Raw genomic sequence first — 72,089 nt, 5'->3', positions numbered from 1 at the left:
TAAATGATAATCATAATGAGAGTTACCCATGAGGATAAAATATGCTTCATCTCAAGTGTCATTGCTTGAAATTTAAATATTGAGAGAATGAATGCTCCCAGAAAATTAGTAGTCTTAAATATTGCTCAACAGACTGCATATATCATTTCAATACCATTTCATTTTGTATCTTCATCCCACTTTATATCAATCTTTCCTTGACAAAGTTATAATTAATTTTGTAACTTGCATATGGAAGCTGGATGAACTTCTCCTTCACTCACAATGATTTAGCATTAGGAATGAGATTGATGGTATTTTAATGAAGAAAAGAAAATAATAAAAGACTTTAAAAGAAAATGACTTGTTTTGGTAATGAGACATGATGTTATTTTGATGAAGATTAAGAGAGTTGGTGTCTATGTAAGGGAAAAAAAAATTCCCAGAGCATTTAATAGGACAGACAACCATACCAAAAGATGAATAAAAGAAATTGTGCTTCTTTAATAGTTTATACAAATGAATAAGAGTATTTTAACAGCATAATTCTAAAACTATAAAGAAAATCACAATATATTTGAAACAGAATACAAAGAAAAATATTAAAACAGGTGAGATGTATTCCAAAGCAGATGGTAAAAAACAATAAAAAGGTTTAGAATAGTTGATGAAATATGTTAGAGGACCTTTGGCCCCCTCCCTTATAGCAAGGATATAGCTGATGAAGGGACTTTGAACTTGAGAGAGGATTTTAAATTATTTATTTGAAATGAGCCAGGCTAGAAATCTCTCTCCCTGTCCTGCTCCACAGCTAGGAGGGGGAGGCTGACTGCTATCTCCAAATTCCAGAACAAGGTAGAAGGACTTCTAGGAAATTATTCAAAAACTATATGTAGAAAGATGTGTTGATGAATTAAGAGTCTCCTCCCTTCAAAAAAGAATGCACCATTGGAGGTAATTCCTCTTAAACTTAATTAAAAGACTTCCAGATGAGCATTTACAGCTTAATGTGCATTCCTGAAGTTTGAGGAACACTTGACTGGAGGACCTAAGGGTGAGAGATTCCTAAATAGCTGCTTTGCAAGTACAGTGAAGGAGAAATCGTTGAGCTGGTTATAACATGCTCTCCAGCATTAGTACAAAAGTGGACCAACTGAGGGCCAAAAATGAGAGAAAACATCCAAGAATCATTTTAAAACTCGTCTAAAAGCCATTCTGGAAGGACACATAGGCTTTAACCAGAAAAACACAGAGGGTTTGTGGATTCTTAGTGATGAGAGCAGAGGGACCAGCAGAAGCAGAGGTGCACTTAGTTCTGTCAGAAGGACTGGAGGTGAGTGATTCCTCAAAAAGATGGGGACATGCTCTGAAGAGCCTACAAAAGTGAGTCAACTTTGTGTATCTGTCAAACCAATTCATAGATAACCAGTCAATCCTCACTTCAGTGTTGACAGAGAAGTTTCCTTTACCCTTTACTTTTGCTCTTTCATTGATCCAGATGTTGATGGCAGGAATAGGAATGCAATAGAGGGAAAGGAGAAAGACAGGTAAGTAAGCTTGGATGGAGGGATTAAAAAAAAGAAATGTAAACTGTTGCTTTCTACCAAATTTCAAGATTCTTTCAGATTCAGATTAAGAAACCAAAAAAGCCTCACTTGATTTTAGATCAAATTTGGAGCTTAATTATTTCTTGGGAATGGATTTTTTTTAATAGTTTAAAAAATTTTTTATAAACATATAATGTATTATTAGCCCCAGGGATATAGGTCTGTGAACCACCAGGTTTACACACTTCACAGCACTCACCATAGCACATATCCTCCCCAAAGTCCATAACTCCACCGCCCTCTCCCTACCCCAAGCCCCCTCCACCCCCCCAGGAACCCTCAGTTTGTTTTGTGAGATTATGAGTTTCTTATGGTTTGTCTCCATCCCGATCCCATCTTGTTTCATTTGGGAATGGATATTTTTATTCCTTGATTGAGATTTTGCTTTAAGACTTAAAGTAACCAGCCACTGGTTTTGTGGGGGGCTTCCTGTTTTTTTGCAAGGGCAACTAAAGAATTTGCCTCCGGCAGGCATTTAAAATGGAGAGAACACTATGGAAGTTCCTCAAAAAATTAAAAATGGAACTACCATATGATTCTTTGCTTCTGAGTATTTACCCAAAGAAAATGACAACCTTAATTCAAAAAGATATATGTACCCCCATGTTCACTGAAACATTATTTACAGCAGCCCAGATACAGAAACAACCTAAGTGATGGATGAATGGATAAAGAAATTGTGGTATATGTATATACACACACACAAGAGAATATCATTCAGCCATAAAAGTATGAAATTTTGCCATTTGCAACAGCATGGATGGACCTTGAGGGCATTATGTTCCGTGAACTAAGCCAGAGAAAGACATATACTTTTTAGTCTGTCTTATATATGGAATCTAAGAAAAACAAACAAAACAAGCTCGTAGATACAGAGAACAGATTTGTGGTTGCCAGAGGTAAGGGGTGGAGGATGGGGGAAATGGCTGAACTAAAACTTTGTGGGCGTTTTTGTTTGTTTGTTTTGTTCTAAGATTTATTTGACAGAAAGAGAGAGTGAGAGAGAGAGGGCTCACACACACCCATGAGATTTGGGTTAGGTCCTCTCGACCCCTCAGAGACCCCAACAAATAATAAGATAACAGACCATGTAAATTTACATACATGTACACACCCATCTACAAATACACAAAACTGGAAATCAGAAAAAAAATTAAAACATTATTAGTAGTTGTTTTTAGATACCTATCAGAAGTCGAGGACAGGCCTAGTTTTACTGGTCTGGTCTTATTGACAGTTTTCAAACAAAGAGAAAATATGAGTGATGGTATCAGTTCTATGAACAGTGTTGACACTTTTCTATCCACTTTTTGTATTTTTGTATTCACAGGTGTGGTGTTTTCACAGAAATTAAACTAAAAAGACTTTTAGAAAGACCACTTTCTTCATTTAAGCAGCAACCTGCTGTGTTATAAACCTGTGAGAGGAGAAATTGATGCCTGCAATTTTTTCTTTTTGAACATATGGGAAAACATACATTTAACTACAAATAATGTAAATATTGACATACAAATGCTTATTCCTATGTCGGGGCATGAAATATTTAATTTTAATGTCCTAAATATTTTACATTAGCATCTGTTTTTGCAAGCATATGTTTATAAATTACACTGGCATTCTGAATAAAAAATCTTTCTAAACAGCAAAGGTTAGGTAATCCACAAGGTTCAACTGCATAAGTATTGTGTTTATAATGGGGATGCCTCATATTTTTCTGTTAGTATTTTGATAGAGATACTTTATTTTAAGTTAACTTCACAGTAATAATATAGCACCTTTGGGATATACATGTCAGTGTGGCTAGGATTTCAACACCAGAATAATTTATGACAACAACAAAATCACTTCTGACTCATTCTAGTGTTTACCTCTAAAGCAAGATGAGAATGAGAAAACAAAAATTTAAATATGACCACTTGTGAAATAACTCACTCATTTGATATGACCTATGCGCCTTCCTCTGTTGAGCTCTTTTGTTCTAGCTTTAAATGCTTTAGCTGTCCCCTGCTTAGCTACTGCCACCATTTCAACTTACCGTGTATGTACTATACGGAAGAGAAAGCAAGTCCTAGTTACTCTAATTTTTACATACAGGTTTTGGCACTGGAGCAATATATACTGTTGAAAAATAAATGTTTGGAGAGTAAGATTAATATAAATTTCTAGTAAAAATGAATATGTTCACTCTGTATGTCATAGTAGTACAATGGAATTCTTGGGTAAGCAAGAAAAGCATGAAGTTATCTTCTCTGTGCATACAAATCTGTTACTTTTTATCTTTATCATGTACTGAGAATAATACAAATAAACAAAAACTAGAGTTTTGTAGAGATATGGCATGTAAGTCTGCGTAAAACTACAAGCGCATATAAACTAAAGAAATCTCTTCTAATATGTTAACTCGATGGAAATGAATAAAGACATAATCAAGGAATTTCAAAAGAAGTTTTTAAAATAAACTTTCTTTTTGGAATGGAGGGATTTTCCTGTCAGCTCTTAAATGTTTATAAGAGATTGCTAGCTTGGCCAAGATTCAATAATGTTTACCCAAGTTAACCTCCCACTTCAAGCTACTATAGAGCCGCTCAGATAGAGGCAGCAACCACTTACGATGGGCAGGGCTGTGATTCTTAAAAGAAGAGAAACATATAAGATGAGCTCCATATTCACCCTGGGATTCAATTTTTAAATGGAGACAATGGAGCCCAAAAAGAAAGCAGGGGCCTGCCTGGCAGAGGAAACCGAGATTTGAATTCAAGGATGCAGCAGAAAAGGAATGAACCTTACAGGATATCAGAGAGAAGAGAGCTGCATAGAAAAGGGACTCTAGCAATCTTCAGAGGAGTCCCCTGGAAACATTGAATATAATAAGCTCTTTGTGTACCAGGAGGGACACAAATAAAAATAGATATAGGGTTGTTTAATACTGTGTTAGTAAATTGAATTCAACAGTATAAAAATATAATGCATTAAAATCAAGTGGAATTTTCTCAGAAATTCACTAATCATTAGCGTACATGATTCTATAAAGGAGAAAAAATAAGTGGTTTTCTCAATAGGTAGAAACTACTTGACAAAATTCAGTATCTGTTTGTATTAAAAAATTTTCAGTGTCATAGAAATATAGAAAACTGCTTTAATCTGATAAAGGGGACCTACAAACAACTTGCAGTTAATATCATAGTTTATGGTGGAAGCCTGAACACTTTACCCCTAAGATTTGAAACAAGATGGGAATGTATTAAAATGCCTTATTGAACATTATATGGCAAATCTTATCCAGTGCCAATAAAGAAGAAGAAATACCTAGAGAAAGAGGAGGAGGAGGAGAAAGAGGAGGAAGAACATCCACATAAAACACTAAGAAATCTAATATGAGGAAAACTGCATATCAATACATCATATGGTGTCTACAATGACTAAAAACGTGGATTATCTACCTTCTGTTCACAAGGACTACAGAAGTTTTTGTCAGTGTCTTACCCAATCCTTTTTCTGACAAGAAAGACCTGAGCAATGTAAAAGCCATAAATAATGTAGGATGGAAAAAGATGAATAAAGAGCTAGATGGAAAGGTTAAGGTTTATACACATATAGATGTACATATATGGAAATATAAGTAATTATACATAAGTATATGTAACTCTAGATAATCATAATTAAATATAATAAGTAATGGTATATATACATATCTATCTACCTGTCTGTTGGTTTGTAAACTGGCCCCTGTACACTGAGGGCTAGGAGAAGCTGAAGAAGAAGGCCACTCCAGGTAGGTAGGTGGCAAATTTAAGAGCAAGGAAACATATATGAGGCTTGTCTTGGGAGGCCACAAGGATGAGTAGATCTCCATACTGCCCACCAGAATCTTAAAAGTTTATATAGGGACCTTAATGGTACTCAGTCCAGATGGTATATATAACACATTGCTCTCCTAAGGCTGTATCTTTGGCAAGATCCTGGCTAGGGCAACAGTGGGCACCATGTAAATTTCAAGGGCGGAGAGTGGGTAAAGAGCCTCTAATTGCCTAGATTCAGTTTGCAGATCCACCAACTTTACTGACTTCTTCCAATTCTGTCATCTATTTACCATCTGTCTATCTACCTATCATCTGTCTATCATCCTCTATCTGTCTCTAAATATAAAAAGGAAATGTTGCTACCATTGAGAATACTGAAACTAATACATATATCTCAGACTTGTAGGCTTCTTAAAAAAGAAAATAAGAAACAAAGAAGAAAATAACCCTCATGGAATTAAACATCTCACTTCTAAATGACTACTTTGAGGAAAGGGGAAAGTTTCTCATCTGCCTATGAACAAAGACAGCTCCTAGTTCTTGTTGTATATGCTGAATTAATAATGATTAATTGTCACAAGGAAGATTGCACACATAAATAAATGACATACATTAAAGATCTCAATATGTTTCCAATATATATTGTATTAACAAACACAGTCATCAGCCATTTCTGTGTTTTGAGTTATGCATATTCTAAATAAAAATGTGCCATAGGGGCGCCTGGGTGGCTCAATGGGTTAAGCCTCTGCCTTCAGCTCAGGTCATGATCCCAGGGTCCTGGGATCAAGCTCCACATCGGGCTCTCTGCTCAGCGGGGAGCCTGCTTCTTCTTCTCTCTCTCCTGCCTCTCTGCCTACTTGTGATCTCTGTCTGTCAAATAAATAAATAAAATCTTTAAAAAAAAAAGTGCTGTAATTCCATGTATCTTCACTAATTAATTACATTAACTTTTGATGTTTTCCACAAGGGTATGTACAAAGTGACAAATTGCAATATGATGCCATTAGTTTTTAATGTTAATATAATGCAGAATAAAGATTATTTTGGAGTACGAGCATGGAATTTAGTATATGACAGAGGCATTATTGAACAATGTCTTAAGAGCTCTGCATTGAGCCAGATTGTCTTGGCTCAAATACTAGCTCTACTACTTAGTGGTTTTTGCTTTTTTTTCTTTCTTTAACCTTGATAAATTAACTTATTTATGTCTAAGTTTCCTTATTTATAGAAGGTGAGTGATTATAGTCCACCTATTTTTTGGGGTTATTCTGAGATTTCAATAAATTCATACATGGGAAGTCCTAATTAATATACAGTAAAGTCACCTTTTGACCACAGGAAGCTCTATAGGATACACTAGTATTTTACATCCTCTCTTTCACAAATCTGTTGTCCTTCTGTCTTCCCACTCTTATAAGTGGTCAGTGTTGATCAGTACCCTGAATCGCATCACTCTTGCATTATTACAACTATACCGGTATAATTAGTGGATCACCTAATATGTATACTCCACTATGATAGACACTTTATTTTAATTTATTTACTCCTCCCTACAGCCTTATAAAATAGGCATTATTCAAGTTTAACCAATGTGAGAAATGAGGTTTAGAGACTACTAAATATTACTTCAAGAGCTGAGATTCAAGCTCAGTTTTGTCTAAATTTCAAACCATTCTTCCTTCCATTATGATTATTAATTTGTCATATTTTCACTCTCTTGGTTCTCTATCCTCATCAATTCCTGGTAATGACATTCAAAATTACTGGTAACTCCCTGTGAATGAGCAAGAAAACTGGAAATAGAAGTGTGGCTTTTTCTCTTGCTTCCTTTTCTAGACTACATGATATGCTACCAGTAACTTGCTACGAATATATTATCAGCAGTTGTTGGTGTCTTTATTATGGGTAGGTAGGTCACTTTTATAGGAAAAAAAAAAAGACTGCACTAAACATAATATTGATTTGCCAATTAAAAAAAAGCCATTTATCTAAAAAAAATGGAAAGAATAATAAGAGTTCTTGAAAGCAAAAGAAAATGTATTATTGGTACATTGCTAGAGATTGAGCGAAAGGATGGAGTTCACATGTATTATTCCATACAGCTCCCTCTCTTCACCAGGTGTCCTTCTGCAACCTCTTGAAGTGGCCTGCTCTTCGCACAGATCCCTTCTCTAATAATTCATAGAGGAAGAGTGACCTTTCCATTTACCCTCCCATGGAAGTTCCCATTTTCCAGTCATAATTGGTATGATTAAGCCATAAAGAGACAAAAAGCATCTGTATCACAGGACTCCACACCAAACCATGGATGAATTACGGCTCTGCTTAACCTCAAGTAGTACTGACATTTAAAAAATTGAGCTTCTTAAGACACAGGCATAAATCTCTAATGTTGGAATTTCAGAGGAAATGTTTTTGAGCAAAAGTTTCCTCCTGGAGCCAATAAAAGTGTTACATTTGGGTGAGAACAGTCATGATTCTTTTTAAAGATAACCTTGAGTTTCCAGTGGGCAGTTTTTCATGTACAGTTGATGCTCTCCTGCAAAGCCATTACCTGCCATTAAATATCATCCACCTAGCCTTTTCCAGCCCTCTCCAGCAGTTTTATCTTGTAACAGAAGGACAGAAACTCTTTCTACTGTTCTTACCCTTGGTTCAAAATTTCATTCCTCAAACATATACTTTGTTCTCCACAAAGGCACTGAGTGGCTGCTATTTCCTCTCCCTGAAATGCTTTCTACCCTTCAACCTTCCCACAGTCTGACACCTCCTTCTGGTCCTTTTGGTCACAGATTTGATGCCACTGTCTTCAAGGAGTCATTTAAGAACCAGTAACTTTGCCTTTCAACAGCATGTTCATGTCGTGGCTGGCGCAACAACACAACCAGGGTCGAGAGGGTAAGAGGATGGTGAGGTGAAGACGAGACGTAAAGAGCTGGGGACAGGAGGGACACAGTGGATGATGTTCAAGCAGTGCCAACTTTATTACGAAGTGTGCACGATTATATAGAAAGCAGAAGCACTTAGGGGAGACTAACTGCCCACCACATACCAAAAATAGTTTCTCCAGGCTCTTGTTTGCCAGTTCCCTTAGGTTAAACATGCAGACATCCTGCCGCCAGCATGTTGCTTACTTATGGATAAGTTCCCTATTGATGAAGGGACTGAAGAAGGGTGCCAGGTGCATTTTATGGTCCATGCAAGAACAGCAAGGTCCAGGCATGGATTTAGGACTTAGGCCTGCATTGTCCTGTTCCTGATAAACCCCAATGGGGAGTCATGTAGGCGATCATGAGACTCATAGCACAGACCCTATCTCAGAGCTACTCAACTTTTCCATTGCTGAGGTTGCTTAACCCCTTAATGTCAGGAAGGCGCAAGTCAGGGCCTGGTTTGGCTCATATCTCAAGCTTCTGCGTGGCTTTCCACATGTTCAAAATGGATTCTGCTTAAAAATATGTACTCCTTAAGAGTAGCAACCACATAGTGCCCACTATTGTATCCAGCACATAGAAAATAAGTGTAAGTGACCAAATGAGAGATACTGGGGGAAAGATAGGGAAGAACAGCAGAATATCAAGAGGCTTTATACTGTCATAAGGACTATACCGTTCTTCATTTATCATAACTTAAAGGTGAAAAAAATCAACCTCACAGGTCAGGTGCAGATAAAGTGCTCTGAAAATGTAGAACTCCTGTTTTCAGTAACAAATCTGGGAAGCTTAATGGGAATATACCCTTTCTCGTCATACATTTATTATTATTATTATTATTATTATTTTTTTACAGGAGCCATCATTAACATCAAACAGTCTTTAGGAAAAATAAATATGAATGTTTATAACATGAAGTACTTCTTCTGTACCAATTTCCATGGATTCAAAACCCTTGGGGAAATGCTGTCAGGTATCTTGTCATCCATGAAATATAGTTTGATTTCACAAACACAGGTGTGACTGGACCTGCCAGTGGTTATTCTGGAATATGTGAGACATAAGCTGGAGACATTCTATTGGGAAAAAAGATACAATGTGTAATTGGTAATACATTAATGTAACTGAGGAAATAAGATCAATTAAGGTAATTGCTCACCCTGTAACCTGGGTCACTGCCCCTCGATGGCTATGCTCTGGTTCATGTACCTTAGTTAAAATACTAAAATACATAGTAAAATTAACAGACAGCCTATCACTGTAAAGTGGGGTTCATGGAGAATTATGCATCCTCACCTCCTCAGAGGGGAAATACACTGTCAGCATCGGCCAGAAAACTGTCAAAAGAACACGGATCCATTTATGTAAAACGGAAAAGATATCATAGTTCTCTTGGCTTTGTAATGTAGTAACATTACCAAATTTCAAGAGAGAAAATAAAATATCAAAGGAAAGAACCACAAATACTGAGAATAACTAGACCGAAGTCACCAAATGTACAGGTTTTCAAGAAATAATTTTGTCTCTATAATGTTTGCTTTTATCGATTGAAAACTAAATTGTTCCAAAAGTGAAAGTACAGGGATGTGCTTCCGATCATTCCAGGCTAGGGATCAGTGTTCACATGGCAGAGAAAAGGATGTGGAAATTTTTTGACATCTGTAGACTGTGAAGACCTAGATCTGTATTGTCAGGTCCTAGGAGGTACAACAGGTTTGGGGGAGAGCTACAGAAGATGGAAGGGCAGTACAGCAGGTGGCATAAATGTCTTTTGACCACAGGCTGCTTTAGGAGAGCCATGGAGACCTCCACTTTATGAAGCTGCCTATAAACCTGGTGCTTATTACCAGCAGCCAGGTATTTGATGATGGCAAGCACATGCCCGTCATTTCAAACTGTACCTCTAAGGTCAATTGTTCTCCTTTAGTTTAGACACAACATTGAACCAAAATTCACACTAATACATTAATATAACATTTATCATCCTACTATGAATTTAGAATTTCAGATTTTGATTCAGAATACTTAGAGGACAGCCAAGGTATCTCCCAGAGAAAAAAATTACGAAGCCGTAGCATTTGCTAGAGGAGTACAGTACCAAATCAAGAATTACCTTTGGGATCCAAATGAATGCAAAGACCGGAAATCCTGATCAATGACTGTGAATAAGTCCCCCTCTCACAAACATGTCCCTTCCTCTTGCCCACATACACAATTCTTCTCAAATCTTGGTATATCTCAAGTGAAATCCATGTCACATGAGAACAGGTCTAATAAAAATATAATAAATAATATCATGTATTAGGTTTTTGCTATGCTTAGACACTTTATACCATTTTTCCACCTTTTAACTTTAGAATCATGTTAGATTTATAGAAAAGTTGCAAAGAAAGTGCAAAGAATTTTCTTATGCCTTGCATCTAGCTTCCTCTACCATTTGGATCATATATTAATTTGATACATTTCTCACAATTAATGAACCAATACCAATATATTTATTATTAACTAAAGTCCATACTTCATCTTCATTTCTTTAGTTTTTATGTAATAATATATTTTTTTTATCTCAAGATCCCATCAATATCCCATTAATGTACTATATTACACTTGTTCATCATGTCTTCTTAAGCTTCTGTGTCAGTTTTTTGGACTTGCCTTAATTTTGCTGCCTTGGATGGTTTTGAGGAGTACTGGTCAGGTATTTTGAAGAATTACCCTTCATTGGGATTAATCTGATGTTTTTCTCACAAATAGATTGGGGCTGTGGGTTCTGGGGAGGAAGACCACAGAAGTAAAGTGCCATACTCATCACATCATATCAAGGATAACACTACCAACATTAGTTATCACTGTTGATGTTAACCTTGATTACATGGCTGAGGTAGTGTTTATTAGTTTTTTCTCCACTGTAAATTTATTTATTTTCCCCTTCTTATATTGCACTCTTTGGAAAGAAGTTACTTTGTGTTGCTTATGCGTAAGTAGTGGGGGGTTACATTCTACCGCCTCAAGGAGTGTAATATGCATTTTTTCATGGGTTACCACAGTGAATTGTCAAGATAAAGTATAGGATATATTATCCCATTTTATAGAAGAAGAGACCAAGGAAGCTTAAATAAAAAACAAGTGCCTACATTCCATATCTAAAGGTTGCTGAGCTCTGATATAATCTTGGAAAACCTGTTCCAGATCCTGAGCGCAAAGCCAAATGTGCCTGTGATTAATTCAGACCAGTGAAGTCTAAGTGGTGACATGATCATTAGAGTCAAATGGCTGAAAGCCTACCATGTAGAAGAAGATACGTATCTGTACTGCATACTCCAATAACACAAAACTGGGACCAAACGACGGGGTTTGCAGAGACAAGTCCTTCGACCCCAAATCAAGAGACAATATGTTGAAAAATGTTGAGCAATAAAATTAGAGTTAATAAGATACCAGAGGCTAGCAGCCCTTGGATGACAGGGTTATTTCAGAAAGGATAAAGTAATAAGGAGAATGAAAACATGTATCACTTAGAATGGTTCTCCCACTGTTATAAGTGTTCTAAATGCAATCACTCATATACTAATCACAGCAACCCCCAAGGTAGGTAATGCCATTATTTCCATTATATAAAGATAAAATTGAGGCACAGAGAATCTAAATAACTTGCCTAAGTCCACACACCTCGTACATGGCAGAGTCAGCGTTCAAACAGAAATGGTCTTAGATCCTTTGTTCTTGGTTTTACTACCACAGACTGCCTTCTGCATAGAAGTGCTTCCCAGCTGCTGCATGCTGTGGTGTCTTCTGCTTTAACATTTAGTGAGAGGCATGTGTCTCCTTATCATTATAAAATGTATTGCCTTTTACTAATGCATGTTAATTCCTATAATCCTGAATTATAATTTACTTGTATACATGTAAAGGCAGACCAACCCCTTCAGCTTTATTTCTGGAAGTAAATCAGGAAATCAGGGAGGAAGGAGGAAGTCATCAGCATAGAAAAGTGGACATATGTCCATATATCTATATCTACCTATACATAGATATATCCCTATAAGTGAAAAAAATGATATAAAGGGGTTAAAACTGCATTACAACACCCAACAATTTTTTTTTTACCCCTAAATGTAATGCAAGTTTTGTCTCTGGAGATTAAAAGTCCTTATTTTTTTACTTGTGTTTTTGTAAAACATGGTTAAGATTCATTTGTTCGTTTAACAGAATAATTGTTTTGAACAAATACAGAGACCAAGAGAGCAGTTGGGGTTTCCTTCCAGCTCTTAGGAGCTAGGGGTTTAAGGAAATGCCCCGAGAGAAAAAAGTAAAAAAATGTCTCATTTCATCAGGCTGAGTCTACCCAATGCAGTAATGTCCCAGTCTTGGCCAGAGGAAAAGGAGTAGGAGCTGAGGGCTGGGAGCTAAACTAAGCCCACGAAAAAGCATCACCTTCAGCTAATGCATGTCATTATTACCCTTGGTTAGAAGGATGAGAAATCTGAGTTTAAGGCAGAAGAGCAAAGGAGGAATTATTTTGTGAACCTCTGTCAGCATTGAATTATGGCCTGAGCCACATAACAAGCAGAGAAGATAAATGCAACCCTGTGGTTCACCTTTTAGATTTCCGTACTGAAACATTAGTTCAGGTCTACAGAATTGATCTGGACGATGCCTGGAAACAGGAAGCCTCCAGGAAGTGCCAGTAATGAAAGGGCTCTGTCTCCCACGCACACACAGGGAGTGGGGCTGCTGACAAAGTGGAATCCATTGGGCTTCTCCTGATTGACACATGTGGTTAATTGAGTGTCACTTTGTGTTCATGTTACCTCTGTTCTGAAGCACACTACAAGGGATCACCCCTGACAAGTGATAGCTTAGAGCAAGCATAAATAAGGCATTTCATTGATCTGGCTGTGGCTATAGGTAGAACCCACAGCCCATCTGCCTGACAACCATTGCAAATCCTAAGAGCATTATCATCTTTTTTCCTCTCCCTTTCTTTTCCAATATGATTTAAGTGCATAGCCATTTACTGGCCGCCAAGACGATGCTGCTTTTATCTACAACAGAATGTGTAAGTCTTTCCCCTCCCGCCCCACCCAGTGTCCCCCATGCCCATGCCTTTCCTTCATTAAAAGTTTGCTTTTCAGGAAGACATGCTGGAAGTACTTGCAAGGCTAATGGATGGAGTCATACATGAGGCATCCACAGTCTTTGTTAGGAGATCCAGTACCAAGTGGGTTGGGAAGTGGGGAGGAGTGGATGATAGGATGAAAGGAAGGAACAGAGGCTTAATGTTGGTTAAATACTGTAAGCCAGACGTTGTCCATCAAGCTCTGCCTGACTCCTCCAACCTGAGCTTGTCATATTAATCATTTCTGTTGCCACAGCAACTGGGCAGCATATCAGTTTCATTATCTTTTTGCAAGTAGAGTTCTAACACCAGATTGTGTGCTTTCTGAAAGCTATTTCCTTATTGTTTATTACTGGAGCTGTACAAAGCACAGCAAACAGAAGGCCTTAACTAAGAGTTTGGTCAAAGAACATGTGAGTGATGAAAAGTCACGAAGTGATGAATGTCTTAAGAAGATGTATAGTTTATTCCTTTACACAAATCAGAGGCTCTTAAATACTCTCAAAAACTACTCAAGTATTAACCACTGAAAAGCTTTCATTTATATGAATTATGTTTATTAACATTTGCCATATTAAAACAATATGATATTTTAAAATATTAACCTCTTTTTTAAAGAAGTAATAAACTTATTACATGGTAATATAAATACAGTATTTTTATATAGATATCTACAATATCTATAAGAAAACTAATTTGTGGGAAGAGTGGTATTATTTTTACATTTTTGTGAATCTTTAACGCTTGGCTTAATGGAAAACAGCTGGATTCTCCTACTGGCTCCTGTAATCACTCTGTTGCAATAACACATGTAATGTGTAGCCTCTGGAATACTCCACCAAATGGTTTTAAGAGAATGACAGTGAAAAAGTAAATGCTTAATATTTAAAATTTTTATTTATTTATTTTTAAGAAGGCTCCCTGTGGAGCTTGAACTCAAGACTCTGAGATCCAGACCTGGGCTGATATCAAGATTCAGATGCTTAACCAGCTGAGCCATGCAGGTACTTCAAGGCAAATGACTTTTTAGTAGTAATATGGAAATAGTTTTGACATCATGGAATCCCTGAAAGGATCTCAAGGACTCTCGAGTGTCCACATTTTAGGAAATTCTGGTAAATGTTTTAAAACTCCACTCGAAGCTTCAAGTAGCTCAACTAATTTCTTTCTTTTTTAATTTAATTTTTTTTTCAGTTTTCCAAAATTCACTGTTCATGCACCACACCCAGTGCTTTAATGAAATGTTATTTAGGAAATGACGAGCTAGCTGTGTGGCATTGATCCTACAGGACCTATTGGCAAGTTGTAAAATTTTGCAAAGGTTTGTATTTAACTAGTCTGCTCATCTCCTCCATTTCTGTAAATTGCAAACATAGAAACAATACTGCCTGGACACAATACCCAGCCATCCTCAAACCCCTTGTCCAATGGCTTCCTTGTCAGATGCCTGCTTTTTGCCCCTGGAATAGTATTAACGTTATCCTGTTTTTCCAACAGATCCTGGGCTAGTCCTAAAATTTCACAGAAAAGGAAAGTTGTTCCTTTTCTCCAAAGGGTTGGGAAATACATATAATAATAGACAATGCTTATTTTGAAGACTAAGTATAAATAAGGATTTAAAACATTTTACCTGGAAACCTACAGACTGCAGCTGTCAATCTTGGCTCTTTGATACTGTCTAAATCTAGTTCCAATTAAATAAGAATGTGATTTCCAATACCCTTAATAGCAGAATCATATGGCCTCTTGCAGCCAAGTAATGCTTGAAAAGGAAAGAGCCAATCACAAACCCTCACCCAAGGACACGGAAGCTAACCCTATCAAACTGACTATCAATAATTAAGCCTTTTGATGCTTTGAATCATTTAGATAATAAGATTGCTTTGAAGTAAATAAATATCAAATTAGGATTTGTGGCAGTCACAGGTGTTTGGCAGGGCTGGCCTATAATCACAGAGAAAATGAATGCATTTTATTCAGCATAATTAGAAAAAGAAATGAAGTTTATATGCAAATTGTAAACCACTTTAGTCAAAGATAACCGGTCAGACTGCTTTTGGTAATTTAAACTTTCATTTAGATGAGAATTTGCAAAGTATCTATTTTCAATGCAATTTGAGTGCAGCTGGTTGCACTCTCTCAGTCATCTGAGAGAGAAATTTAAATGTCCTGATAACCCTCCAGTCTTGTTTTGGTGCTGACAGAACAACATATGCATTTTTTTACTTGACTTTTCTTACTCTTGTCTGCACAAGAAGTCAGTTACAGAAGGTTATATGGGATTTTTTTAGCACTCGGCACCAACCCAAAGGAAACGGTTTGGGACGGTAAAGATGGGGAAGAAGAAATTTGTTTGAATGAGGATAGAATTTAAGTATTCTAAGGACAAATTGGGAAGGTGAGCATTGTTTCTGATTTGGTTTTCCTCTGATAGAGCAACATGCTCTGAACTTTTAGCTCCTTTCTGGTATTCTCCCATATTTAATACTTACCTGTTCCTGTTGGTCTTACCTTCTTCCTGTTAGACCAGAAGTGGCTGAAAGCCAGGATGTTTTTCCACAGTTTTTCCTGAGTAACCAGGACCATTAGTTGCCCTAACTAACTTCTCGGTAAATATTTGTGAAGTTAAATGGAATCATTGACCAGTGCTAAAAATAAAAAAATAAATTTAAGGGAAAAAGTAGAACTTCTTGAAGGAAGGAAATGTGATATTTGAAAAGTAGCAAATTATTTTTCATAAGCTTGTAATATTTAGTTTATTCTTTTTCTCTCCCTGAAGAGTTATTATTTGGATTCAATATGCTGCCTCTGATTTCCTTTGTCACTGTCTCTTCTTCCACTAGTCACCAACAGCCACAACCAACCCTTTGTCTATTTAGTTGAACACTCTGGTACTAAATCAGTACACTCCTACCTTAGCACGTTTTGCAAATGCTCACTAAATGGTATTAAATAAACATCTGAACTAATCCTATTTACCTCTAAAAAGGCATGTTCCATATCAGTATTTTAAACTTAACAGTGTAGTATAGCAGTCCTCAAAATTAAATGGGCATCAGAATCATCTAGGGATAGTGTTAGAAATATAGATATGCTGGTTCTGCACAAAACCAGCTAATTCAGAATCTCTGAAAATCAACCGGATCTCAAGGATCCTAAGGATTAAGACAAATTAATGTATGAAATGCACTTGGCATAGTATCTGGAACAGCAAGTATTTTCATATACTAGCTATTTTTTAAAGGATTTTATTTGTTTATTTGTTTGTTTGTTTGTTTGTTTTAAAGAGAGAAAGAGCGAGAATGAACAGGGGCAGAAGAGGAGAGGGACAGAGAGGGAGGGGAAAGAATCTCAAGCAACTCCACGCTGAACCTGGAGCCCGACCAGGGGCTTGATCTCAAAACCCTGAGATCATGACTTGAGGTGAAAACAAGCATCTGACACTTAACTAACTGAGCCACCCAGGTACTCCTAGCAGCTCTTAGATATTCAACAAATGTATAAATGTAAACAATAGACAAGTGAATAAGCACCCACAGGAATCGGTAGCTACATTTAAGTAGAAAAGTTGCAAGGAAGACAGTCTAAGATGGCCCTGCTAAATATGTAGATGCAAATGTCATCTCCACCTTCTTTCTGGCTCCTTTCCTCTGCCTCCGTCAAATACGGCCTCCTTTATAGCAAGGCATATATAAAACCAGATGGTGGCATTTAATCATTAATTCACATGGAAAGACTGGTACCTCTTGGTAATATGCTCCCGAAAGGGGCTGCCTTTGTGTGGCAGTACCCAGTCAGAGGACAGGTCGCTGAGAGCCACAACGATCCTTTCTCCCAGTGGTGAAAAGTTTGGGTCTTTCACAGGTAAGCAACCACTGGGAGTCCAAGAAAATGTTACGGATGAGGGTGCTCTTGATTCCTTCTCATTTTGTTTGCTTCTTATGTCTTCATTTCTCAATCATAGCATGGATAAATGACATACAACCCAAGAGAATAAAGCAATTTTGGTAGACCTTTGAACACTGTCAGCTGAGAGAGGAACGTGTTTTTTTGCTGTTATGTGTATTTGTTATCTATTTATTTACATATACATATAATATATGTATATGTATATACATGTATATTATATGTATATGCATATAATGTATGTATATGTAAATAGATATACATATATACATAATGTATATATGTATACATTATGTATACATTATATGTATATATACATATACATAATATACATATATTATATACACATATTATACATATATTACATACATAATATATGTATATAAATACATAAGTTATGTATTTATATACAGTTATGTACATAACTTATGTATTTATATACATAAATGTATATTTATGTATATAAAATATATACACATTTTATGTATCTATTGATACATAAAAAATCACCCCAAAATGGAGTTGCTTCCAGCAATATACATTTATTATCTCATCACATCTGGGGCTAGACTCTGACGTGGCTAAGCTGCGTTTTCTGACTCTGGATCTCTAACAAGTCTTCCATCAGGATGTTAAGCAGAGATGCCATTATCTCAAGGGTCAACGGGAGTCGAACTACTTCCCAACTTACTCCCAGGGCTTTTGGACTGAGAGCTTCGGTTCTTTGCTGGCTGGTAGCCATGGGCTACTCTCTGTTCCTTGCCATATAGTTCTCTCAGTAGGAAAGTTCACAACATGAATTTTGGTTTCAACAGAACCAATAAATGAGAAGGTAATTGAAAGAATGACAGCAATGTAGAAGTCACAGTCCTTTATAATCTATTCTTGGAAGTGTTATCTCATCACTTTTGCTGTATTATTTTGGTTAAGAGAAAGATACTCAGTTCAGTGCATACTCCAGGGGAGGGAATTACACAAAGGCATGGATATCAGTAGGGCAGGGTCCCTCCTAGAAGCTGCCTACCCCTTAGGGGCTGCCAGTACCTATTTAGTAATATCATAGGGAAACTACTCACCCACTTTATCAGTTTGGAAAATATTAATAGAAAGTCTTGTCAAATTTATAGAATTGTATTCTCTTAATGAAAAAGGATTAATATGGGAGGAAATAAGAAGACATACTTTTGGATATTGAGACACTTTTGAAAAAAACTTTTAAAAGAGATTTTATTTATTTATTAAGGAGAGAGAGAGAATGAGCAGGGGAGGGGCAGAGGGAGAAGGAAAGACAATCTCCAGCAGACTCTGTGCTCATTACGGGACCCTATGCAGGGTTCAATTTCAGTACCCCGAGATCATGACCTGAACTGAAATCAAGAGTCAGCCACTCAAATGACTGAGCCACCCAGGTGCCTTGATATTAAGGCACTTTTTTAAAACATTGCACTGACACTCCATATCACATACGGTAAAATTCAAGAACCTTAACATAGTGAGTATGCCTGACTCTGAACCGGCCCTTCCTACCTCTATAGTCACACACTGTCTTTCCCTAGATAGAATTTTGCAGTCTAATGGTATTACATTGTTTACAGTTTCTCAGGTAACTAGGTATATATCCTTATTGTTGCTAGTATCTCAAATGTCCCCATGCACATCTTAGCTACCTGACTACCTCTTATGCAAGTTTTAAGAATTAAATTTGACATAGTTCCTCCAAAAAGTTCTTCCTAATCTCCTCACTGGGCTATCTGCTCATTATCTCTACTCTATTCCCCCAATACCTTATTCTTACCCCTAATGTTGCATGATCTACTTGTCTTCTTCAAGACTATGTGGAATTTTTTCATAGCCAAAAATCATTTTTATATTCAACGTTGCATTATCAACAACTAGCGCATCCCTGACTTTCAATAAATATCTGTTGAACAATGAATTTGGATAGAAAGAAAAAAGAGGGAGGAAAGAAAGTAGCATCCTCCAAGTAACCTACACTACAAAGATCTTATAGTCATTGCTGTTAAGTGAAATGGGAAGAGTTGAATAAAATATGATAATCCACTGAAATTTCTATCAAATTGCTCCAAGTTCTTTCCTGCATTCCTAAACTTTGAAAATATACAAAGAAGTGGAAAAGATCAGAGTAGAGGCTGCCCTGCTGTGGGTGAAAATCTTGAGACAAAAGCACTGTTTTCAATGATTAAAAAAAGGTACTAGAACAAAAGAGTTTTAGACCCATTGCAGCAAAACAAAGCTGCCTTCAGGAATTTCATGAACAAAAGTGTCTTTTTAGGTTAAAAACCTAAACATCTCAAAGCATGTTCATTGTCTGAACATATTCCTTTTTTTTTCAAGAGGCAAGTCTTTTTCTTATAATAGGGATAGAGTTGTTCTTACTTATTCTCACCCTTTCATCATTCGTCCTTACACAAAACAAAGCACAGACCACGCAAGCTGAGAGCTGTGATATTAAACTCACTGGTTGTTACAAGAAGTAGCCACTCTCTTCCCCTTAGCCAGGACTGTTATTTCTGATGCGGATTCCATTGTTGTAGTTGAGATAATTCACGTTCCCCAAAATCATGTTGTTAAAGAAAATCCAACAGTTGCAATACCTCTGATATACGTGGATAATTATAATCAGAAGAAATTAAACAATAGGATAGAAGGAATACCAAAATAACACTTCTCTTTGTCCTACTTTTTGTGTTGTTAGTGGAGAGGTCATCAAGAAGACCTGTGAGCTGGACCCAGTCAATCAGAAATTCTTCAACTCTTCCCCTGTCCTGGAAATATGGGTTTTACTTGACTTCCTGCTCCCAGAGGCTGCTCCAAGGACATGGCCTTGAGATAGTGATGTGGAGTTGAGAACGGCTGCGTGGTATACATGACTAAACCCAGGTATGGACTCTATCGATGTGTAAGAAAGTGGGTGTGGGGATTCAGGCATCTTGCTGCCAAGTCTGTATAGTCTGTATAATAAGTATAATAAGTAAGTCTGTATAATAAGTAAGCTCCCGTTGCTTATGAAAACTGCCACCCACCAACCTAGATTGGCTAGCTTCTTCCTTTGCTCTCTCCCTGTCCTCCACTTCAACAGGGGCGGGGGGGCATTTCATGGAGTACAGTTTCATATTTCACCTAGAGGATCCCCAGAAGTTTTCAAACCAGCAGGCTTTGGTTTTTTTGTCGTTGTTTGTTTGTTTGTTTGTTTGTTTTTTAACAAACTGGGAACTGATACTCACCATTGGAACGATTTTTTTTGTGTGTTCATGTTTTTCTTCTATCTGCGTTCATTTTTATCCTTTGGTTACAAGGTCAACACTTCCTTGGTAGCATAGGCCCAGTCTTTAATTCAGAACAAATGGGTCCCTTCCAGTTGGAGAGCATGGTCTTGTCAGAGAACGGTGGCAGGCCAAACATACTGTGGGGAATGGCAAGAGGAGCTGGTGCCCTACGACATTCAGAGTTTCGTTAAGGATGGCTCTGTTCAGAATGCATGCTACAGCAGATACCCTGAGGGAAATAGCACTTGGTAAATCCCTTCTGAGTAGGAAGTGCTGTCCTATAGAATCATGATTTCTTCCTTTAATCTAACCCTGCAATGTTTTTTTTTTTTCTCTCAGCAGCAAATTGTCACTAAAGCTCCTGGCCCTAATTTTCTGCCCAGAGTTCATTTTCCTGACAAACACTGAAACAGATTGCCTTCATAGATTCATGTTTGCTATATCCCAACCTGTGGTGCCAAATCGAGAATCTTCCATAACTGATTTCTCTGCACATTTTTCCTACCCAATAACTTTGCTTGTTAAATTATATACTGAGTTGTGGTCTTTTTTTAATAAATATATGCAAATTTCAAAAGTAGAATAAAGGACCATAATAAAAAAGGAAAAGTGATTTGGTAACTCTGAAGAATTCTATTATTAAAACTTATTTCCCAAAAGAAAAAAAATAATTTATTTCTAGATTAATTCCTTTTTTGGGTCCCCTGAGTAATATCTAAGTTGATAGGATGTTTATCATAGAAGCTAAGTGTGATTGGGTGTTTAACACATTTGACTTTAATACTTTTTTAAACTACTCTCAACTCTTTAGATCTACCCTCTGGCAGCCAGTATTTTCTCATTAAGGTAACATGGTGGAAACTTAACCATAAGCAAAATCTACCAAGCAGGAATGTCTCAAAGATGTAGCAGTGAACAATTTAAATACCTTAATGAAAATAACAGCTGATTCCTATAGAGTGCTTAGTATATGTCTGGCTCCACACAAAAACACTTAACTTTATCTGCCAAATGTTATCCTTACAACACCTCCAAGAGGCAGATAATATTACAGTATCAGTTTACCTCTGAGGAAACAGACAGAGTTCCAGGGAAGCCGATTAACCAAGGACATCTGGTTATTTAGTTGTACGCCCTGCATTTGACCCAGTGTATCAAATGCTATAACCCAGGTTTTTACCCACTACTCTGCTCTGTTCCCCAGACTTAGTCCTAAAGTCCTAAGAACAAAGACTCCATAGAGTCTTTTACTTAGGGTGGGGAGATGGAAGGTGAGGTGGGGGGAGTAGAACATAATTACCTTTGAAATTGTGTGTGTTTTCTAACAGGTTCAGAAGATCTTCTCACCCAAGTTATCTTCTTACTGTCTTAATGGACTCCAAATTTCTAATTTATTCCTGGGGTTAAGATTTTCTTTGAATCTGTGCTGCTTTAGAAGGTTTACTATTTAGAGACCTTCATTTTGTAGTTTGAGTGAGTTTATTATCTTTATCTTTTCAAGACTAGAGAATCTGAGGACATTGAGGCACTTGTAATTAAAGGAGCTGTAATTCCCTGAGGAAGATATCAGTGCCCAAGAAAAATGCAGAACTTCAGCAAGAAGCTGTATGCACATTATTTTCATATATTTATATTTTAAGGTAACCTTCCAAGGATTGGGAAAGAATCCAAATACACTTTGATAACCTGGAAAAGTTGATCCAATTGAATGCAAAGTTTGACCTTCTTAGGTAGGTTAAAGGCTGGGTGCCTTCCATTTCCACTTTGCTTAACCAAATACTGACCTACATGAAATTCAAATTCTCTTCCTCAAACATGTGTTGATGACTTCTTCCCTCTTACAATTTCAAAACCATTGAATTTCAGTTGAAAGTCAAACTCATCATAATTTTTCTTCTTTTATCTTCTGGGTATTTTATGCTATTATACTTTAGCCTATATGTTATTGAAAAGTTGGCTTCATCCTCTACCCTTATAAAGCGAAGTTATTAACTTTATATATATTTTAAATCATATTTATTAACTTACCATATATTTACTTGCCCAATTTGGTTTATAGTCTGTATACTTAGCCACACTTCCTTAAGTTTCCTTGAAATAGTTTTTGTTATGCCATAAGTGTCCGTGATGATAATAAGCCAGCAACATAACTTGGATAATTCTACAGCTTCAATCATACTCAGCATTAAGAAGATATTATGTTTTTACTTGCCAGCAATATTATTTTTAACTTATATTTTACAGAAAATGTTGAATTAATGTCTGGAGAAGGGTCTTTGTAAACATGAACTGATATTAAGAACTTTGAACTCACCAGTTACTTTTATACCATGACTTGGTCTTAGAAAACAGAAATAGGAAATAGAAAATACCAATGAATGTTTTCTGGGAAAACATATGTATGTCAAAGGAGGTGAACTCAACTCTAGAAAGGCTTTTTGATTACTCTGGGGTTTGTAACAAACTGTTAAGGAGATCATCCATTTGATTCCAGTTATCTCTTCCCCCTCTGGATCATGACCATCAAACATGAACTAAGAGAAAGAGTGAGGGCAATAGATTATGTAGTGATGTCAAATCAAAGTATTCTCATAATAACTGATGAAATCAACATAAACATTTTTTTAATGTTAAACAAATCATCCTCAGCAATCAAAGAAAGGGACACAACCATACATAGATATATCACATGCACATTTATATATCAAGAGAGACAGGAAAGGACAGAGATGGAGACAGATTTAGGATTTTGGCATGGAATTTAGGCACACTTCTTTGACCCACAAGCCATTACAGTAAATACTAAGAATTCTTACAAATGCCACTAAGTCTGAGAAAGCAAATTTAGTGGGTTATCTGCATTTCCTCCTCCTGGCTTCTTGGTGGAACCAAGCAGAGCACAAAAGCCTCACACCATGGGGTTAGTCGTTCAGGTTAACACAATTTGGAGGTCTGGTTAGGGAAGGCTTCCTTGGGTTTGACCCAATGAGTTCTAAAAGGCCACACATACTTAGGTCTGCCTGCAGGACCAAGTCCCATGGGAAATCCTATGTAAAATACTATGTAATCAGCAAGAAGCACATGAAATTTCAAGATGCTGATCTTAGAGGCAGCAGGGAGGCAAATCAAACCCAATTCCTGAGCAATGCCCAATGTACTGTGGGCCAGGGAGTCTGCCTGGAGCACTTTCTGTGTGTAGAGGGAATATATGCATGAGTTTCTGAAAAATTTTGAACCAGAAGATCCCATAAAGTTGTTAGTGCTATGATGGAACAGAAGTCTCCATAATCTGAACTGGACAAAACACTCTGAAGCTTTAGCAAAGGATAATCAGAATTTACCCTCCTCCCAGTTGATGAGAACTCTTGTACAGGACCTTTGTAACACCTCATAAGAGAGGAGAGAGGCCAAATATTCTATTAAATAATTTATACAACTTTATTGTATTTATAACTTTATTTGTTATTTCCTCCTCCTCCTCCACATCCTCAGATAAGTAATGTCAGAATATGAAATACTTGGAGAAGGAACAACAGGTTCCTATTCTGATATTTAGGAAGAGAGACAAAGAGGTAAAGAGAGATAAATCATTCACATTATGTCCAAACTAACAGAAGGTCTGGACAAAGACATATTAGATAAAGTAAGATGGAAAAAGAATCACATAGTAACCATGCAAGTATATGTCTTCTTCCCCATAATCAAAAAAGAAAAGAAAAAGTTGAAATAAAAAATTGTCCCATAAACAACCAAATTAAAAAAAAAAAAGAGAGAGCGAGAGAGAGAGAAAGAGAGGAAGGAAGAAAAATAGCATGAAAACTTATATGAAAATGCAATCTAAAATAACATATAATGCAAGAATTAAGGTGAAAATTTCCAAGGAATGATTTATGCCATAGAAAAAGTTAATGGAAACATAAATTTAATAAACCCAAAATTCAAAAAAGTAACAAAACAACAAAATGATATCATAATGGGCTGGGTTGTGGCTCCCAAAGATATGTTCCCCTAGATCCTCGGAATGTGGACTTATTTGGAATAAGGGTTGTTGCATTTATGATTAAAGCTCTCAGACGAGATCACTCTGGATCACAGTAGATCCTAAATTGAATGACCAATTCCTTATAAGAGACTGAAGAGAAGACATAGAGACACAGGAGATGCAATTACAGAAAAATGGGAGAGAAGACCAGGAGAAGATGAAGGCAGACGAGGGGTATATTCAACTATAAGCCAAGGGATCCAAGGATTGCCATTTACCAGCAAAAGCCAGGGGAGACGCATGGGAGGGATTCTCTCTCGGACTCTCCAGAAGGAACCAATCTTGTGGAGAACTTGATTTCAGACTTCTGGCCTCTGGAACTGCCAGAGAATTAGTTTCTGTTATTTTAAGCCACCAAATTTATAGTAATTTGTTACAGCAGACCAAGAAAACTAAAACAGAGATGAAAAGTGAGATTGTATAGCTAAAGAAGCAAATTATAGATGAAACAAGGTTATTACAAAACTAATAATTAAATTAGAAGCAGTGGGATAAGCTAAACACTGAATTAATGACAGAAAATAGCAAAAGCTCCTAGTTTTCCCCCAAATGCTCCTATACCGTTTTCCTTGAAAAGGGAAGCCTCTCTAAAGATATTTCCTGGTCTCCCTTGCAACCAGATATAAGGGTGTTACTTAAATTCTGATTATGGGGTAAAATGGAAGTATATATGTAATTTCTGAACTGTCTTTAAAGAAAGAATGCATGCCCTAATCTTTCTACTTGCCTGCTGGTTGACATGCAAGGGTTATGGGTGGAAACAGAGTAACCATCTCGGACATAATAATCCTTCCTGTTTAGACTACCAGAGCAAAAAAAAATGAAAGCCAACTGGGTCTCTGGCAGTGTTTTAAGGAATCTTGTCAGCTATAAGTGGCTTATGTCAAGCTTGTATGAAAAACAAATAAAATGATATCTTGTTGATCACTTATATACCTGAGGCTGTGTTATGAAACCAGGACTTCAAAGTAATGTAGCCAGTTATGCACAGAAACATATGTGAAATCAGATTAAAAATATAATAAAGATGAGTACCTTGTTAACTTTTTATAATGTTTATTTTTCTCCATGAAAAAGAAAAAGAACAGCTTTGAAATTAGACTGGGATTCAAATTATTGAGCTGTCACTTGTCAAATGATTGATCTGAGGTTAATCATTTCATCTGTTTAAGCCCTGATTCTTCATCTATGAAATAGAGATAAAACTACTTGTATAATCCTCTTTGTACCTCACTTTTGTAAACTCTAAAATGGGAATATTCATATTTCCTCCTTCATAAAGTTGTTTTCAGGACTTATCTGAAGTGTTTAGAATAATGTCTGTCACTTATTAAGCATCATATAATTTTTGGTAATCCATATCATTATTGACATTACTCTTATTATAGCTGGTAAAGTGTGAGATTTAAATGTTAAAAATGTATAAAATGTTGAGCTTAATGCCTGACAAATAACAAATGCTAAGTGATAGTCACATTATTTCAATTATTATTTAGTCATCACATCAAGCTGTGTTTTCCCATTAATCCTCTCCTGTCATGCTAATTGAGGTCACTTAGGTAAGAGCAAAATTTTAGTTTCCTATGTAATATGCTGATATTCTTACCTCTAGTGTCTCCTGATTTGAATTCATCCTGGTCATGTCTATCAGTTTAATGCTTTTAAATTTGGCTTGGTAAAAATCACTATCTACTGTGGACCGAATGTTGCGTCCTCCCAAAATTCATGTTGAACACCTAATCCCCAACTGGATGATATTAGGAGGTAGGACCTTGGGGAGGCAATTAGGTTGTGAAGGTGAAGAGTCTTGATGGAATTAGTGCCTTTAAAATAAGAGATACTGAAGAGATGATCTCTTTCTTCATCATAGAGATGATCTCTATGATCATCTCTTCATCAAAGAGATGATCATCTCTTCATCAAAGACAGATGATCTCTTTCTTCATCACTCCCTCCAGCTCCATACCCCCCCACCAATATCATACATATCCCATTTTGCTTGTTTATCTCATGGTTTAAAAAACTGAATGGAGGGCGCCTGGGTGGCTCAGTGGGTTAAGCCGCTGCCTTCAGCTCAGGTCATGATCTCAGGGTCCTGGGATCGAGTCCCGCATCGGGCTCTCTGCTCAGCAGGGAGCCTGCTTCCCTCTCTCTCTCTGCCTGCCTCTCCGTCTACTTGTGATTTCTCTCTGTCAAATAAATAAATAAAATCTTTAAAAAAAAAAAAAAAAAAAAAACTGAATGGAGATGAAGAAGTCTTTTAGCATGTGGCTTTGTTACTTAAAAGGCCAGTCCAAGATCCTCCTGATGCTCTAAACTACTCTTACCAATTCACATGTCTTCCCTTTGTCTTTCCACCATTGACTTTATTCCTCTTCTGAGAGAGTCTATCTATTGAGTATATCGTGGAGAAAGGTGTCATCACATAGCTATCCCCTTAGAACAGCCATCTGATGAATGACATCATTCTGAGATACTAATGATGGCTTATTACTTAATATTAATTATGGTCTGGTATATTTGCATTTTCGCTTAACTCTTCTTATTCCACCTGTGCAAATTTCAAAGCATGGGTGCATCTTTTTCTGGTTGGTGGGAGAGACCTTCTAAAATCATACTGTGTCCATGGACTCCTATAAATGAGACTAGTCCTCCACAAGATCTATGCTTACTGCCAAATTTTAGTGTTTTGAATTAGGTAATCCCCTTAGAAATGTATCACTGCATACAATGCTCTTACTTCTACTTTTAGGAGAGTAAAACTCAAACCGTGACTTAAATCTTAATGCAGAGTTAACCTTCAGCTGGGATTGAGCAGGGTTGGGGGAAATGAATTTCTTTTGTCCTTTTTGGTATCTTAGTTTGAAAATCTTATTTCTCTTTGAATATATGTTCTTAAAAGACTAGTTAAACAGATCATAAGGGATGCCCGTGTTTTTCCTCTTAGTGTTTTTTTCTTTTTATTATCACTGTTTTTTTTGTTTTGTTTTGTTTTGTTTTTGCCATTCTTCTACATCTTATTATAATTAGTCACTACTGATGCTCCTCTGGATTCTTCAAAAACTTTATTATCTATTTTTATTCTAAACAAGAAGGGCATTGATTAGACTGTAATGCTTGAACAAGTTACACTGTTGCAATTTTCTTATCAAGAGAATCTGGTGTCTGTGAACATCCACAGAGAGTCTTGGCATTTTCATTCAGGCTAGGATAGAGGAGCTCATTTGTTATGCTTCTTGGTTCTCTGTCATTCATTTTGGGGAGGTGGAGGGTGAGAGAAAAGCACACAGCCTGAGAAGACTGACAACCAAAATAAGGCTGTGCAGGGTTTAAGGCATTGTAAACTTCACCTATGCCTGTAATTTTAAAGACCTTTTCACTTTTGATAGTTTGATAGTTTAATTCAACTGAACAAGCATTCAATGTGGATTTAGGATACAGCCAGACACTGAGGGAGGCACAATAGCTGGCTCATGAAACCTCTTTCAAAGACATTGAAGGCTTGGTATATTTGAAATATCATGCTTTGAGAAAATGAGAACATACTATCAGATTCCAGCTCTATCAACTCTTGTAGGTCAGAACCACATTTAATTTTGGGATTGTATCTGGCTTATAAGAGATGGTTACACAGTCTCAGACCTGCCACTAATACTTAAACTCCAATGGTCTCAATGCCTCAATATCTTTGACTATAATAAATTAGGCAGTTAGACTAAATTGACTTTATGATCCTTTCTTTTGTTTTATTCCATGATTCTTTTTTTGTTTGTTTGTTTATTTTAAGATTTTATTTATTTGGCAGAGACAGAGAGAGAGCTCAAGCAGTGAGGGAGCAGCAGAGGGAGAGGGAGAAGCAGGCTTCCTGAGGATCAGGGACCCTAATACAGGGCTTGATCCCAGGACTCCAGGATCATGACCTAAGCTGAAGGCAGAGACCCAGCCAACTGAGTCACCAAGGCACCCCATATTCCATAATTCTTGAACTAAGAGTCATGCAGGACAGTCAGTCATAGAGTATCAAGTCAAATATAACAGACAACCTTCATGGATAGGACAGATACTTCTATGTACAACCAGGAAGTGGGGAAAAACAATTGCAAGAACTGGAAAGGACTGATGGAGAATGCAAAAAAGGTCCAATCTGGAAGTCAGATAGAGGGTGGATGGCCTAATGGAGAGGAAACAATAGAATTAGCACATTCCATCAAGTGTATGATATCATTAAGTGCAGGCATACTTCACTTCATTGTGCTTTGCAGATACTGTTTTTTACAAGTTGAAGGTTTGAAGCAACCCCATACGGAGCAAGTCTATTGGGATCATTTTTGCAATAGTATTTGTTCACTTCGTATCTGTGCATATTTTAGAAATTCTTACAGTATTTTTGGCCTATGCATTATTATTGTATTTGTTATGGTAATATGTGTTCAGCTATTATAATTCACTGAAACCTCAGATTTTTTTTAGTAATAAGGTATTTTTCATTAAGGTCTGTACGTCTGTACATTGTTTTTTGAGACATAATCCCATTGCACACATAATAGATTAGAGTATAGTATGACACGACTTTTATATACATTGGGAAACAAAAAAACTTATTTGACTTGCTTTATTGTGGTATTTGCTTTATTGCAGTGGTCTGCAATCAAACCTGCAAGATCTTTAAATTATGCTTGTGTAAGACACATTATTATTTTATGCATTCCTAAAAGGTAAAATGTTAATAATTAAACTACAACCCTGTGTATTGTTATCTCTTTTTAACATTATATATTTTTAAAAAGCTCCTTTATACCCTTTTGGATGTAAAAAAGACATACACATTGCCAACAGGTACATCAAAAGATGCTTAACATCACTACTCTTTAGTGAAATGCAAATCAAAACCATAATGAGTTATCCCCTCACTCCTGTTAGAATGGCTACTATCAAAAAAGACAAGAAATAATAGGTATTGGCAGGGATGTGGAGAAAAGGGAACCCTCATCCATACACTGTTGGAATGTAAAATGGTATAGCCACTATGGAAAACAGTATGGAGGTTCCTCAAAAAAAATAAAAATAGAACTACCATATGACCAGCAATTCCACTTCTGGGGTGTTTCTCCAAAGAAAATGAAGATACTAATTCAAAACGATATCTGTATCCCCATGTTTACTGAAGCATTATTTATACTAGCCAAGACATGGAAACAACTCAAGTGCCCAGGGATGTGTAAAGGGGTAAACGGATAAAGAAAATGTTATTTACGTATATTTGCAACAACATGGGTGGACGTTGAGGGCATTATGCAGTGAAGTACATGAGACAGAGAAAGATAAATGCCATATGATTTCATTTATATGTGAAACTTAAAATAAAATACAGAAAAGGACTCAGAGATATGGAGAACAGATTGGCAACTGCTAGGGATGAAGGGTGAGAGGTAGGCAACATGGGTGGAAATGGTCAAAAGGTACAAACTTCTAGTTAGAAATTAGTACTAGGGATATAATGTAAAACATGGCAACTATACTTAATAGTACTATATTGTATATTTGAATTTTAAAAAAAGATTTTATTTATTTGAGAGAGAAAAAGAGAAGTTATGAGTGGGAGATGGGCAGAGGGAATCTCAAGCAGACACCACGTTGAGTGTTGAGCCTGATGCAGGGCTCTACTCAGGGCTCCATTTCACAACCCACAGATCATGACATAAGCTGAAATCATGGGTCAAATGCTTAACCAACTGAGCCACCCAGGCGCCCCTACTGTATTCTATATTTGAAGGTTGCTAAGAGGAGGATCTTAAAACTTCTCATAACAAGAAAGAAAATTGTAACTGTGTGTTGATGGATGTTAACGAGCCTTCTTACAGTGATCATTTTATTTTATTTTTAATAATTTATTTATTTGACAGAGAGAGAGAGAGAGAGAGAGACAGAGAGAAACAGAGAAAGAGAACAAGCAGGGGGAGTGGCAGAAGGAGAGGGAGAAGCAGGCTCCCACTTATCAGAGGGCCCGACATGGGGCTTGATCCCAGGACCCTAGAATCATGATCCAAGCTGAAAGCAGACACTTAACAAACTTAGCCACCCAGGTGCCCCACTTTATAATATTTACATGTATTGAATTATTATGTTATACACTGAAAGTTATATAATGTTGTCTATTAATTACAGCTCAATTAAAAAATGTTTCATTCTTCTAATTTGGATGTAAAAGAAAGGATAACATGAATAGCTATGACCATGTTTATCCAAACACAGTCCTGACAGTTACACTGTAACGCCACCTGGCCAAAAGCAATGATAGATGCTACTGACTGTAAGATAGCCAGTTATCAAAGACATTAAAATATGACAAAATAAATATGCTTAATCTTAAAAATCAGCAAAATGGACTAGCATGCATCTTACAGGTAAGACCATGTGGTGTTCATGCTAGTGACTAGAATAGTAAATGGATTGTGTGGAAGGGAACATTATTTGGAGGAAAAATCACAAGGCCCAGAGAAGAAAAGCTGGGGAATGGGACATATAAAAGATGTTAACATGAACCATAATGGCCAATCCAAAGGTGGTCTATGTATATGTTTAAGAACCTAAAAATTCCCAGTGCCTATTTCTTTTTAAAAGATTTTATTTATTTATTTGAGAGAGCTAGAGAGGGAGCAAGAAAGAGAGGATGAGTGTGGTGAGGTGGGGGCGGGGCAGAAGGAAAGGGAGAGACCGACTCTCTTCTGTGTAGGGAGCCTGATGTGAGGCTGAACCTCACCTGAGATCATGACCTGAGCAGAGGGCAGACGGTTAACTGACTGAGCCACCCAGGTGCCACCCCCCATGACTTTTTCTAATCAGTATTCCATACCTCCATCAAGCAGAACTTGCCAAATCAAGTGGGTTCTGAAAGCATCATTATAAACTAAGTAGCACCTTTAATTAATAATTGACTATCAAATGACCCAGAATTATACAAAAGTAGCATTTATTTACACATTATATGTTTTTATCTTAGTTCTCAGGGACAGAAATTAAAGACTATTTTTTTAAAAATGCCCCATGGGGGACGCCTGGGTGGCTCAGTTGGTTAAGCAGCTGCCTTCGGCTCGGGTCACGATCCCGGGGTCCTGGGATCGAGTCCCACATCGGGCTCCTTGCTCGGCGGGGAGCCTGCTTCTCCCTCTGCCTCTGCCTGCCTCTCTGTCTGCCTGTGCTCGCTCGCTCTCTCTCCCTCTGTCTCTGACAAATAAATAAAATCTTTAAAAAAAAAAGAAATGCCCCATGGTTCAGAGAGTCCAGGAAAAAAAAAACTGACATTTCCCTGTTTTCTCACTGAAACAGCTATAAGTCATTTTGAATTTCATTCAAATCTTCCAGTGAAGGTACTTCTTATACAAACTCTCCTTTAAAAAACAGCCAAATGCCTGTGAGCAAACTAAAAGAGAACAAGTCAAAAAGATTGTTTCTCCAGTTATGAGCAATGTTTAAGATTCTTATTTTGCACCATCGTTACCAACAGACTACTCTCTGTAGTGTTGACTAGGGAGTGGATTTCATTACTAAACCCAAGGTCACAGGTGGTTTTGCACTGAAGCATAATTAAATTGTGCAGAAGGAATTAAAATGGTTTAGCAAATAAGGTCTTCTTATTTGGGCTGAATAGGACAGATATAATGCAATGCCATGTTCAGGCTACAACCAGGCAGCACTTGGGCCCGGGGAGATTAATCTGGAGAGCAATCACTTGATGATCCCTGACTATGAATACTTAGTTGAAATTATTCTTCAGTCACCCTGGGATGGGAAAAGCAATCACTCATAATTAACAGGTCACTTTCTTTGTGGGAATATTTATGCAGGGCACGGAGAGGATGGCATAAGAGAATACCTTTCTTGGTTAGGGAAAAATTGATACATGGGCTTGGGATGAACATGATCAAAAACTATTAAAGAGAGAAGAAACTTGTTAAGAATGAAGAGGTCCACATAATTGTATATTTCCACGCGTGCATTTTTGGGGTGGGAGGATGAAAAATACAACTACTGGGAAAGAGGCAGCAGAATGGTGATAGTTTTAAACAGTTTGAGAGAAATCTGTTGTTTTCAGCTAAGTTTTGAGAAAAGACACAAATAAACACATTTCGTTTTAACTTCTGGCCCTGTTTCCCAAAGATATAATTTTTTTTTTTTTTGCCTTTAGGAAATTGAAATGGAGAGAGACTCTGATGACTGCAGACCGTATAAGAACTATAAATATATCTCCAGTTCAGTCATGATGTATCATTTAGATCATTTCTACATTATCAAGTTAGTATACTTGTCCAGTCAAGGAATTAAAATCTCCAAAGTTGCCACATGAGGTGAAACATTGGTTTTTGGACAGTGCTTTCAGAACAATTATGTGATATTGACATAACAAATACTTACATGCATTGTATATATCGTATATTAGGGGTGTGGGTATGTGTGTGTGTATATGTGTATGTGTGCGTGGGGGGGGGGTGCCCGTAATGTAACAGCCAAATAAGGCCATAAACAAGTGGGAGAGACCAGCTATTGATCTTACTTGATATAAGAATATAACAATTTTTTAATAGTATACTAGAAATATTTCAATGTGACAATTTCCTTGATTATTCACCAAGCAGCTCTTTTAAAAGATTCAGGCCCACAAATTGGATTAATCAGATTGTCAAACTCTATTTTTTTTCAGTAGTCATAGGAATTATAGCACACCTTTACTGCCAGTCCCCAGTAAATCTTAAAATAGATAATTATCCTTTAAAAGAAAACAAAAACAAAATTCCTCAAGCCCCCGTTCATTCTGGTAAGGTAGAAAGGATTCAGAGTATGTAAATACAAGCCCCAATTTAAGGGGCACCTGGGTGTCTCAGCTGGTTAAGCCTCTGCCTTTGGCTCAGGTCCTGGTCTCGGATCCTGGAATGGAGTCCTCTTCCATCTGGCTCCCGGCTCAGCAGGAGTCTGCTTCTCTCTCTCCCTCTGCCTCTCCCCTTGCTCGTGCTCTCTCTCACTCGCTCACTCTCCCTCTCAAGTAAATAAAATCTTTAAAAGAAACCCAAATTTAAAGTATTATTTTATTGCCTACTACTTAATTCAAAAATCATCTCAGGTCCTCACTCAGCAGGTGAGGTATGGTAGATCTGAGGCAACACAATAAGCTTCAACTAATTCACATTCCCAAGAATCACTGATAATAACTTACCTATGAAAGAGATACGTAAAATTTAAGATGGATTTAGGTTAATACTAATAAATGTGTTAAGCAAATCACTTAGTTATAACTATAAGTAGTTTGGAAGTATTCAAGGGGTTGGGTGTACTTTGGAACGGAAAACTACTTTTGATACAGTAATCCATCCTCTGCCTTCTTGGCAGGCTCCTTTAACCTATTACTGGTTTTCCCAGTTTCTCCCTTGCTCTCCATATATACTTTTACACGGTGATTTTTGTTTGTTTTCTTTTTTCTTTCTTTCTTTTTTTTTTTTTTTTTTTTGCCACGAGGTGTGTTTTATTTTCATGAAACATACAAATAATTTGCTATAATATCCCAGGGCAAACCGGAGAATTTGGCAGTCTGATTGGTGGGGGGGTCCCCTCAAAGACCCGCAGGCCGGTGGCGCCGGCACAGTGCAGCTTGTCCTCGTGTCCATCTTGCAGGGGGCTCTTCTTCCTGCACATCACAACTGGGGTGTCTCGAAGATGACGGGGGCGGGGAATCCTCCGGGTTCTTAGGAAATTTCACGCCGCTTCTCCTGCTCAATGGTCTCTTTGGTCGGCAGGGTGTTCTCCTGCGTCTCCGTTTTCTTCAGCTTGGCCTTATCGAAGCCGGCGATTTCCCCCATGTCCGACTTGTCTGCCACTTTCTTTCTTTCTTTCTTTTTTTAAAAAAATTTGTTTATTTATTTGACAGACAGAGATCACAAGTAGGCAGAGAGGCAGGCAGAGAGAGAGAGGAAGAAGCAGGCTCCCTGCTAAGCAGAGAGCCGGGTGTGGGGCTCGAGCCCAGGACCCTGGGATCATGACCCGAGCTGAAGTTGTCTGCCATTTTCTTCACGCGATCCCTGGAGTTCCGCCCCGAGCCCAGCGCCTGGTGCTCCCACTCGCATGGCTGCAGCAAGAGACCTGTTTGTTTCTTTCCTATAAAAATACTGCATCTGTATTTATACATCTGTGCATACATTCGATTTAAGTAAGTAGAAGGAATTAATAAGTGATGAGTTATGAAGGACATCCTTTCCCAGAGTGACTCTCAGTCGTGGTCTGTATAGCCACGATTCTATATAAATAAGCTGGAGGGACTTTACAGTTTGCCCGAAACAATTCCACCTCATGTCTGTTGTCCAGTTTCCAGTCCAGCTTAGCATTTACACCTGATTTTTTTTCATTTTAAAATGGGAGTCAGGGGACGCCTGGGTGGCTCAGTTGGTTAAGCGGCTGCCTTCAGCTCAGATCATGATCCCAGCGTCTTGGGATCGAGTCCCACATCAGGCTCCTTGCTCCGCAGGGAGCCTGCTTCTCCCTCTGACTCTGCCTTCCACTCTGTCTGCCTGTGCTCACTCTCGCTCGCTCTCTGACAAATAAATAAAATCTTTAGGAAAAAAAAAAATAAATAAAATGGGAGTCAAAGGGGCGCCTCGGTGGCTCAGTGGGTTAAAGCCTCTGCCTTGGGCTCAGGTCATGATCCCAGGGTCCTGGGATAAAGTCCCGCATCGGGCTCTCTGCTCAGCTGGGAGCCTGCTTCCTCCTCCTCTCTCTCTCTGCCTGCCTCTCTACCCACTTGTGATCTCTGTCAAATAAATAAATAAAATCTTCAAAAAAAAAAAAAGGGAGTCAAATAGGATTCAAACCACTTTCTCCCAGAAGACCCTCTAGAGCTGGGGGGCTGGCTTTTCCTACTTGACGCTGTGCTTACTCTCTTTTGGTTGGTTCTTTCATCCATCTTATTCGGCCATCGCTCTTGTGGTTTGCTCTGAGTTGCACTCCTGCCCCCCAGTCGCGCTAGAGCCTCTGGTCGCGCCCGGATGACGTCAAGTAGGCGCCACTGGACGCTCTCCACACCCACCCCTGCTTGGTCCTCTGCTTCAAGACCTGGCCAAGTGGGAGGCATCGTTATAGAAGCCGACGTATGTTTGGTTTGGGGAAACAGCACACACGGTGGAATTAATATCAGAATCTTAGATGGTGAGCCTAATTGTATTCTTAATAAAAGTTGCATTTCAGTAAGCCAAGATGAGTTTGGTAGACCTCCAGGGGCCGCTTTTCATCTAGCGCCATGAAATGCGTGTGCAGGAAACAAAGTTGTTACTTTAACATACGATAAAATATGAAAGATGAACAGAGGTGACTCCTGTCTCTTTCTCCGGCCCCTTTTTAGTCGCATATAGGTACCCATGTATAAATGTACCTTCAGCTTCTCTTTCAAGGACTAAATGCGGGACCCTTGCTTAAACCAAGTGCTTCAGGAATAAGTGGCCTGTGACCTTGCTGCTGCTCTCTTCTTGTCGCTAGGCACTTGGTTTAGCAGCCAGCTTTGCCTTAGACTGTGCTCTGCAACTTTAGATGCAAGCAGAATGTTGGTTTCCTGAGTGATGATAACAGGAATCAGGAAATGAGAGGGGACCTTTGCATTAAATACATTGGAAAATAGGGTTTGAGCAATTGTGCTGGAGTTTGTGTCTGGAGAATAGTCGAAGGTACTTGTTAACTGGTTTTGTCATTACAAGATACAAAAATACAAATGCATTATTGATCAGTAATGTATTTTTAAATGTTTCGGTAAGTCCTTTCAACAGCAGTGACTTTTTTAAAGATGCGTCTTTAATTAAAGGATGTGTATTGTACTTCATTTCTCAAAAAAAGTTTATGTAACTGTATAAATGCCTTAAAATGTCTGTTGACATTTAGTATCCACCGTAGAGGATGTAGTGAAATAATTGAACACATAAAAAGGAAGACCTCAGCAGCTACATTAAAACAAAACAAGCAAAAAACCCCACTAAAAATAGATTTGGGGCTCATAGGTGGCATAGTCATTTAAACCTCGGATTCTTGGTTTTGGCTGGGGTCATGATCTGTGGATCCTGAGATCAGGGGACTCAGGCTCCATGCTCAGCAGGGAGTCACTTTCTCTTTCCCCCTCTGCCCCTCCCTGGCCCAGCACTCTCTGTCTGTCTAAACAGTCAGATTTAACTTGTGTCACTATGGAAGGCTCTTTTAAAAAAAATCATTCGTTAAACATGGTCTTTCATCGAGATCAAATACTTGTTCTTCTCAGTTTCTCTTGTTTTCGGTTTTCTTGTGCAATTATAGCTGTTAAAGTGTTGGCTTCATTAGTGAAAGAATATAAAAACAGTAAAATTATGCCTGTTTAATATCATTAGCATCACATGCATAAAGAGAAAATCAGTGATAGTAATACCAAGAATGGATAGATTTTTTATTCAATTTATTAAAACTATTGAGTTAAAAAAAAAAAAACTATTGAGTTGTCATACTGTTAAAGGTAAAACACCTGACATTAGCATTCTATTACAAATGGAGTTGAAAAGCTTAATATTGAAGGCATATTTCATTGCTTTTGTATTAATAGTAAAAATATAAATTTAATAAAGTATATGTTATGGTAAAAACACTAATTTTACTAAGTTAATAAACTTACATAATTGACAGAAATTTGGATTTAGTTGTTGTAAAGATAGCCTTCATAATTTAGTCCAAGCAAGCCACAGCATCCTATAACATAAAGAGAAGTTGCCATTGTCAAAGTTTACATAGATAGATAAGTGATAGTTAATAAATTAATGATTTTGTGTGTGTGTATGTGTGTGTGTCTGTGATGAAGGTAAGGTTGAATACGAAATTTGCTTAAACATGGCAATCCACCCTTTTTCTCTTATTGGACCCCTCATCGACCAGAATTTAGAAATGTCTTAGCTTTTGATAACTACTTTTAGAAATCAAATAAAGGACCCCTCAGTGGTACTGAATATTTTTTGAAATGGAGTTACTCAATTATAATATAATATTGTTACAAGATATGTTGGAAATTTTTTTTCTCAGTTTTGTTATTTACTTTTTTGTTGAAATGTAATTACTCAGTGCTCATCTTAATAAATGTTCTCTTAATCCTCTTAATTTCACCCAACCTCCCATCCCATACCTCCCATCTTCGCAACCACCAGTTGGCTTCTTTTTCTTTCTCTTTCTTTGTTCATTTGTTTCTTAAATTACACATATGAGTGAAATTATATAGTGGTTATTTTTCTCTGACTTATTTCAATTAGCATTGTACCCTTAAGCCACACCCCTATTTTTGCAAATGGCAGTAACATTCTTTTTTATAGCTGCATAATATTCTTGTGTGTATGTACATCACATGTTATTTATCCATTCATCTACGGATGGATACTTGGGTTGCTTCTGTATCATGGCTGTTGTAAATGATCCTGCATTAAACATAAGTGTTCATATGTCTTTCAACTTGGTGTTTTCATTTTTGTTAGGTAAATACCCAGTAGTGGAATTACTGGATCATATGATAATTCCATTTTTAATTTTTTGAGGAAGCTCTATACTGTTCTCCACAGTGACTGCACCAGTTCACATTCCCACCTGCATAAGGGTTCCTTTTTTTTCCACATCATCCACCACACTTATTATTTCTTTTGTTTTTGATTTCAGCCATTCTGACAGGTATGAGGTGATATCTCATTATAGGTTTATTTGCATTTCCCTGATGTTTAGTGATGCTGAGCATCTTTTCACGTGTCTGTTTGGTCATTTTTATGTTTTCTTGGGAAAAAAATGTCTATTCATGTCCTCTGCCCATTTTTAAATTTGTGTGTGTGTGTGTGTGTGTGTGTGTGTATTGAGTTATATAGGTTCTTTATATATTTTGGATATTAACTGCTTACCAGATACATCATTTGCAAATATCTTCTCCCATTCAGTAGGTTACCTTTTTGTTTTGCTGATTCTTTCCTTTGCTGTTCAAAAGCTTTTTGTTTTGATATAGTTCCAGTAGTTGAATTGTGCTTTTGTTTCTTTGGCTGAGGAGATGTATCTAGAATAATTTTCCTTCCGCCAATGTCAGAGAAATTACTGCCCATGTTTTCCTCTTGGAGTTTTATGTTTTCTGGTCCCACATTTAAGTCTTTAATCCATTTTGAGTTTGTTTTGTGTATGGTATAAGAAAGTGGTCTGGTTTCATTCTTTTCCAGGTAGCTGTATAGTTTCCCAAACATCATTTCTTGAAGAGACTGTTTTTTCCCCATTGTATATTCTCACCTCCTTTGTCATATATTAATTGACCATATATATGTGTGAATTTCTGGGCTCTCTATTCTGTTCCAGTAATCTGTGTGTCAGTTTTTGTGCCAGTACTATACTCATTTGATTACTAAAGGTTTATGGTATATCTTGGGTATCTGGGCTTGTGATACCTCAGCTTTGTTCTTTCTCAGATTGCTTTGGCTATTGAGGGTCTTTTGTGGTTCCATACAAATTTTGGTATAATTTGTTCTAGTTCTGTGAAAAATATTATTGGTCTTTTGGTAAGGAGTGCATTAAAATCTATAGAGTGCTTTGAGTCGTATGGACATTTTAACAACATTGGTTCTTACAGTCCATGAACATGGAATATACTGCCATTTGTGTCATCTTCAATTTCTTTCATCTGGGTTTTATTATTTTTGGAGTACAAGTCTTTTCACCTCTTTGGTTATGTTTATTTCTAGTTATTTGATTCTTTTTAGTGTAATTGTAAATGGGATTTTTTTTTTTAAGGTTTTTATTTATTTATGAGAGAGAGGGCAAGAGAGTGAGAGAGAACATGAGCCTTGGGGGGTGGGGCAGAGAAGAAGACTCCCACTGAGCAGGGAGCCCAAGGTGGGGTTTGATCCCAGGACGCCAGGAGCATGACCTGAAGCAGACACTTAACTGACTGAGCCACCCAGGCACCCTTGGGATTGTTTTCTTAATTTCTCTTTTTGCTACTTCATTATTAGTGTGTAGAAATGCAGCAGATTTCTGTGTATTAATTTTGAATATTGTGACTTAACTGAATTTATTTATTCTAATAGTTTTTTGGTGGAGTCCTTAGGATATTCTATATGTAGTATCATGTCTGCATATAGTGAAAGTTTTATTTCTTCCTTACTAATTTGAGTGCCTTTTATTTCTTTTTATTGTTTGATAGTTCTAGCTAGGATTTCCAGTACTGTTTTTAAATAGAAGTAGTGAGAGTGGACATCTTTGTCTTGTTCCTGATCTCTTAGAGGAAGATTTTTCAGTAATTGTTCAAGATATTGTTCAAGATAAGTTTGAAATTTTTGATCAATACAACCACATAATAGAGTGTAGAAATTTCAGATTTTCAAGATTTTAGTAAATTGCAGTTATTGAGGTAAAAAAGCATACAGACTGGAAGTCACTGAGGTATCCCTATGAAGCAAGTGAGTAGCTAAAAAATTAAACTAAGAACATTTATGGCATATAAGATTTAATATTGAAGTTCTGTGAATATTCTCTGGGCTATCTTAAACTAGAGTTTTAAGTTTGAGCTGCTTTTATTAATTGGATAAATTATTTTTTTGTCTAAAAGGCCTATAACTTTGAAACTTCTAAAATTCATGAAATATATTTTTTAAAGCATAAGTAGAAGCAATTTGTATAAAAATTTCTGGAAATAAAGCAGTATCTATAAACATATTTGAGTGAAATACTAACATATATTAATATGATAGATGAAAAAAGGCAGCTGTGAAAATATTTTGAGTGAAATAGTCACACGTTTCTATATATATATGTGCATGTATATATATGTATATGTATACATATATATACTAGTAAAATTTAGAATATTCTCCATTCACCAGAATATTATCTGAATTTACTAGTTACCCTAGAACCTGAAAGATCATTTTCTCAATACAAAAATGGGCTATAGAAAATCATGCACATTTATTATCCATAAGACAAATTCTGAAAGAAATTACAGACAATTTTATGATAAAGAATAAAAATAAGACTATTCTTAAAAAATAGATTTTTCATAAAAATATAGGTAGAGCTAAGAAACTGTTCAAATTACTTTAGTATGTTATAAAGGAACCATTTTGCTTGTTATCTTTTTGGTGTTTGGAAATAAACACAGAGATTTAAAAAAATTTATTTTTATGTACTCGGATTTTAACTTTTAGAAATAATTCTCGACAATACATTTGACTAGAACTGTATTTTTCAATTTAATTGATACATAAACAATAGAATACAATATAAAAACATTAGTAATACAAGAAAACTGATTTATCATCAATAAATCATATTTAAAAATTTATTTTGAATATAGCCATTTCACTCGTGGTTTGTCTAAATTTGAATTACAATTTATGGAACTCTTTCCATATAAACCCCATTGTCAGAACAATCAAGGATATTAACCAAGTAAACAGCACTTACATGGATAGAGTCTAATTATTCTCATCCCTGAATTCTTTTTTGTCCATTTTATCTTTGTTGTAAATATTTTTGTGGCACATCCTTAGAGGAGCCAGGATAATCCTGCCTCCCATGTATTCTGGGGGCCAGGTTAATAGGTCAATTGTCTTGCTAAACATACACTCAGACAGTATATTGTTATCATTTACTGAGTGTTCACAAATAACATGTTAATCTTTTCTTAAGTGTCAGTTTTTTGGCTTCCTCACTCTGTTAAGTTCAATATGCATATACTCCCAATTCAGGATTCCCAATTCAGGATTTTATTCATGAACCTTTAAAATGGTGAATAGATCATGCACCTGCCTTTTAGGAATGAAGAGAGATATTCAGTAGTAAAATTGGAAAACAAAAACAAAAAACCCCAACATTAACCATGTTCTTGACATTTGAATTAACCCATTTACCTTTCCATGTGTTTGTTAGAAACAGCCTCTGTCTTCCTTTTCCCCTCCCTCCCATTTCTTTTGATTTCTTTCTGTAGGCTTTATTTTTAAAAACAAATTTAGGAAATAAAAAAAAAAATGAACTGTAAAAAAAAAAAAACAAAACAAAACAAAAAAAAAAAACAAATTTAGGTTCACAGCAAAATTGCAGAGAAGGTACAGAGATTTCCCCTATCCTTCCTGCCTCAATGCATGCGCAGCCTCCAGTGTCAGCATCCCTCACCAGAGTGGCAACTTTTAGTCTGTGCTTTAAAATACATTTAGCTTAACTAAGTATTATGAGGAAAGCTATTGTACTTTTTTTCCAGCTTCCCATAAACATCTAAACTGACTTTCTCCCCACTCTGCCTTCGAATTTAGCTAGCAAGTTGTCTTACAGCAAAAGGTTTGGCGAGCAAGGCTTATTCTAGCTGCCTTTGTTGGCAGAATACTTACACTGCCAAAGGCATCTCAGCCTCTGCTAACTATTGATTTTAATGGATTTTGTTGGCCATTCCCAGTCCATCTGTCTGCAATAAAACAAAGATCTCTTCAGCCCCTGTAGGAATTTCAGAGCTATGAAAACTCAGAAAATGCCACCTGGGAGATTATTTTACCTCCCTTTTTGGCAAAGATTAAAGTGTTCTTCTGGGATTGATTTGTGCACTTCCAAGCTTTTGAATAGCTACTTTTCTCACAACTCTTTCAAAAAAATTCCTTTCCAGTGAAATATCTCCTCTCATGAACCCAAAGATGCTAGGATAACAATAATCAAAAACATGGACTAATGATCATCTTTCTAAGGAGAAGTATTATAATAGGGCAGTATTCACCCTTAAAAACAAAAACAAAAACAAATAAAAAACTCAAGACAGCATCTTTGGATTTCTTCTTCACTCTCCTTGAGGTGTCTCCCATTTTAACCCTGTATTTATTTAACCATCTTTCAATAAATACACAGTTCTTGTTTTCCTTCTATACATCATTTCACTAGGAGACTAAAAGAAAACAGAGGGATATTAACTCTACAGATTCTTAGGCTAAAGTCTTGTCTTGTTCCTCATTCCCTAACCAAGGTTATAATTCCACAATGTTTCTGCCATCAACTCCTGGAAGATAGAGAAGATATTTCATTCTGAATTACCATGGAAACTTCCAAAAGTCTTTAGGCAGATTGTCCCAGAGCAGGGACAATGGCAGCCTGCAGGTTTAGGAACAGGTGTAAATAGTTTTCAATTCTTCTACAGAGACCAAGACTCTAAAAACAGTTCCAGTCTGTCTCTCACATCTTTAATCCTTTTCCCAACTCAGTGGGAGCAAAGTTGACTCATGGCTCCAGAGCTGCAAGCCCTCAGTTTCTGGAAAACTTGTGGATTTGAGTTTAAGGAAAACAAATGTCAAGATGCTATAGCCACAGTGATTTATATCTCTATTCATTATGGTTAATATTTTTCTTCCCTATCATAAATGCCTAGGAACTGCCACATGAAATCTAAGGAATGTTATTGCTCAAACAACAAAGGGAATAGAGCAAGTTAATGTATTTTATCATTTTACAGGAGACAAACTAAAGTGAATAAGTACCATGCATCATAAAAAGAATCATATTTTTTAAAAGCCAAATAGAGAGGTACTAATAAAAGTGAAGGCTTTCTTACTTCACTCAGTTGCCTGCAGAAAAGGAAGAGGGGGAGGCAATGAAGCTGAGGGGCTTGACACTCCAACCCAAGGATCAGGCACAGATGTCTAGGTACTGCATTTCAGCCTTCCCTTCTAAGGTCAAGAGGGAAACATGCCTATATGGGAGAGCTGAGACCTTCCTAAAGGTTTGGAGGATTATGTCAACCTATCAGAGGATAAGAAAAGGAGGTTGTTGGGGCTGGACATCTTTACTGTCAGAGGTATATTGCTCCTACTGGCAGAGCCTGTCTTCAGCCTGATAATATTGCAGCTCGCTTTACCAAAGCAGCCACTGCTTTGTGACTGTTGCCATTAGAAACACCTCCACAGTCCAGACAGGGATTTTCTTGCTGCTAATCAGTGGCGGAGTAATTAGGCATGCATAGTTAACTGGCAGTAGCTGTGGAGAAGGCACTGGTGTCCTTTTGAACAGAATTTCTAGTTGCTCCAACATTATGACAGACGAGATTCTCTGCCCTCCATATGGAATGGAGCAAAGACCGTCAAACTCATCTGATTTAGGACTGTGAACCTGGATTCCTATGGAGATTTCAAAAGCACAAGGTCAGGACTCCTAGTTTGAAGTAATTCAGCACTCTTTTTTCTTTAGCTGCAGATTTCCTGGGAATCCTCTTCAACATTGTGGTATCCATGGGATTGTGCTCATTTCAAAAAAAAAAAAAAAAAAAAAAGACATAGATGTTTCTTTTAATGCCCTGAATACAGAGTTGACCAGTCAGCTCATTATACTCTGTAATTTTAAAACACGATGTGGATGTTTCTTTAGAAAAAAAATTGCATAGTGGGTCACTTTTATATATTAATGTTTTTCAGGATAGAATTGTCTGATTAAATAGTGAAATAAATTCATGCTTCTTGTTGTTGATGTACAACACAACAGGACATAAAGGAAAAGTGGACGGTTGAAAGAAGCTAAGGACAGGAATTGTGCCTGAAGTGGGAAGGTGTAGAATGCCGTATCTGCAGTGAAACTAAGGGAGTTCATTTGGATTTCATATTGAAAAGTTTTCTTTTATCTTTTCCTGAAGGAGCACAATATAACATATGTTTCACCAAAAATGAAAGATAGAATCAGGTATTGATGGGGCTGTGCATGTCCTTTTGTGTTAGGGGATGGCATTGAGAAAGAAAAGGGTATATATATGTAAGCAAAAATTTTAGTAATTCTTCATTACAAAAAAAATAATGATACATTTTGGAAGAAAAAAAAATGGGATATTGTTTGAATAAATGAGCTCAATTTCCAGCTTTAAAAATGTAGTTTCAAATTTGGCCAGCAGAAGGTACACTGCACAAAGGGCTGAATTACAAACTAGCCTGGTACAGTGCATCCATAAATCAGTTTGGGTAGTATGTTGAATTATGTTCTTAATCCTGGAAGGATACTTTTGCTTGAAACTATTCTTTCTCATATTTCTAGTAGTCTTTCTTATTTATGGGCATGTTGGACTGTGGCCAAAGCTTTTCCCCTAGGTAAAATGACAACATCTTAATTAGCAATGTTTGGTCTGTGGCATGAGTTGCCAGAGAGTAGTTCCATTGTTTTAATGCACAAACATCCATCATCAGCCTGCTCACAATGCCTGTAGCCTAGTGGTAGAAGCACGGGACTGAAAGACATCTGAATCATTTTTTGGATTCTAGCAGTGTCTAGGTGTATATAAAAAAAGGCAAGACATTCTTTCTTGGAGCTCAGCTACATCATCTTTCAAGTGGCTAGCCCAATCCCTGGTAGACTTGTGAAAATTTAAGTTTAAATCCGAAGACTCACTTACCCCCCAGAAAAGGCCTGGGCTTAAAAAAATGTAAGATAATATTGATATTCTTCTTTAGAACAAGGTTTTATAATTCTCAGATAAGCAAAATAGGCACTAGTATTAGGATTTTAGCTATTAATTTCTTAGTAATATAATCGAAAATCTGTTTTGTAGAATAGGGTAGGGCTGCAGTCTACTCATCTCAGAAGCTGCAGAGAATGCATATTATCTGCTCAAGAACTATTTCTGAATGCAAAGGAGAAGACTTGACAGCAAAAGAAAAGAAAAAAGCTAACTAGAAATCTATACTCTAAGGAACTACAAAATACCCATAAGAGGTGCTTGGGGGAGAAGAACTTTCCTTTTGAGTGTCTGAAGATGACATTATAATTTTAAAGAAAATGAACTAGGATCTGGGAAAAACTTCAGTCTTATTATTATTATTATTTATAATAATAAATAATTATTATTTCAAACATCCCTAGTATAAAGAAACTGGTAAATATTTCTCATTTGTTTTGTATCTTCTAATCTAAGAATTTGGGCTGTGGGGGAAACCATGTGTGTGTCTCTTGTAGGAGGTGGAAAGAGTGTGTGTTGTTAGAGGTGGGAAGAGTTCACAGTTCAGGGCAAATGTGAGAAAGTGCTGATCTGTGTCATATTTTAGTGATTTCAGAAATAAGGAACACTCCAACTTTCTGAAACAAGCTACACATCTTGTGACAAAATATTTTGGTATTGTGGAGATTGGCAGTTGTCAAACTTTATTCAAAAGTATTTTAATCTTTAAGCCTGTCCCCTTTGTCAAATCCTTTATAAGTGCAAAGCAAGTGCTTTCAAGAGAGACCTTGGCAAATATGAAGACCTGCTCTGTTGCCACTAGGTAAGAATGCTGAATTCTGAAAGAGCTGTCAAATCATGCCCTGAGTCACAATTAAAAAAAAAAAAAATGATGCAAAGATCAAAAACATTAAGATATGCTTTAGATTAAGAAGACCAACTCTTTATTAGCAGGATTGTCAAATCTGGTACTATTTACTGGGATGGCTATAGCTAATGAAATGCAAGCGCTATTTTGAACCTAAAACATTTGAAAGATTAAAAAAAAAAAAAGTAAAAGAAGGTTGCCACTTAATATGCTTTACCAGTTTCTGTTGTTCATTATTTTTAAAGGTTAAGTGACTGGCCACCCTTACAATTCAGTGAGCGTCTTTTTTTATCCTCTTTGATAGCCTGTGTTCTTCTTTTTTTTTGAGTACTGTTATTTTGAATAAGTTAAGGCTTAAAAGAAATTACACAAACAATGCAGAGAGTTTCCGTGTATGGTTCACTCAGTTTTCCCCAATGATAACATCTTACATAAACATAATACATTGTCACAAACCAGGAAATTGACACTGGTACAATTATATCAACTCAAATACAGACCTTATTGAGATTTCACTAGTTTTTACATGCACTCTTTTTTCTCTGCCTCCTGGGAATCTGAGTTACCTAAATCTCTAACTGGTTATCAATAATAAATATTATGTGATACAGAAACAAATCATTGACCAGCAGTGACATTTAAAATGAGCAATGCTAAACCATAAGTCCCATCTGTTTTCACTTACTTCACAAGGTTTCTGTCTTTAGCCTACTTAATCACTTCAACTCCCTTCTCTCTTTAAACTTCCCTCCCAACACCAGGATTCAGATAGCAACTGCCTAAAACAAGGTTTGACATTTTTGAGTGTTTTATCTTTGATAAACTCAAGGGGGTCATTTCTATAAATTCTACAGATGCTTTCTGGCATTAATACTGACAAATTAAAGAAATGAACACAATTTGTAAATCTAAGAGCTTGTCAAGGATAACAGACATTTGTTTATTTCTACCTGGTGAACACCTGGGTTCAGCTTGCTAAGAAACAATGAGCGCCATTGTTTGGAATAGAAGAACCAGTCTAAAGGAGTTTCTCCTGTTGCTGAATGGGGTACCAAGGCAGTACTTTGGCACACTTGAAGATGACATACTGTTAAGTGTGTCATATTTAAAAAGTGGAGAGATCATGGCCATTTGTGACCATTAAATATATCATATGTGTTCTTGTGGTTGATTAAGTGTCACTGCAATTCATTTAATAATCAGGTCTCCATAAAGGTAAAACAGGCAGAGAGGCCAGTGGATAGATGAGAAAATCATTACTATTATGCACAAATGGAGGAGAAATAGACCTAGTTAACTAAAATTATATTAGCTAGATTGATAGTTTATTAAATGATGGCCATTTCTCTAAAATTCTTCAATGGGAAAGCATGAGACCAGAGCCATTTTTTTAAAGCTATCAGCTAGGTGAATTAAAGGAAAAAGTGGGATGTTCGTAAGACAAAGACCTAAATGTTTTTAAACTCCTAGAACACTAAACTGCCTTTTTTGGGAGACATATAATTTCCCTTAACTACTGCCTGTATATCCAACTAATAGAGGAAAATTAAAAGATTGTAATAAATCTCTCTGCTTTTGGAGCCCTGTGTCTCCCAAGTTCTCAGGTTCAGACCAGACTAGTTAATAGCATCTATTTTCACTTCATTCACTTCTCCATAAATGAAGGCAAATGCTGTTGGGCTCTGGCAAGTCTGAGTGGGTAATGGCTGCTGAGGAGGGGCGATGTGAAGTTAGTGGGCCCAAAGGTTAGATTTACGAGTAAGGGACACTTAACGTTATTTTGAAAGCATACACTGGCAGGAGCCTCCAAGTAACAAAAGAGAGTGAATAGCCTCGTGGAGAGATTTTTGCCTATATTATAGTTTAATGTATTTATTTTATTGAAAAAATTTTTAAAATAGTTTTCCTGATGAGCTTGCCTGAAAACATTCATGTCAATTCCAGGCATTAAAGACATTGAAATAGAAGAATAACTTGGCATTTTAATAGTGAAAGGAAATTTGTGGAGCACTGTTACACAACTGGCTTCTCTGTCCTTTGTCCTTTAGGGCTTCCATCTCTTCACACTTGCTATCACAGAAATGTATCCAAGTTTTATTGGACTGTAGGTACAAGGTGGTGACTTACTGGGATCAAGAGGTCTTGCATTTCAGCCTATCAAATTCAGTTGTCAAATGGAAGGTTTTGTTGAATATCTGAAATCTGAAAATCAGCTACAGGCAATCAGTATTTCTTTTCTTTTCTTTTTTGTTTTTTTTTTTGGTAGATTTTCAGGCAATCAGTATTTCTGAATAAGCTAGTTATGGCCATGATAACCTATAGATCTGTGCTTGTCAAAATTGAGGTATTTAGGTTCCTTTTATGAGGATTCATTATTTTTAATAGTTAAGTGATAATTAACATAATAGCTACTTATATAATAAAAAAATAGATGCCAACTATAAAGACAATCCTTTATATGCCAGAATTTACAGTTTGGGTTTAAATAGGCAAGAAAATACACAAGTACCATTCAGAGTTAAGTACAATAATGATACAGAATGCCCTGGGCATACATAGACAGGTTGTGGAACCCTAGAGGGAGGGAAGAGGGTGCAGGGGCTTCCCAAGTCTAATATTTAATATTTGTTGCATGCAGCATATAAAATGGAACCCACCTTTGAAGCTTTGATCATATTTATCTCTCTTCTCTGATTCCAGAGTAATCGTAATCTCTGTCTTTCAAGAAGCATTTGCATTATGTTATCTTTTCATGTGTATTATTCTGTCCGCCCTGTTACCTGGAGAGCACTTGGAAGGCAGAGACCTGTTTCTCCAGGCCACACTAAACAAATTTCACAGTATCCCACTTGTGTAATAGCAGAGAACTTGGTGTGTAACTCAGAGTCTCGGGTACTGATTTCTGAGTGTCCCTGGAGATTTTTGGATGACAGCTCCGCATGGCGTTCTCCCGTAACTCACTCTGGTCTCACTGGCTGTCATTGATCTACCTCCCGCTGCACCTGCCCTGCATCGTTGCTCCATACTGCACAGGTACCACACCACTTTTGGTACCTGCCTGCCAGTGACGCAGAGGCGCCGAGGGTGCCACCTCTTAACATTGCCCATCCAGTGGGGATGGGTTCTGCTCTCAGGTCTCCCTTTGCTCTTTGAGCCCTGATGCTGCCCTGGCCGGGGTCCTCATGTCTTTGAGTCTTACGTGAGACAGCGCCACATCTTTAACCCCATCCACTTACCTTCGTATGGTTAATTCTTCAGGAACGGCCTGGAGACTTGCACCTTGCTTCTTCACGTACCACCCTTTCTTCTTCATTCCCTATTTCCCCAAATCATAGCCACCACTGAACCTAGTAGTTTTCCTCCATCCTGTAAATCAGTTCATGCAAATTGACATCCCAGGGCCACTAGCTGCACTGCTTTATTAGGTGCACTCCTTAGGCTCAGCCCGGATGCCTGCTGCTTTAGCATCCCTGCTCACGGTCGTCCTTGTATTAGCTACACTCCGTCAAGAGAAGTGTTTACTAATTGATTCATAACCACATCCAATATGGAGTAGCACCACCTAATAACATGCAGTTGAAAACAAACAAACAAAAAAAACCAAAAAAAACAAAAAACCTTTTTCTTCTACTTGGAAACCTAAGCAAGTATATGTGAGTCAATGGCATAAAGAAAAACAATGTGACCCACTGTGCCGCAAGACTAACAATGTGGCAGTAATGTGTTCCTGCCACACTGCCACTCCACAAATTAATCTTTCATTTCATCTCTGGATTTACTGTCACACTGTGGCTGGGAGTACAGTTATGACTGAATTGAGATTCTTTTATATTCATTCCTCATGCTACAACATAATAAATATTTTTATTGCCAAAGTTTTCTTGATGCATATATTATTAAAAATCACAGATTTGTCTCATCGTTAGCTCTATGGAATCAAAAGAAGTTAACTTTCCTTAAAGTACAGAGCACCTGAAGGAGGTTCACCAAAAATCCATGTGAATATATTAAATCCCGTCAAGCATGCGCGAGCACACACACACAAACACACACAGACACACGCACGGTGGCTCAGTCCCGTGCTTTACAAATGAAATTAGCTCCATTGCTTGCTTTATTGAGGTTTTATCTCAAACTTTCCCTAAAATAGCTTAATCTCCGTTAAAATGTTTTCATTAGTTATTTATACTGATGGAAATGAAAAGCAGAATATTGACCTCCATTTATTGAAGGGCTTGGCATTTGTACACTCATCGACACTCAATTGGTACACTCATGTACACTCAATTATATTCTACATTTACTGAAGGCTTGGCATTTGTACACTCAGGTATACTCAGTTTGTACACTAGTGTACACTCCGTCATATTCAACATGAACATAATGCCATGGTGTAAGGATGGGGATAATGCCATTATTAATTTCTTTTAAAGATTTTATTTATGTATTTGACAGAGAGAGACACAGTGAGAGAGGGACCACAAGTAGGGGAAGTAGGGAAGGGAGAAGTGGGCTTCCCACCAAGCAGGGAGCCCTATGCGGGGCTCAATCCTCGGACCCTGGGATCATGACCTGAGCCGAAGGCAGCCGCTTAACGACTGAACGACCCAGCGCCCCCCTCCCCGCCCCCGATGTGTGAGAATTCTTATACAATATCCATGCAAGTAGATAATCATTATTGGAGAGCTGACAGATTAAATAACTTTTTCTTTCTTCTCATGGTGTCGACAGTTCAAAAAGAACACAAGAAATATGTAAGAGTTCTCAAGGCCTACGCTCAAAATTTGGCATTGACTTCTACCTTACTCCATGGGCCAATGCAAGTTTAAGTAGGCAAGCCTGGAATCAAGTGAAGGAGAAATATACTCTGCCCACAACAATGCCTTGGCAAAGATGAAGAAGAAGGGAAGAATGAAGAATTTAGACTAATGTATAAGTCAGTCCCATAATTACATGTCATGTTTCTATTTCTAGTCTGCTTTTCTGATGAACAAACATGATTAGAAAACTCCGTGTTTTATTTGAAATCATACTTAAAAAGTGAGGGGAAAATACCTACTGTAATGATTTCTAAGCATACTGTAAGGTCCACTGATTGGCCATGTGGAGCCTTTTGAAGAACTACAAACATAATCAGAGTCTCAAGTCCTTGTTGTTTCCTTGTGTTTTTATTGAACTGTGACTGTACTCTATAAACTTTTAGTTTTAAATAGCAATAAGTGAGTATTGGTAAGCCATCTAGTGGGTCACTAAAAGCAGGTCTTTCAAAACATTGGGCATGGTTCAGTTTCCTGAAGATTTTAAGTTTGACATTATAAAAAGGTGGACTGTTGTACCACAGCAGCCTGTGAAGCTCCTAATATGTGTTGCAAAGAGAAAATTTGAATCCCCACAATGTGGGGCAAGGATGCTTTGGTATCACTATTGTTTTGAAGTGAAAATAGTTTTGAATTGCTGATTTGCTTCCTTTTCAAAATAACTGTTGTTTTTTCTTAATCATAATTTATTTGTTTTAAGTATACAACAAATAAACATATGCAGCAATAGTATATTTGACTTTTAAAAGACTATTATAAGGGCAACATCAATTAATGTTCACTTATAATTTTGTTTTTATTATAATTTTGCATAGTTCACATGCATACCAACCAGAAGATAAGGGGCAAAATGGAAATTTTAATAATAGAGTAATGTTTCCTTTGGAAAGTGGGAGTTGATTGATTAGAATAGAGTGCTATAGAATTGTCTGTGTAGCCTAATGGGATGTGGTTTGAGAGCCATTGTTGTAGACCAAAGTACATGATATGATTAGGGTTAAATCAGGGAAGGCTGTACACGAAGCCCAGCATCTAAAATTGCCTTCAGTTCTCTCAAAGAAGTGGCCCTGATTTGACCTCTCTCATCTCATGTACAATAGGCAGCATTCCTGGTTACATATCTAACATTCCAGTAACCAAACAATGTGTAGCACGGGGGTATAGCATAGGGGGTGTTATTTATGTACTTCCCAAATTATTGGTGAAAATCCAGTTATTTGGTCAATTATAGAGATGCTTCTAAGCACATAGATGTTTGGTATAAGTGGTTGAAGTTTTTACTTTTGATTCAGTTGTTTTGTTACAATTTAGTTGTAGTTTTTGTTATGAATCTGATTTTTCCAAGTGCTACGGTATGTACACTAAGGAAATCACTTGTTTTCTTTATTTTCATTTTCAAGTTAGGAGAATGGTGACAGGAAACCCACAAAGATTTAAAAGGATAAAGTGAGACTTATAAAGTTTCTTGACAAAGGCAAAGAATAATGCTAACAGTGTATAATATCTTGGATATTTATTTACCTTTACATTTTATTGCTAGATATTGCATAGTATAAATTGAACTGACTTGATAAAGCATTATTTTAAGCTTTTACCTTCAATTCAAGTTTTTAAAAATCTTCTGTGGACTTTCAAGTTATAAGCATAAGATTTGCTATGTTGAAATCTGAAGGCATTAAATCATGTATTAGAGTAGGTGAGTATTGTATAAAAGCTCATATTTTGGATTTAGGGAGTAAAGGTTCAAACACCAGATTAAGGATTGTATAATGTGGGCAAATCACTTAGCTTTGGTAAAACTTAGCTTTCTTACAAATGACATGGGAAAAAAATGCCTGTTTTGTAAGAAGATTGTAAAGATTAATGGTTACATATGAACTATGATTTTTATTAAATTTACTTAATAAATAGCTTAAAATTGATTAATATTACTTCCTTAAGTTAGGAAATGACTGGATGTTACATAGAAAGTCACCATTTTAGTTCCATTAATAGAATGAATGAATTCTTGTATTAGAATGACTACTCCCCTATGTTTCCCCCTCCATGGCTTTCAGATCTCAATATTATAACTATCCATCCAGGAAATGTCATGAAAATGACAGCTGGATTATACTGAAGAGAGAGAAAAAGATAATGAGAGAAGGGAATGAAGTCAGATATATAAGCAACTATAGCGATGATTAGAAGGGGAAATTTTGAGGTTATCCATAGTAAAATCAATGGACTGTAGTTACTATTTTCTTTTCATTCCCAGAAAAGCATGGGTTAATTCTCAATTCTATGGGGATGGTGGTTTACCAATATTGAGAGGGTTAATTTTTTTCACAAATGTGCTAAATTACTAATAAAGACAAGTTTGTAACTGGAGGAGGTATAAACAAAAAGCTAACGTAGGACTCTGTTCTTTTTATTATGGAAATGTCTTAAAAATTCCTTATGTGAAAAAAGAAAAAAGATGAATTGATGTTAGTTTTCAACTTATTTAGTGTTCCAGGTGGGAAAGTGCTATGCAGTGGATTAAGAGTGACAAATTTTGGTGGTTGTATCAGTTGAGTTTTGGTTTTTGCAATTTTACATATGCTAAAATTAAAAGTAAGTATAATTCTACTGGTATTTTAAAAGGGTGTCGAGATACTCTGGTTATGGATACTGGATCGTTGTAACTGATGAAATGGATTTGAATCAACTGATAGACTAATAACTTTAGTCATGAGTTAATGAAATTATTCAGTTTTGGACACATGCTTTGTATTCTTAATATATATGTGCACATTTATATGCATATGTATATAAATATGTATATATTTATGTATATATACAAATATGGACAAAGACACTTATGAAGTAGAAAGACATATTTATAATATATGGTTGTTTTCCTTTAATAATTTATTCCATCAGCTGGTGAGATGTGACTTTACTCTGCATTTCAACAGTATGATTCTTGTTTCATTTATCTATTGCAGTGTGACAGCACATGCCAAAACTGGTTGATTTAAGCAACAGCCCTTTTATTTGTTCATGATTCTTGGTCTAAGCTAGGCTTCTGCTTTATCTTGCACTGGGTCCCTCATGTGGATGCATTTTTCAGGTCAGCCTGATGCTGGACTTAGCATCTTTCTTTCCAGTGAGTCTCCATGACTTTGTCTACATAACCTCTCCGTTTGGTTCTTTTTGTGGTCTTTCCATCAAGATAGCATGACTTCTTAAATGGAAGTGGAGTTGGTGGTCAGGGTTCCCAAGGCCACACAGAACAAGGAAGTTGTGAGATCTTCTTAAGGTCAAGGCTAGGAACTGGCTAGCATTATTTGTTAACACTATAACACAAGTCAGGGCCAGCCTAGATTGAAGGAGAAGGGCATTGCATGAGAGTGTGCTTATTGAGATTGTAAATAATGGAAGGCATGATTCACTAGAATCTAGTAGTGTTCCCTGTGTACCCTAATGATTTGCATTCCTCCCACTTGTCAAATACATTCACCTCTTACCCTGGACCTTCAAACATCTCATCGCATCAGTGCTTCGGGTCAGGCCTGAGATCCTGAATTTCTTCGTCTAAATTATGTCCAGGTAATAAGACTTCTTGGTAAAATTCCATTACTTTCAGAAAATATTAAAACTAAAAAGACATGTTTTCTTTTCCAAAACCACCAAACATTTGCTGGTAAGGCAGGGAAACAAGGAATACAGCAGACATTTCCACACAGATGTTTGTGTGAGAGTGAAATGGGGCCAAACTCTCAGTAATTCACAGAAATTTTGAAATCCAGTCAAGCACTTAGCACCATCCTCACCTTCTGCCTTGGTATGGGAGATACAAATTGGTTGGGGCTGATTTCTGTTCCACATCACCTTAGAATGGTTCTCCCTGTTGTTTGATTTTGTAATCTGGGCCTTTGACTTTTAATGATTAACTTTTCATAAGAAAGGGCCCATGTTTCTATCTGGATTTGTATTTTGTGTGGTCTCTGTCCCTTTATAGACCAAATTTATAATTTCTTTAAAAATGTTGAAGACACTTTAAAATTTAAATTACAGGGACCATGTTTGACAAAACCCACGCCCACAAATTTCTGCAAGGTAGAGCCAACTTCACATGGATCTAGGGCCAGGAAGCCATGAAACAATATACTACTCAGCATCTCCAGAATGCTGGAGGGGGACAGTGTGTACAAGGGACAGTGTGTTCTAGGGGACAGTGTGTACAAGGCATATCTTTAAAAGCCTTTAGAAGCCCCCTTTTCTTTCTGAGAGGGTCTGAGAAGCTCCGCCTTAAGACCTTTTGAAATCTTTAGGAAGATACTTAGAGCCGTGTCATTGACTTGATTTTACTCCTAAATTTTGGTTTTTGGTTTTTGTCCTGGATTTGATTTTTGCCTCCAGGCCATTTCTGTTTTGAGAACCTTTTGCTAAATGCAAATCATATTGTTACGGAACCTGGAGTGGATCCTGTCGGAAGAACCAAGCGACACTCGGAGACTTTGGAGGATCGTAGATTTATTTTATTTAACACCACTGGGCTCAGAGGAGGTTGTTCTCCAAAGGTCTGAGCCCCGAGCAAAAGCAGGAAGGGGAATTTATATCCTTCCGCTAACACAAACTTGTTACTTTTGGCACGCATAGGGAACAGGATAGGAAAGAAGAATCCAGAAGGGCTTTGAGACAGGGACAGGAATTCCCTTGCTGGTTTGGTCAACCATCTTAGAGTACAGTTTTTCCCTATCACTCTGAATGCAAAGTTTTTATTTTTCAGCCCAGCACATTCAGATTGGAAGTGTTTCCTATAGATTCTGTTAGGAAATGAAAAGAAGTTCCTTCCTTAGTTCATTTCTCTCTGTAACCTCTCATACATAGCAAAAATAAGCCAATAAGCAATTGCAGTATTCTCCATGGAAATATCCTTAGCAAAATTCTTAAGCTTATTAGGAACATTGGTGAATTATCGTAGGTGACAGTTTCTTTAATTATCCCATCAGTAATTAATTTGAATCCTTTTCCTCAATCTCAAGCGAGGCTTCCTTACTGCTTTCCCAGCGTCCCATAGTATTCTCCTCAGAGTCGTTTGGTTGTCTTCTTACTAGCGTCTCCTCAAGTCAATGCTGCAGTTTCAAGTTTTGTTTTAGCAATCCCCTCTGTTGCGTGGTTCCAGATTTTACTTTAATTATATATGGGTACATATCAAACCACCACCAAGTCAGTGGATTAAAATAACCCAATTTTGTTTACTTACAGTTCTTCAGTCTGGCTGGTTCCAGCTATGCAGTTCCCATGTTCTCGTCAGTAGACATTTGTGTAGCTGCATTAAACTGACATGTCCCCTGGGGTCTGGCCTTAGCTAAAATACTAGGATGGCTAAGACTGTCCCCCTCTCTCTTCCCCTTGTTTCCCCTCTTTCTCCCCTCTTTCTCTTTGGGTATGCAGTTTCAGGAACTCTACTTCTCCAAGTGGTCTCTCTCCATGTCTTCTGGGTGGGTGGCCATAGTTCATGCATGGAAACTCAATGACTCAGCACCTAAGAACACCAAGATGGAAGCTTCTGGGCATTATTTCCCATCATTATTTCCATTTAGTACTGGAACTGGCACAACATTACCTCTGCTACATTATCCATACTTAAAACAAGTCCAAGGACCGATCCATGTTTCGGAGGAATGGGAATCCCGTTTAGCAAGCTTCACTGTAGTCCACCCATATAAGAGAATGTCATATATCTCAAGCAAAAATACATTCCCCCTCCTAGGTTGGAGTCATTCTTCTAAAATCCTCTTGCTATATTTGATGTGTTCTTAGCCATAGAGAAAGCTACTGTTTGATGGCTTCCAATTATCCTATCAGGGAACTTGAGGTATCAGACCACCCATAGTCCCTATCAGAAAAGAGTCATGTGAGATGCCCCTTTATTGTCAAAACAGAGCCATTGGAGTCTAACTGACATACCAGTGACAGCTCCTTGGGGTGTGTGTGTGTTTGTGTGTGTAATTACCAAAGTCAAGAAAGATTAATTATCCTTTAAAGATGTAGATAACTGAGACAACAGTTTCTCTAACATCTTTCTGAATAAATATTGGTTATTTATATTATTATTATTTTATATGTGTGTGTGTGGGTGGAGGTAGGTTGTAGTTAACATTGATTGGAAGATACAGGAGCAGAACAGAAATGAAAAGAGAAAGAGGGATCCAAGAAGCCCATAGTTAAAAGAACCTGAAAACACAGTCCTTGGACAATTCTTATCTGTATAAATGTGCTAATTTAGAGACTCTAAACCACCTGTGTAGTTTTCTTTTAAGTTATATCCAGTTTTAAGGATGTTGGAGATGGAAATGATGGAAACAATCTGAGAATATCAACTATTTCTTCTCCCAATCTGACTTGTAACCCATTTTTTTAAGTAAAGTTTTGTTAGAATAAAGCCACACTCATTCATTTTCGTATTTTCTAAGGCTACTTTCATGCTACAATGCCAGAGTTTAGTAGTTTCAATACAATCATATGGCCCACAAAGCTGAAAATATTTATTATCTGGCTGTTTAAAGAAGAATTTTGCTCACTCCTAATCTGGGCAAACTCCTGAAAAAGAAAAAGTTCCCTTGTGAAAATGTTACTTATTGATCCATCTTCATATAGCTCAAATGACTAAGATGCAGCTCCATTTCTATAGGGTCTTGTTTTCTAATTAGAATGTAAATGATACACTGATCCAGGAAAGCACATCAGCTTGACATTTGGATATTTAGTCTTTAATTGAGTAAAACAAATAGAAAAAGATTTTCATAAATAGTCTCAATGATAGCATGTCCCGATTCATAATCTTGTTTTAGAAATCTTAAAAGAAGATTGTATTTTAAAAAGTTTTTTTTTTTTTAAAGATTTTATGTATTTATTTGAGAGAGAGACAGGGAGAGAAAGCATGAGAGGGGAGAAGGTCAGAGGGAGAAGCAGACTCCCCATGAAGCAGGGAGCCTGATGTGGGACTCGATCCCAGGACTCTAGGATCATGATCTGAGCCGAAGGCAGTTGTTTAACCAACTGAGCCATTCAGGCACCCAAAGATTGTATTTTAAAAGAAGATTATATATTTAGAGGCATGTCCTTAAAACAGCTAATATTCAATTCCATTGTGGCAAATAAACAGAAAATCTGCCTCAAAATCCCTTATTTTTCACCTTTATACTGATACCTCACTTCCCAGTTAATAATCATTTAAAATATCCAAAATATGGGGCACCTGGGTGGCTCAGTGGGTTGAGTCTCTGCCTTTGGCTCGGGTCATGATCTCAGGGTCCTGGGATCAAGTCCCATATGGGGCTCTCTGCTCAGCAGGGAGCCTCCTCCCTCCCTCCCCCGCCTCTCTCTGCCTGCCTTTCTGCCTACTTGTGATCTCTCTCTGTCAAATAAATACATAAATTCTTTAAAAAAAAAATCCAAAATACATAAGCAAATATCATAGACATCAGGATAAGTACAAGAACAATTGTCATCATCTTGCCAGATTAAAAAAAGAAAATCACTAATGTTTTCAAAATCCCCAATATAAAAATAACAGCCAACAATTAAGTCATTGCGTTTTGAGCAGAATCATCAGTACAGGCAAAATTTCATAAATAAATTACCATTATTTAGCATTTAGGAAATAGATTTATATCAGCCAAAATGAGTATCTCTCATTTTGGGAAACTTTCTTTAAAAAAAAATCTAGAGTGGTGACAATTAACACTTCTTGAGAAATTGCAATGTGTTAAACACTGTGCAAGGAGGGTATATTAATTTTACAGATGAGATTTATGGATCATAAGAAATTAGACAAAAGTCAGAGAATACTGCTAGATATGATATGAATTCAATGTCTGTGCTATTTCTGTTTTGCTCTCTCTGAGGTTATGTGAAGGAAGGAATGAAGGTAAGTTTCCACAAAGAGTTACCTATGTCATGAGAAGTTTACAGGACTTATATTACAATGTAATACAATGCAGATTCCTAGAGGGAGAGAACCTCAGTATCTTTATTTTGCTTTCTTACCATTTATATCATTGTACCTCCAGCAGATAGTATGGTTGGTGTTTGCAGAGGTGAGAAAATACCTTTGGTTTTAGCTCAAATATTACTGCACAACAGTTCAAGGATTCACATAAGCAATGATGCATATTTTCAAAACAGTTATTTTTTTGTATTCCAATGATATGAAGACATTGTTGCAAAAACATATTAACTTATTAACCTGTTGGACTTACTTTATAGGCATGGTGTAAGAGTCATAGTTCGAATGTCTTCCTCCTTGATCCTCATTAACTTGGGTGAGAATTTCTACCCGAGGTGTCTGTCAGCTCCCTTGGATTTCTGGACATTTTTCTGTGCTAACTTCAGGCTTATAACACCTCTTTGTAATAATTTTTCCTTTCATATATTGAGTGAGAAATTACACAAGGGCTGAAGAATGGTTAGTATATTAATTGGAATAAAATTTGACGATTCCTGGTCCAAATCTAGGGAGTTGTCTATAACTTTATACTTTATCATCCTACATTCCAAAAAACTTCTCTTACCACTTGGCCTAAAAGACATTGATGGATGCAAATTCTGACTGCTTCAAGCACCTATTACCAAAGCCCACACCTGCATCTATCTCAGCACTTTCCGGTCAAGTCAACATATTCCTTTGTCAGAATCCATAATCCTTTATCCCAATCCTTTGGTTTCCCTCTAAATGAAATTCCTATCTCCAGGTGGAGCATGTGATTGAGTCTACAGCAGGGACTGCTAAATGTGCAATAAAACTATTTACTTTTTTGGACACACAGCTAGATTATATTCCCCAGAATCCCTGTGGATAGGGGTAGTCCTGTGTAGTTTCAAGTAATGTAAAGTGAGTGGAAGGAAAGTATGCCAATTCCCAGGCTTGGCTCATAAAATTGCCTCCGTGTATTTCTTTATATACTAGTTAGTTACCAGCTCCTTAGGAAACCTAGGTATGTGGTGCAGATAACAGAGCTTCTGTCAGCTTAGGACACTGAATGACTGCAACTGCCTGGTACAGGAAAACAGTATGCTCTTGCATGGATTTATGGTCAGTAAGGAATAAACGTGTTAAGTACAGCAGTTTGTTATTCTGAAGTTAGAATAAAGCATTAATTTATTCATTCTTAAAATAGATTCTTCAAAATTAAGATTTTTTCCCTTTAATACCAGCTTAGGGAGATATTAATTGATAAGCACTAATTGCAAAATTAACCAGATGTACACATAAATGAATAACACATCCTATCCGTATTTATGTTGCTTTTCAACCGGCTTATTATTGACATATATAAATATAAAATCTGCAGATTTAAATAATATTTAGTATTTCTAACTTGAAAAATAAAGATGTTTTTGTAATATGTAGACAAGTATATATGAGTAAGTATAGGTTATATTGTGAATATGTATATAAATGACAAATGTATTATTCTTTTAACTACTATATTGAACTTCTGTGCCAGACACTGTGCAAAGTCCTAGAAATAGAACAGAATGAGGAAGTTATGCCTTTGTGGGCCTCACATTCAGTGGCGGAAAAAGGAAATTGTTTTAACATATCAAAGAATTTTTTCATATTATTATTAACTATTCAAGTAATTATTTGTCTTAATATCTTTATATAGTTATATTCTTAGATCTTCTTCATCATACTTTATATAAGTTAGGACAGCCTGCAATAAATATTCTTTAATAATGCATAATATGTGTGCAGTTTTAACAACATTCACAGTTTAATGATATTTTAAACAAATCACATTCATTTACTTCCTATAAAACTTGTGTTGAGAATATATGGTAGTTGTTATGCACTTATGTATGATTGTATTAACTTTGACGAAGTAAATGATAATTTTCACAGATAAATTTTAAATAAAATCCTCTTATGTGGTTACAGAAATCTATCTCTATAGTGATTCGGTAGGTAGAGAAGAAATTGAATAGGTCCCAGTGCTTGCCAGTCTTCTTACATAGTCTAGATATTTGTGGTTTTATCAAGGACAGTATATTCTAAATAAATATAACTTTAAAATGACTTGCACTGGGACGCCTGCGTGGCTCAGTTTGTTAAGTGGCTGCCTTCGCTCAGGTCGTGATCTGGGATTGAGTCCCACATCTGGCTCCTGGCTCAGCAGGGAGCTTGCTTCTCCCTTCCACTCTGCCTGCTGCTGTCCCGGCTTGTACTCTCCCTTTCTGTTAAATGAATAAATAAAATCTATAAAAAAACAAGTAAATAAAATAAGATGACTTGCACAATTGTTCATGTCTTTTCCCTTCCTATTGAAATCAGATATAGGCTTTAAGCTCAACACAGATTCTCTTCTCTTCTGTGAAATTTTTCTTACTGACCTCTCACTGAATTTTTATGACAGGTATTATCCACTCTTCTCACTGCTTAGCCATCAGTATTTGTTTTCAATTATTCCAACTTCCAATTATAATAGACAGTCATGGGACTACTTGTGTTGCTCAATTTTTGCCTGAGAAGCAAAATTTTAAACTTAAGTATTTGGCAATACTTGAGTGCAAATAAGTGCTTCATATCTTCAAATAAACTAATAAAAATAGAGATTAATTGGTTAATTAAAATAATTTTAAAGGTACTTAGATATCTTGCCAAGGACATACTTTAGGAATACTAATATGAAGTTACCAGTACCTCGGGAAAAAAGTACGATAAAACAGTTCAATATAGTAGGAAATACTTCAAGGCATTCTTACTATGAGAACTTAGTCCTTCAAGCAAAGACAAGCTAAAGAAGTCAAGAGTAAATTTTCACTAAGATGATGAGATTTCCTGATCCTCAGTGGAATTCATAGTTAGCAACCCTGCTTATTATCTAGCTGGTGTGGGATTTTTCTTCAATTGATCAGTGTCAATAGGTGCATTTTCTCATGTCTTAGAGGCCATAATGCCACAACATTCTGACTTAGCAAGGAAGCATTTCTTAGGAATGTGCAAGTAGATTTTAAAAACACTTCTAGTTTTTCATTTTATTACCCCCATCTGTAGATCTTTGTTTATCACACAAATGTGCCTATTCTCTTCTTTCATGTGGATGCAAGTACTAATTAGTGCTCTAAGATATGTTAACATTGTGCTATCTGAGTTCCAACTTTCACCTATCCACACAATCTGTTTAGTAAAAGGATCTAGATAGCTGGTTGCCTTATGTGGTTTATATTTTCTCCCATAAAGAATCATGGTTTATCAGGTTCTTTTAAAAATATATTTGAAATATTCTGTGTAAAAACTTACATGCGTAGTTTAAAAAATAAAACATTATAAAGTTAATGTCCCTTATGTAACTCCCTGCCCCATGTTCCCTTTCCTTACTTTCAAGATAACTACTCTTCGGAATTTGGGACTGATGATTTCTATGGATTTCTTTATATTTGTATTATGTAAACTTGTTTCCTCAACATTGTATGGTTTGTATGCATTTGAATTTTATATATACATGTATCAGTCTTGTCTTTTTTTCAGAAATGCTCTTCTTTCCTCAATATGTTTGTAAGACTAATGCCTGACAATATATATTAAAAAAAAACCTGCCAAGGTACTAATTTTTTAAATATTTTTTGGGAGGAAAAGGGTAATGTAGCTAGCTAGACTCTACTTGCTAGCCTTTACAGATAGTTATGGCCATATGATTGATGTCTATGTAATGAAATGTGAGTGGAGGTGATGGGGTATCTCTGGCCCAAGGATTTTAACCAACTCTGACACGTTTCCATTTCTGCTTGCAGGATGAAGATGATGACAAGGTCCTAGAGGATGGTGTAACCACAAGATGGAAAAAGTCAAGTTCCTCAAGTGCCACTTAGAGAAGAGCCTGTTTCAGATGTTTTGTAAGTAAAGAAACAATTTATCTAGAGTATTTGAACTATATACAGCAGCTAGTGATCTGGCTAATATAATACAGCTTTAGGTCTTTCATTATATTACTCTATTTCACATATAAATATACCAAATTTATTTATTCATTCTTCTGTTAGTTCTCCTAGTTTTTCATTTTTTTATGAACAATACTGTAGAAAATAACATCATACACAATTCCTTGGACTTAAGTCCAGAATTGGTACCAGGATGTATATATATATGTGATTAGAATACAGACTTAAGTTAAACTCTACTACATCTTCCAATTTACTAGATTTCATCAAAGTTGATCTCCAGGGGTACCTGGGTGGCTTAGTCATTAAATGGCTGCCTTTGGCTCAGGTCATGATCCCAGCGTCCTGGGATCAAGCCCTGCATCACGCGCCCCGCTCCATGGGAAGCCTGCTTTTCCCTCTTTCACTCCTCCTGCTTGTGTTCCCTCTCTGTCTGTCTCTGTCTGTCAAACAAATGAAGTCTTAAAAAAAAAAAAAAAAAAAAGTTGATCTCCACAGTGCTTTGACATCTTAAGTTCCACTGGCTGTTTTTAACATTCTAGGAATGTTTTGGACAATGAAAAATCCTGAGACTCTTTTTTGAAGTATAGAGCTTAATTTTTGTATCTTATTATCACTAATGCTTCATTGGGTATAGAGTGGGGTAGAGAGGAAACAGTGATCGCTAAGTTATTATCCATCAGTCGTTTATCTTTTTGATAATCCCTCGATACTCTCATCAACTCTAGAAGGTAATCAGGATATCACAAAAGATTGATCTTAAAACAAAAAATGGCAAAACAATCCAAGATGATGTCAAAAATTATACATGGAATAATGAACAAAGCAAATCTGCGCATATGGATACACATCTTCACTGTATAAAATAATGATAGTATGAAATTTATATAGGTAAAAGCACAACATAGAACCATCATCTCAATCAATCAAAAGTTAATAGGGGTCTGTTTTACTTTTAACACTCCAGAGTTTTGTGTCTCTATAAATATTTCAAGAGAAAAATAATAATTAAGAGTTTATCAATTTAGTGGATTTGTCCTGAATATGTCTTATACTCATCAAAAGAATAGGAACTTTAATTTCAAAACTATAAAAAATCAATTTAGTGGGTCATTCTCAGCATTTTTAAAGAAGTAAGTAACAAATCAGACTGTAAAACACATACTCAGTAAATACTGTTTTTTAAAACAGTTATTTTAGAATTTCCAAGAAGGGGAAGCTTTACGGATTTGAAAACATTCAGTTTAAACATTTCTCCAGAGGAATAGATACCCCAAACTAAGTCAAAACACAAATAAGAAAATTAGGAACAAAATTAAGCATTTTTGAGAGACAGTTTATTACTGCTAATAATATACTAATGAATTTCATAAATTGATAAGGAAATAATAAATTACCAAGTAAAAATGGGCAAAGAATATAAACAGATCATTCACAGAAGAAAGTACAGTTCAACTTCAGTTGAACAGATGAAAATATTCTAATCTCACTGATACATTTAAAACAATGAAAAATTAAACATTTATTTACTACTATATTTCTTTTATTCAAATTAAATAATTTTTAAAGTACATATACTCAGGAAAAATTATGGAGAAATAAGCTGTCTTATAAATTACTTGAAATTGTTCAGAAGATTTCTGGTAGGTAAGAACGTTGGGTTTTGAAGCCGATGGCCAATTAAGAATTCTTGACATGTCTTTGGAGCAAAAAGGTGATTTTATTTAAGTGTGGGGAAAGGACCTGTGGGCAGAAAGAGCTGCATTGGGGTCAGAAGAAATGGCCCGTTATATACTTTCAAGTTGGGAGGCAGTTAGGGATAGAGTGAGTCTCTAAGGAATTTTGGAAGCAAGGTTTCCAGGACCTTGATGGGTCTAGCTATTACTGGAAAAATGTCATTTATTACTGTCTAATAAAATCTTCATCAGGAGACCCTTCAGATATGTATCCATGGGCCATATGCTTGGGGGATGATTGCCAATTGGGGGTTAGAGATAAAGGATATTTCTAAAAAAAATTTTATAGGTTAAAGTAGACTTACAGGATCCTGGGGGCAGGGAGGGGACAGATCAGACTAGGATTGCCTTTTGCCCTTAGCAGCGTATTAACCTCAAGGTATTTGAGTCCCTCGAGGACTGTCACTGCCTGTTTCAAGGACTTGACAGTGAGCTGTAGATAGTAAGGGAATTTAATAATTTTTCTTCTGCCTTTGTTTCCCACATCAGGTTACATAAAAATGCTTTAATAATGGTTACATCTTAGAAGGAAGACTTGTTTTCTTATGAGAAAGATATGTTTTTATCATATACTCTTCATTCTCTATATTCTTTTTATCATGTGCAAGTAAAAATTTTGGGGTTTGATACTCTGATATTTCAGTTTTTATTTAATTAATAGCAAAGTATGAAGCATGTTAGCTTACTGTTGCTGCATAAAAAATTACCACAAACCTAGTGGCATAAAACAACACATATTTATTATATAAAAGTTATTTGTAAATCAGGAGTCCAGACAAAGCTTAATGGAATCCTCTGCTCTCAGTTTCACAAGGATATATATGATCACGGTGGTAATTGGGCTGTGTTCTCATAACGAGGCTCAGCTGGAAAAAATTCTGCTTCCAAGGTCACTTAGGTTGTTGGCACAATTAATTTCCTTGAGGGGATAGGACTGATGGCCTGTACTTCTTGCTGGCTGTTGGTTGGAGGCCAACCACCCTCAGCTTCTAGAGGCCACTTACATCTTGTCACTTGGGTTTTTTCAACATGGTTGACTACTTCATGAAGTCATAAAGGACAATCTCTAAATAGTGTTTAAGAGTCTTTAGACAGGGGGTCTGGATGGCTAAGATGGTTAAGCCTTTGCCTTTGGCTCAGGCCATGATCTCTGTCCTGGGACCTTGGACTTTCTGCTCGGCAGGGAATCTGCTTCCCCCCTCTCTCTGCCTACTTGTGATCTCTCTCTCTGTCAACTAAATAAATAAAACCATTGAGGGGGGGAAAAAAAGAGTCTTTAGACAGAGATTGCTAGCAAGGTGAAATTTTACATAATGTAATCATAGGAGTGACCTCTAATCATCTTTACCATATTTCACTGGTTAGAAGAAAGTCCCAGGTCCCACCCACATTCAGTGGGAGGGAAATAATGCCAGAATTAATATCAGGGGCATGGAGGTTATAGGGGGCCCAAAATTTATCCAGCATATAAAAGGAATATTTAATATTTAATAGAAAGAAATGTAATGAGTGGCTGACATGATAACTATTCTAAAACAAGCCATAACTAAACAAAACAAACAAACAAAAAAACCCAAACAATATCCTAGTGTTTCTTATATGTAATAGTCTTACATATAGTAATCCAAATTGAATGTGTTATATGCTTTAGATAACTTAATTCTCTACCTTTCAAGATAGTCTGTAATGTCCTTATCTATAAAGAGTCAAATTTTTAAGTACCTCTAGATTTTCTAAATATTTGGAGGCCATTCATGAAAAATTTGTATAAATTCCTAGTTGCTTCCTTTGTAATCAACCTCATAATTCTTGGATGCTACAGAAAGGCAAATTTAGATTTTTGGAATTTAAGCTGTGCTGAGACAAATTTCAAGACAGCAGGAGCTATAACTTAGAGAGGTTATGTAAATAATTAACCTTTGGAAATAACACTTGCTATGCGAACACACATATCAATAAAAATAATTACCAGATTCTATTCACCTTTAGCCAAAGATTGCAGTGGGTAATTTAAAGAACATTTGAAATATTTGCATATCATTCCAAGTATTACCTTTTCTCTGGTTCTTAGCATTAATAAAGCAAACAGCAAAGCTTCCGTATAAGGGTGTGAAAAGGGACACAGTGATCATCTGATTGACAAACAGTAACAGCCGTTTCCTCAGAAAAAATGATTTGGGGCTTTAAGACAATAAGCTGATTTCATAAAGTATCAATGTTACTCCTTCAATGACAAAAGGGATTTTCCAACAAAAAGTATGACAAGGAGGAAGTGGTGTCATTAGAAGGGTAGAAGATTTGCCCTGAGTTTATTTGTCATAATGTGTTATTTGCATAGAATAAAACATAGGAATAGACAGACACCTTTTTTGGTTGTGAAGCATTCGGATAGCTCTTTATCAAATCTGTTTCAGACACTATTGAAATTCTCTTAGCTTTTTAATTCTTTCTCTAGCAGATTTAAAATAATTATCATTTTTATCCATTTGTATGTATTTTAAGTGAGATTATGATGCGTCTGTTATTAAGAGTGGACTCTATTCCCGGTGACTGAAGATCCAGCAAAGGTCCCTATTGCCTCTCTGAAATTTTGACAACTTTATATCCAGTGATTTCATACTTGTGATATGTTTTATTTACATCACATTGAGGTGTTTAAGGGGACATTATGTTATTCTAAGGTCACAGATTATTTAAATGATACACTAAAGGAAGGGAGGAAAATCACCCTTGGTTTTGTTTCCTGCTCCCATCTCTAATCCAACCCCCACCCTCTCACTCTTGAAGCTCACACTTTGTTACTCTTCTTTCAGCAATGGATGTGGCAAGATAATTTATGTGTACATAATTTTGTCTGTCAGATATCCTCTGTAAGATGGGTTCTGCTAGCTTCCCATTTCTCTCATATTTGTATTACATATATGTATATATTTATAAAATATGTAGAATAGCTTCCCAAATAGCTTCCTGTCTTAGAGCTGTGACCCCCAAAAAATCCATGTTTGTATTTTAGTGAAGTAGTCTAACAAACATGACATATCCGCATATTAATAAAAGGGTAAATAATGGTAGTAATAAGGAAAATATGCTGCGTCGTGAGTGATGGGTCGGATTCCTCATGCCGGTGGAGCTGCTGTGCAGCTTGTTAGGAGCGCGGGCTTCTGCATCAGCCTCTGTGCTTTCCCATCCTGGCTCTGCCACTTCCCAGCACTTTCTGTGCGAATCTGCCTTGTGTCTCCTGGTTTGTAAAATGTGAATGATAATTTAGCTACTTAGGACTTTGTTGGGTGCATTAAATGCATTATGTATGTAAAACACGTTTTCAAAATGCACGGTATACAATAAGCATTCCACACATGTTAATGAGTATTCCTAACTCAAAACCTCACTTCTATGCTACTTTACAAATATCAATCCAAGGAGATTTTGAGGGACTTTTTCATAGTCTAACAGCAGGATGGGCTGTTAGAACAGATGAAACCTGAACGCCAGCCTCCTAACTCACTCTAGCACACCACCTTGCCATACGTGGTTCAGTGGTTTAAATTTGTGACTTAATAGCAACGTGAGAATAGAGCAGGCTGCCCCAACCCCAACCCTAGACTTGAATCGTAATGGGCAGTGAACTCATTGCTGTGAAGAAGTGAAGTGTGAGTCCCCTGTCATCAGGTCCCTCCTACTGGTAGAAGGAGAAGAATAACTAGCTATGTGACAATGAGCCTGTCATCTAATCTTTCATTCCCTCAAACATAAACCATAGCCAGTCATATGATTTTCTCTTTTTGTTTATTGGAAAGACTGAGGCAATGCATATTATTAAATAAATATTTCACTGAACAAGTTAAATAAGCAAAGAAGATTTTAGTCTGTTGCAGCAGGGGAGAGAAATTGAACTAAATGGGATTTAGGACATGCTACCCCAAGATATGGCATTTTGGGATATTGTATATTTTAAGCTGAAGAAATTTGAGGACATGGCAAAGCAGGAAGGTCACTTTGTCTTCCTCTTCCCCCTTCCTCTTCTTCCCTGTAACACATCATAACATCCTCACGAGAGAGACGCTCTCCCATTGTTCTCTCCGAAGACATAGGGACACCAAGAAGAACCCGAACAAACAGGCTGTGCTAAGTTCTCTCCAGTTTATTACATTTTCCTCATACTCCCTAACCTGGTCTCTTTCTCTACAGCTCTGTACTCTTCATGGAACCTAGCATAAACATACAGAAGTCTAAATCTTTCTTTGGGTTTTCATTTCCTTATAGTCTCTCATCTTTTAAAACTGATATTAGTATGTTTTCTTCCATTAATTTGTCTTTGTAAGTTTCATTTTCAGACCTGGTCAGGAATCCTAGGAGGTTGAAGGAGAAGATTTTCTTCCCCTCCCCAGACTCAGTTCCATTGAAACACGGTGGGAGAACTGAGTGCTGAGGTGAGCCAGTGGGAAAGTACTGGGAGGTGTGAGGAGGGGTGATGTTTGACAGTGTGATTAGGCCATTTGTGTTTGTTAATTGGTTTTTATCTAAGTTAGGCTTCTACTCACTCAAAAAGACAGGAACACTATCTTTATTGATGATTACATTTTGAAGAGATGGTTTGCAGGTTCTTAAGAAAGACATTTACAAATTTTCAAACAGGCAAGAGACTGGGAGAAGATTTAGATCTGGAAAGACCAGAGAAAAATTTAAAGTTGCGAGTTTTTTGCAGTAAGTGCTGTAAGGGAGTTCAGGAGCCTGTAGTCTTCGAAGAGACCTATTCAAGTTTAGTAAAGCTGAGGGGATTTTTAAGTCTGTCATGGTCGATATATTTTATTATGGATGGTTTATACTATGTCAACATCTATACTTACCAACAAGCATCATCATCATTGTTGATACTATGACTTTGAGTAGGTTCCTAGGCTATTTGATATCAAATCATAGATCAAATATTATTATGCAGTATAGACAAAGAAATGACAAATATTTAGTCCATTGCCATTGTATAGTTGAGGAATTGGTGATCCATTACAACAATTTCTGAGTAAATACATCTTTGAGGCAGAATTTTAACACAGACAAATAATTTGTCATGATGGTTTCTCCCAGGAATATATAAAAAAAATTCTATTGGTAAAAGAGGAAATCAAGTAGAATAAAGTGAATTTTGGAGGGTCATGTTGGTGAAGTCATGTTTAAAAAATAGGCTAGTCTGAGTTGCTTGGTTACACTCCTGTATCTAAATTGAGTGGCCTTCCATATTGATGTTTTAGACGGATAAGTTCTTGTACTTTGGTTTCCTCACCCCTACTGATAGCCCCTGTTTAGCAAGGTGAGAAGGCAAAATGATAGCAATAGGTATCCAACTGCCCTACGTTCATTTTGCTTCTTTGCAGAATAGAGAATAAAATTGCACAGTGTCATTTTTTTTTTTTCCACCACTTACCAGAAAACAGGATTTGGGTTGTTGTTTTTACTAAATAAATTGCAGTAACTCTGAACCAAGAATATGACAAAATCATAAACATGAGATTTTTTAAAATTTGAGATATTAACACTTGACTGCTTTTCCCATGGAGCATTTTTTTCACTCTGAATAGACCTTCTTTTTTTTCATTCTCTATTCTTTTTACTTATTTTTTATTCTTACCCAGAATGCTTCTTTCTTTTGCTTGCCATTCAGGTAAACAAGAACAGGAAGATGGACATCATTTGGAATTGTGCAGACTGTTTTACATTTGTCAATTCAGTTGTTCTCAAAAAATATCAAAATAACCCTTGTAGACCAATACTATAATTATTTTAATTTTACCTTCTGGAAACGGAATTTCAGAGATATTAATAATATGTCTGTGACATTGTACACCTTCTTATGTGTCTTCCTCTTTACACTTTACCTTGTCTCTCCCTGATCCCATTTTAACTTTCTACCTCCTTTTCATAGCTTCTAGAGGAGCAATGGCTAAGAATGGCTATACTGAAACTTTAGGTTTTTCTACCATTAGGAATGGTATAGAGGAAATCCCATTTTCTAAGCAGCAAGACTCCTCTTAGAAAAAATCTTATTTTAGGGGTGCCTGGGTGGCTTAAGTTAATTAAGCATCTGCCTTTGGCTCAGGACATGATCACAGGGTCCTGGGGTCGAGTCCTGCATCAGGCTTCTTGCTCACTAGGGAGTCTGCTTCTCTCTCCCTCTGCCTGTCACTCCCCCTGCTTGTGCTCACTCGCACCCTCTCTCTCTCTCCCTCTATCCAATAAACAAATAAAATCTTTAAAAAAGAAAAAAAAAACTTAGATGAGTACTTTTTAAGTATTAAAGAAAAAAGATTTTGTTTATTTATTTGACAGAGAGATTCACAGTGAGAGAGGGAACACAAGCGGTGGGAGAAGTAGGCTCCACTGAGCAGGGAGCCCAATGCGGGGCTCAATCCCAGGACCCTGGCATCATGACCTGAGCTGAAGGCAGATGCTCAACGACGGAGCCACCCAGGCGCCCCCTTAGATGAGTACTTTAATAAGCTGCTTTGGATGAGAGGTAAACCTGTAAGAAATTTCTTAAATGAGCCAAAATAGCCAATGAACTAATCTGTAAGTTAAAGTGCAGGGTGGCTGCTTTCTTGGCTTCCTTTCCACAGTTGTCTTTACATAAAAGGTCAAGCTGAATTGTTTAGAACATTAGAGGACATTAGAAGCTGTGAGTAGAATGAGGGAGGGCAAGTGAGACAACTGGAAACCAGAGACGGCCTTTGGAAGAACAGCAGAGATGTCTAAGTGGGGATTTGTTTTAACTTTACTCTGTGTGGTATGGTTTGACTTCTCTTACCTGTTTGTCTATGACATTCTCAATAAATTCCATTTTTCTTGATAATGTGTTGAGAAAAGGATGTGTTCTTTTTTGGCATAGGATGAAGTATTGACTATGGCCCTAAAGCTGTCTCAGGGAAGTCCTCTAGGATCTGTGTAAAACTTAGGAGGTTTTCTTAGGACTCTGTTTTATCTGTGTTTTATCTATCTTTTTTGGTCTGTTAGTGAAGGAGAAAAAAACAATGTATTCAAAGATAAAATCTAGTGAAGGAGAAAGGACACGTGTTCAAAGGGAAAATCTAGCCAAGATTAGAGACCTAGGAACAACATCTTTGTCTCTTGGTGAATTTTGCTACCTGGCAGTAAAGGGTAGATGCACAGATGGCTCTTCATATGTGTATGGGCACAAAGATTATCTTTGAGGAAGCCGGACATAGAACTTCTAGAAAGTCATATGCCTCTAAGGACCTAATGACATCTCTCCTATGAGATGTCTCATATGAGTATCTCATTTGAGATAAGGGTGGGTCTCCTGTGAGACCCATTGGCTCTTGTTCATTAAATTTCACAGATTCATCTGAGGTTAATAGCTTTCTCACAGTCTTTCTTTCACTCTTCCCAAATCCTAAGTGGAACCCAAATTTGTATTTGATTCTTGACACCTCAGTAATAATTCTGCTCTGGAACAATAAGCTTTTCAGTCTTTAGTTCATCAGAGTTTAATTCAAAACATGTATTCATTAAATATTTGCTTTGTGCCAGAAACATTGATTGGAGGTATGGACTATGGGGAATGTAGTGGTGATTTTCCTTTTATTATTATAATAGACTTATTTTCCATATTTCACTG

At 36.8% G+C, this 72,089-nt stretch overlaps 1 protein-coding gene and 1 long non-coding RNA gene across 2 annotated transcripts; one reads left to right on the top strand and one right to left on the bottom strand.

The window, feature by feature from the left end:
- Window positions 1-34,384: 34,384 nt before the first annotated feature.
- On the bottom strand, window positions 34,385-34,789 carry LOC116590033 (thymosin beta-10-like). Its single transcript, XM_032341716.1, has 2 exons — window positions 34,727-34,789; window positions 34,385-34,541 (listed from the first exon to the last, which is right to left on the bottom strand). Coding segments are annotated over exons 1-2 (132 nt in total). The 5' UTR covers window positions 34,728-34,789; the 3' UTR covers window positions 34,385-34,410.
- A 950-nt stretch (window positions 34,790-35,739) lies between these two features.
- On the top strand, window positions 35,740-45,454 carry LOC116590032. Its single transcript, XR_004285501.1, has 3 exons — window positions 35,740-35,863; window positions 44,186-44,380; window positions 45,237-45,454. It is a non-coding gene; the product is annotated as an uncharacterized LOC116590032 (long non-coding RNA).
- Window positions 45,455-72,089: the final 26,635 nt, after the last annotated feature.

This window comes from Mustela erminea, chromosome 5, assembly GCF_009829155.1.
Source record: "Mustela erminea isolate mMusErm1 chromosome 5, mMusErm1.Pri, whole genome shotgun sequence".
Classification (NCBI taxonomy): Eukaryota; Metazoa; Chordata; class Mammalia; order Carnivora; family Mustelidae; genus Mustela; species Mustela erminea.
Note: the sequence above shows the minus strand (reverse complement) of the source record. Positions and strands in the feature narration are given on the sequence as shown.